Source organism: Neofelis nebulosa, chromosome 10, assembly GCF_028018385.1.
Source record: "Neofelis nebulosa isolate mNeoNeb1 chromosome 10, mNeoNeb1.pri, whole genome shotgun sequence".
Classification (NCBI taxonomy): domain Eukaryota; kingdom Metazoa; phylum Chordata; class Mammalia; order Carnivora; family Felidae; genus Neofelis; species Neofelis nebulosa.
Window position 1 is genome coordinate 38,620,585 of NC_080791.1, and position 60,948 is coordinate 38,681,532.

General features: G+C 49.4%; 1 protein-coding gene and 2 long non-coding RNA genes across 5 annotated transcripts; 2 read left to right on the plus strand and 1 right to left on the minus strand.

The window, feature by feature from the left end:
* Window positions 1–31,648: 31,648 nt before the first annotated feature.
* On the minus strand, window positions 31,649–59,327 carry ENDOD1 (endonuclease domain containing 1). 2 transcript variants are annotated; one of them, XM_058687412.1, is made up of 3 exons: window positions 58,898–59,327; window positions 35,290–36,189; window positions 31,649–33,511 (listed from the first exon to the last, which is right to left on the minus strand). In XM_058687412.1, exons 1-3 carry the CDS (start codon window positions 59,195–59,197, stop codon window positions 33,497–33,499), a joined length of 1,215 nt encoding a protein of 404 aa, XP_058543395.1. In that variant the 5' UTR covers window positions 59,198–59,327; the 3' UTR covers window positions 31,649–33,496. The 2 variants fall into 2 exon arrangements, with proteins under 2 accessions (XP_058543395.1, XP_058543394.1); XM_058687411.1 differs by lacking the exon at window positions 31,649–33,511 and having other exon boundaries at window positions 34,949–36,189.
* Window positions 33,510–34,959, plus strand: LOC131487115 (uncharacterized). Its single transcript, XR_009249618.1, has 2 exons — window positions 33,510–34,074; window positions 34,326–34,959. It is a non-coding gene; the product is annotated as an uncharacterized LOC131487115 (long non-coding RNA).
* On the plus strand, window positions 35,983–41,676 carry LOC131487114 (uncharacterized). 2 transcript variants are annotated; one of them, XR_009249616.1, is made up of 3 exons: window positions 35,983–36,072; window positions 36,706–36,856; window positions 41,359–41,676. It is a non-coding gene; the product is annotated as an uncharacterized LOC131487114 (long non-coding RNA). The 2 variants fall into 2 exon arrangements; XR_009249617.1 differs by lacking the exon at window positions 35,983–36,072 and adding an exon at window positions 36,188–36,326.
* Window positions 59,328–60,948: the final 1,621 nt, after the last annotated feature.

The following is a 60,948-nucleotide window of genomic DNA, read 5'->3' on the forward strand; positions in this document are numbered from 1 at the left end:
AATGGGGGGCCGCTGGTCCCAGGTAAATACGCCCCAGGATCCACGTTGATTTCTTTAACTCCTGGATTGAAGACACCAGTGCACAGGGAACAGGGACGTGTTTGGGGAGGAGGGGTGCTCCTGGCGCCCATTGTCTGCCTCCCCACTGGAGCCCATTCTTCCCTCCCCAGCAACTGCCAGGAGGTGCTGAGGACCCATGGGGACCCACTGACTATTTTTGACCAGTGAGTGTCTCCCAAAAGAAGGGGACAGGACTGGTGGGATTGGCCCAGGATGAATGTCTGGCCGGCCATCAATAGGTGGAGAGAAGGTACCACAGGTCCTGGTCCAGTTGGAAGATGTTTGGGCTCTTGTCCACAGCCTAGGGACATGTACAACCTGGCCTGCACTGACCCGTGAGGGAGCCAAGCCCTTGTTCAAAGTAAAGTGACAGAGAGGGTGTCAGGTACCACTCAGCCCTGCCAAGCAGTCTGCAAAGAAATGCTAACTGGGGTTGCCATGGTGATTTTTGTGGTGAGGGCACCAGGGATTCTGATGGCCTTGGAGATACAGCCCAAGACTTTTCCTGCCCAGGCTGCCTGAAATACACCCCAGACTAAAGGTGCATTTCTCCACCCAAGGTCCCTGTCGGACTGCTTTATTGGATTTCTTTAATTTAATTCTTTGCAAAGTAAACGGTGTGGTATTATTCATACACAATCCCATTTAACCAAGGCAAATGAGAAGCACCCTTGTAAGGCGGCAGCCTTAAACACTGTGAGAAAGCACCAAGTCACTGTGAAGGGAGTCCTTAGGCTCTGGCCTCAGATCCAGATTTAAATGTTTATTTCTTTTTGAGAGAGAGAGAGCGGGGGAGGGGCAGAGAGAGAAGGGACAGAGGATCGGAAGCCGCCCCGCCTGACAGCAGCAAGCCCAATGCGGGGCTTGAACTCTCCAAGTTCGACCTGAGCCCAAGTTGGATGCTGACCTGACTGAGCCACCCAGGCGCCCTCCCGGCACTCAGACCCAGATTCAAAGCCCCGCTCTGCCACCTACCGGCTCCGCCCCAACTGGTTCTGTGACCTTGGGCAGATTCCACAACTTCATCTTCCTTCTGGGTCTTCTAGAATGCGGATAATAGAACTTCCTTCCCAGGGATGTTTTGAGAATTCAGTGAGATAATGCCTGTAAAGGACTTGATGATAATAGGAGTAATTATGATGCTAATGTTGACTGCACACTTACAGTACACCTGATACGGTCAAAGCGGTTTACATGAATGAACGAGTGAAAGAATGACCTATTTCCCAGAAGTCCAGGCCTTTTTGCCTGGTCCCGCCTCTCCACATTCTTCCTTGTGCCCTTCCCCCCTCCTTAAGCCCAATACAGGGCCTTGACTGCAGCCACACTGGCCTCGCTCCTTCTTACAGCCCCCACCTTCTCTCCTGCCTCTGACCACAGGCTCCAACTGGGCTCCCTCCCACCACCTCTGTCTCCCCAACTCCTACTCGCTTTTCAGGTGCAAAGCAGACGTCCCCTTTTCTTTGAAGCCTCCGGGGGCTGCAGGCAGGCCGCAGTCAGCTGTACCTTCCTCAGCGCTCCCACACACTTCCTCCACACCTAAGACTGATAAACACAAGCGCTGAGCAATGCGCTGAAGTCCCTTAGCTTTCTAAACCCATCAAATAACCGCAGGGACCTTATAATGCAGGTTTTATAATTGACTCTGCTTTAGATACAAAACGTGAGGCACGGAGATGCTAAGTAACTTGCCCAGTGCCACACAGCCCAGAAGCAGCAGGGCCAGGGCACAAACTGCAGAGCTAGGACCGTGGTCACCACACTATGCTGCTTCTCTTGGTGCAGGGTGCCTGGGCCCTTCTCTTCCGTGTCAGGCAGGGAGAGCCGGGGGACTGTGTTCCATCATTCCTGCCCCCCCCCCACCACCCCAGGATCTCAGCACAGTACCCAGCACACAAGCTCATGCAACCTCCTTCCCCCAAGATAATAAACAGATTATTAAAGGAAAAACCACTAATCCAAGAAAACTCACCCACGTGTCCTGGTCTCCTTTTCTTTCTGTCCCTGATTTCTGATTGGGAAATTCCACTCTGATTCCTGTGCAAGGGGCCAAGTACAGTCTCTTTGAAGTTGATGTCTAATAAAGAACTTCTAGTTCATCCAATGCTTTTTAAAACAGCTTTTATTTTTCCCCATGGAAAGAAGCCTGGAGCCTAATTATAAACAGAGACATAGCATTTGTAGTGACACCTTTTCCCATTGAAAGAGAGGGATTCTGTTTTGTTTTTTTTTTTTAATTTTTTTTAACGTTTATTTATTTTTGAGACAGGGAGAGACAGAGCATGAACAGGGGAGGGTCAGAGAGCAGGAGACACAGAATATGAAGCAGGCTCCAGGCTCTGAGCTGTCAGCACAGAGCCTGACACGGGGCTAGAACTCACGGACCGCAAGATCATGACCTGAGCTGAAGTCGGCCGCCTAACCGACTGAGCCACCCAGGTGCCCCAAGGGATTCTGTTTTTAAAGAGAAGAGTAATAGCAGAATTCAAATGGCAATGGGGCTTCCAGAAAGGTCGCTCTCTGGCGGGGCAGCTCCTGGAGGCCGCTGGAGAGCCACAAGGGGAGCACTGTGAAGGCTGCACAGCCCCGTGCTCTCAGCCAGAATGTAGCACGAAGATAAGCAGTCCTGAGAGACAGAGGATTTGGGCAAAATCCTTGGAGTTAGCAAGACTGAAAGGCTGCCCGGCTGGTGATTGTCCCTTTTCTTGCCTCCCAGTTTATGGTCTAAATTGCACATCTCCAGGATTCTTTCCTTTCCCATCAGACCTGGATCAGGTCTGGGGCCAACTGGTCCTTTGCCCTGAGTGTTCCACGTTCTTGCGCCACCCCCCCCCCCGACCCCCTGCCCCCAACACACACACTTAGAAACAAAAAGTGTGGCTTTGCCAAGATTAAATGGCCTGTCTTTCAAAACTCCCCAGTCTGGCTCAGTTCAACGCGCACAAGAGGAGGCCTTTGAAGGTGCTACGGCTAATTTTTCTAATAACGCAAAACTACCCAGCGGGATCGAGGCCAGATAAAGAACAGACATCTTTCAAATTCAGGTCCTTGTCAGCTCTGTAAAAAAATGGATTTTTCAGCCAAAGCTTAAACATGTGTTGAAGCCCCAGATTTGAAAAAAATGTTTACAACCAGAACTGGGAGAGGACATGGGAGGTGGTAAGGAAATGTGGGGGCGGGGGAAACACTGGTGTAGGGTTTGGCTTCCAGTGTGCGATGACTGAGTTCATGAGCTTGCACACTCTTGGCCCCATTGGCAAGTATATACTGAGCACGTCCTGGAACTAAAACTTAGTGTGGAATCCGAAGGTGTCAGCCACAGGCGCCACCCTCTGAGTGATTCATCACCTCACCACGGAGTTCGGGGCCTGAAATAAGCGAAGATCGGTGTATAAAGGACGTGGCATGTGGCAGGGCCTCTCCAAGTCACTTCCTGTCTTCTCTTTGGGCTGTTGGAGAGAAAGCGAGGTGACCACTAGAGATGTCCTGGGGCAGAGAGGTGCACTTTGACCATGGAAAGGGAAAGACCTGGGTGGACCTGAGTGGCCAGCAGGATCGGCACGCCAGGGGTGAGGTGGGCCATGATGAGTGAGCTCTAGCTGGTGCTGGAAGGGAGATGGGAGAGGGGCACAGAATGTTCAGTCAGGGGCCCCCACCACCAGGCCAACTGGTTTGGATTATCCTGGCTTCGCGATTGGGGTGCCAGACTCTGACAGCTGTGGATGTGTGTGTGTGTGTGTGTGTGTGTGTGTGTGTGTGTGTTTGCTTTTTGCTTTACTAGGGATTTCTTACAGATTTGCAAAATCTGAATTTGAATGTCTGGGGTGGGGGAAAAGTTGCTCTCCAATTTTCAATTTCACTCCAGGCCCCATTCCTCCTGCTGACCACCGGATTCATACATTTCTGTTACCCTCCCCCAGGTCCTGTAGGAACTTGAGTTTGTGGATCCTAACCCGATGGGCAACGGGAAAAGGGGATGTTTTCAGAAGGATGGAAATTGTGTTTCAGAACTATCACTCACACGTAGGGTTGGCAGATCAAATACAGATGCCCAGTTAAATTTGAATTTCAGGGGGCGCCTGGGTGGCTCAGTCAGTTGAGCGACTGACTTTGGCTCAGGTCTGGATCTCACGGTTTGTGAGTTCGAGCCCCGCATCGGGCTCTATGCTGACAGCACAGAGCCTGGAGCCTGCTTCTGATTCTGTGTTTCTTTCTCTCTCTGTCCCTCCCCCACTCATGTTCTGTCTGTTTCTCTCTGTCTCAGAAATAAATAAACACTAAAAAAATTTAAAAAACAATTTGAATTTCAGGGAAACAACAAAAATATTTTTAATGCGAGTATGTCCCATACAATAAAAAGTTTTCACTGCTTTTCTAAAATTCAAACTTAACTGAGCATTGTGGTTTTGGTTTTGGCTGAATCTGGCAACTGTACTCATGTGGTGTATATCAGATTATTGGGAGGAAAAGAGGATGAGATCAAATGTGGAGGTTGTACAGGATCCCCCAAAAGAGATCGATAATCCCCCTTACTGGGCAGGTGGCTGGACAGGAGGGGACAGAGGTTCTGAAGAAGGAACAGGCAGAACATCCAGGGGCAGCTGGGTGGCTCAGCGGGTTCAGGGTCCGACTCTTGGTTTCGGCTCAGGTCACGATCTCAGTTTGTGGGGTCGGATGGTATAGATCCTGCTTGGGAGTCTCTCCCTCTCTCTGCCCCTCCCCCACTTGCGTGCATGTGCACACTCTCTCTCTCTTAAAATAAACTTATGAAAAAAAAAAAAAAAAAGAACCCACAGCCTGGTCAGAGATGCGGAGCAAAGACAGAGAAGTTACCTAAGAGTTAGAGAAGGACAATTCACACTGTCGCTCTGCCACTTAATTAGGCAGGATTCTCCCCGCCTCAGTTTCCCCATTAGCACCTCAAAATGTGTCACGAGGAGTAAAGAGGTGGTGGAAATGCCTTACAGGCGCTGCACAAGCATGAATTGTTATCACAAGGCCCCAGCCCTGTTCTTCTCCACATCCACGGCTGCTAAAGCCATGTGTCTTCCACGCTGTCTGTGCCCGATTATTTTTTCTTTTTAATTTTTTATTTATTTTTGACAGAGAGAGAGAGACAGAGCATGAGTGGGGGAGGGGCAGAGAGAGAGGGAGACACAGAATCCGAAGCAGGCTCCAAGCTGTCAGCACAGAGACCGACGCGGGGCTCAAACTCACAGACCGAGAGATCTTGACCTGAGCCGAAGTCAGTCGGACGCTCAACCGACTGAGCCACCCAGGCGCCCCTGTGCCTGGTTATTTTGAACGCAAGAGTGAAATGTCACCTTGTCCCATTTCCCCCTGGCCCATGCCCCTTGGACTTGTGCAATTCCCTGCTCTCCCATGTGGGCACTCGCACGTGCTCAGAGGTTCTTTCCCTTGGCAAACTTGATGAGGTTTCCTCCACTTTTTTAGTGAGCCTGGGTAAAAATGTTTCTGAGGGCAGAGTTAGGGACAGAGCCCCACAGGCTATAAATTCTGGCCCTCCGTCCATGACCAAACACCCTGCGGGGCCCATCTAATGTGCCTGTACCCACACCTGGCTTCTCTGTGCTCAGCCATCAGGCAGAAGCTTGCTCTGGAGATGACAAATGCCGGTGGGTTCGGAGTGCAACCCTCTTCTCTGCTACTTTCCACCTCTGTCACTCGGGACAGGTCATGTGGCTTTTCCATCCAGAGATAAAGTTCCATTTCGCCTTTTGATGTCCTTTTAATTGTTTTTTTTCTTCATGTCAATTTCATGAGTCTAAACAATTTCTCTCTGGGTTACAAAGGATGGGGGCATCAGATGCTCTCCCCTGCCTGGATTTCCTCAGGTCACCTCGCCCTGGGGGGCGGGAGGGGGGCTCTGCCTGCCTCACACACACACCCCTAAACAGGGGCCCCTTTCAGGACACCGCACCTTTCCTTGGCCTCTGTTGCCACCTGCAGGATCATTTGGGGGAGAGTTCAGTGACCTTGGACAGCAGTGGAAAAAGGTTAACAGCAGCGTGAAGTCTTTGGGCTTCCCTCGCTGTCGGAGACTTCGTGAGGCACAACGTAACATCATCATCCCTCTGGAGCTCACCCTCCAACATTTAATTAGCTGAGGAACTTTGGGCCGGTCACTGCTTTGGGCCTGTTTCCTTATCTCTAAAACAGTATTTAATATGCGTAAAATTGCTTTGTGATAGTGATTGTTGATGGGTCATTCATTCACTTCTGTGTTCATGAAGTAAACACCACGTCAATACAAAGACGCACAAAAAATAGGTCTTCCCTAGAGGAAATCATCATCTTACAGTGGCATCGGTCAAATCCACAGGAAACTGTGCGTTCGTTGTGACACTTGCTGCAACAGAGGTATGAACAAAGCGTCACGTGAACTAAGTCGTGACTAACTCTGTCGGCAGCAAGCAGGCAAGACCTCACAGTGGAAGAGACATATGCGTTGGGTTTGGAAAAACACATAGGGGTTCACCGGAATTTGGAGAAACACGCAGGAAATGCTCCCCATGAAGAGAGCCCGGGAAAGGACATTCCAGAGGGAGGGAGCCCTGAACCAAAATGCTTTGACCTCTCTTGCTCTAGAAAGTTCCCAAGGAGCGACTGAACGTTCAGATTCCGCAGTGGGCCTGGTAGGAGAGAAGTGTAAGGAGAGAGAATTTTGCTCACTTCAAAGCCAGGAGGTAGCCACTCACTTTGCCTGTGGTGAGGCTCAGCCCTGGCAGGAGGCCAGGATGTGGAGGAAAGGGAGCCGCAAGGTTGGGAAAAGAACATTCACTTCAGGGTCAGGAGGTGTGTGCTTCGTGACCCAGGCTCTGCCACCCACTCAGCATGTGACCTTGGCTGAGTTAACCACCCTTTCTATGCTTCAGGTTCCTCATTTGCAAACAAGGGGAATAATACCCACCTCAGAGCACCGTTGCAAGATATACGCAAAAGAGTTAAACAGTGCCCGACACATAATTAGCCACTGGTGTTACTATTATGTGTCCGCCTTCAGGAAGTTCTTTTACCTCACCAAGCCTACTTCCCTCATCTATAAAACTGAGAACAACAGGGTTTTCCCTGCACGTATTAGGAAGTGCGAAGATACCACCAAGTAACACAGACCGTGAAGTTCATAAAACCTGAGTCGTAAGTAAGAATGAGATAATCAAGCTGACATTTAAAAACTGTCTACTGGGGCGCCTGGGTGGCGCAGTCGGTTAAGCGTCCGACTTCAGCCAGGTCACGATCTCGCGGCCCGTGAGTTCGAGCCCCGCGTCAGGCTCTGGGCTGATGGCTCGGAGCCTGGAGCCTGTTTCCGATTCTGTGTCTCCCTCTCTCTCTGCCCCTCCCCCGTTCATGCTCTGTCTCTCTCTGTCCCAAAAATAAATAAAAAACGTTGAAAAAAAAAAAAATTAAAAACTGTCTACTAGGTGCCTACTATTTCGTAAGGCATTTTCACTTTCATGACCTCATCTAACTCTTCCTGACAGCAATCTTATAAAGTAGGAAGCACGTTTAGGTGGATCTTACATGTAAGAATCAGATGTTCTGTGAGCGATGGAGCCGTGAAGAAGAGAGGATCACGGGAACTACAACCGAACAAAGGGAACAGCCGCGGCATGCCTATTGGCAGCCCCGGGCGCAGTGCTTACACTCCTACATCCTACTCACTCTTTCTGGATCTTTCCAAACTCATGCCTTTCAGTGCCACCTCTATGTACCCTGACAGCCCCACACTTCTATCTCCAGCCCGGCCCTCTCCAGACAACCTCTCCAATAGTTCTAGTAGAACTCAAACTTGAAATGTCCCAAACTTAAGCTTTTCTGTGCCTTTCTCCACAGTCTTCCAGTCTCGGTCGGTGGCGGCTCTATGTCCACAATCGGACAAGAATCTTTTTTTTTTTTTTTAAGACTTAAAAAAAAAAAAAACCAAAAACTTTATTTGAGAGAGAGAGAGAAAGTGAGCGGGGGAGAGGGGCAGAAGAAGCTCAAGAGAGAATCCCAAGCAGGCTCCACACTCAGTGCGGAGCCTGTCATGGGGCTCGATCCCACGACCCTGGGATCATAAAGGGAGCTGAAATCAAGAGTTGGACGTTCAACTGGCTGAGCCCCCCAGGAGCCCCAAGAATCTTTTTTACTCTAGTTTGAAATGCACACCCACCATGTGACCACTTCTCCCCACCTCCAGCACCGCCCCCCCCTCCCCCCACTGGCCTGAGAGAACACCCTTCTCACCTGGCTCCTTACTGTGGCCTCCATTTTGCTTAATTGTCTCCCACCGTCTATTCTCAACACAGCAACCAAGGGGAACCTTGTGAAAAGCAAATGTCCACCTGCTGCTCAAAACCCCAGGAGTGGCTCCCCATTTCTTTCACGTGAAGGCCAAAGTCATAAACTGCCAAGCCCTGTATAATCGGCCCCTTCCAACAGAAACGATTTCACTATTATATGTATTGTCTGTTGTCTGACTACAAGCTCAGCAAGGAACCATTAACTGGCACAGAGTGGGCACTCTATAAATATGTGTTGAATGGTTAAAGTGACTATTCAAGCACTGAATCGTAGAGTGGTAAGTGCTAGAAAGAAAATGCACTTTGGTAAGAGGAAATTCACAGGGAGGAGGGGGAACTCCAGCTGGATGTAACAGCTCCCCAGCCAGGGCTTCTTCTGCCCAGACAGTGTGCACAGAGTAGGCGCTTTCCCATGCGACCTGACTTGGAATCTGAGGGATTCCATACACCCTGCCCTCCTTGGCCCACTTTCTTTCGTGTGGAGACTTTGTGGCTCCTTAAAATGCAAACAGTTCTCAAGAGGACGAATACAAGTACAATCAACCGGACTCGCACTGGCTCTGCCAGAGACAAGAGGCGCAGGAGACCCTCCCCGGAAGCCTTCCTGCAAGGTGACCGCGATGGCTGTGAAGGAAGTCACCTAGTCCCGCCTCACCCGTTAGGGAGGGAACTTGGGATAAGACTGCCCCCTGCTGGCAAACCTATGAAATCAGCGCACAGAGGAAGAGCGCAGGGATAATGGGAGCAAATACCTGCCGGACTCAGCTGAAACCCGATGCACTTGTTAGCACATCTCAGATGCGGCGCGTCACACACACACAAAAAAGGGCACACGGGTTAGGGAAGGGCGGGCCCTACGGGCCCCACTGAGGTGGGTTAACAGACTGTCCGAGCCTGATGCAAGTGTACCTTTGATTCACCTAACTCCCCTGCTCTGAGTTCACGGTCTTCCAGCAACTTCGCTTGTTCGGGCCTCCCTTGGAGCTCGCCTCCAGGGAGAGACACTGCATAGGCGGATTCCCAGGTGTGGACCCCCCGCAGCCCCTTCTCGGTGTAAGGTCACAAGTGACCCTCAGCCGGGTCAGCGCCTCCCGGTCCTTACCTACCAGTCGGGTCACCAGGTGAGGCCGTTGGCGGTCGGGGGCGCCCAGCTCTGCCGGAGCCGCCAACGCTGGCCGGGTAGGGTCACCCTGGGGCGGGCCGGGGCCCAGACCCCGGAGCCGAGCGCTGGCCTCCCGCGTGCTCCGCCCTTCGCGGGATGGGCTCGAGCCCCAGCGGGGCCCTCGGCGGCTACAGGGAGGCCCAGGCGACAGTGCGGAATTGGGTGGATGAGAGTGCCCTTTCCTGGGAGTCTAAGGCCTCCTTCCTTCGCAGCCGGAGGCCGGGGAAGACCCCGCGCCGGAAGGAAGGACGGAGGTCCCGCCAGCGAGCCCCCTGGCTGTCCGACTCGTCTCAGCCCTTTCCTTTGGGCCCACCTTCCCCGCGGCGGCGGCCGTCACCAGGGATGCAGGGAGCGGGTGGGTGTCGGGAGATTGGTGGGGCCGCCGCCCTCGGACACGCAGGGCCCTGCGCCGACAGGACCCCACCCCACCTTGTGCCGCCGCCGTCGGACTGGGCCGGCTGCAGTCGCAGGGCGCGCCACCTGGAGGCCGCGGGGCCCACGGCGACCCTGGTGGAGAACGGTTCTCGCCGTGGCGCCTCCGGACCCCCCCCCCCCCCCAGGCGGCCGACAGCCCCGAGCAGAGACGGGCACCCCGCCGCCCTCCTCCCCGAGAGTCCGCCCCACCGCTGCCCTCGAGGGCCCAGGGGCTGTCAGAGGCGGCGCCGGCTTTCCCTGCGTCTAAGTCAGTTGCCCAGTGACGGCTGCAGGACCGCCAGCTTTCAGAACTGAGTCTCCGCTCAGTCTCCCGGTACTGGATTGGGATAGGGAAGGGGGTTTCATCCCGGTTTGGGCCTTGTGTCCTAAGCATCGGCCTGTCCTTTTGCCCAGGAGGAAACAGGCCGAGCGGCCTCGGAAAGGCGCGCGGTCGCCCGGAGGAAGGGACAGTGCTGTCACCTGGCCGCCTCCCCGACGACTTCGGAACTTGGTGCAGCCACACGCAGCGGTGGGGGGGAGGGGGTGGACAGACTCGGTCCAGCCCAAGAGAAGGAGTGGCTTTCTCCCCCAACTACCCCAGGGGAAGATAAACAGTCGCTGGCATTTTCCTGCATTCCTGATTTTCAACCAAACTATTGTTGGAGATTGGCCACTGTGGGCCGGGGATGGAGAACTTCCCCTCGGGCGGAGCAAACCCGCCCATTCCCAGGCCAGCGGCGAAGTCGGCGCCCGCCCCGGCCTGCCCTCCCAGGAACAAAGCCCCTTTGTCGCCCGCCTTCCCGGGGCCGCGGCTGCCCCGCCACGCCCGGGGCTCCCTCCCCTTCGAGGACTCCAAAGCCGGCCAGGAGCCTCACCACCGTTCTTCCAGGTCCCCTGCCTGCGAAGAAAACAAAGCAGCCTTCCTCATCGCTCCGGGGGAGGGCAAGGGAAGAGAACATTTCCTGCCCTTTGAGTGTGGGCGCCCTTGTCTCCTCCCTGACAGCCTTGACCCCAGGAATTAGTTCTTTCGGGTCCTGCACCTTGTGCGAGGTCCCACAGTTGGTGAATGGCAGAGGGTCTCAAACCCAGCACTGTTTCAGAGAAATTACGTACACACACGCACACACACATGAATATGTACACATACGAATTTATACATGTGCATTTTTTTTCCTTTCCGCCACCCAGGGCTGAGAACGAATGCCATTTCGACGTTGTCCCCTTTCCATCTCCAGAACTGTGGCTGGTGTGTACTTGCGTCCAGGCCTTCCATGTGCCCCAGCAAATAACACCCTCACTCCCTCCTTCACCCATCTCCCTTTTACCTGCCCCGCTTCCTTGGTTGCTTAGTAGCACTTAGGGTCACAGTGTCACTGCTTTGGAGGTCCCCCCTCATAGACCACCCCCCCCCCCCCGCCTCCTCATTTAGATCTGAGAGGTGGTGCCTTCTGCTGGCTGTGCCCCCAGAATGGTCCTCTCCCTTCCGGCTCTGGCTTGTCAGCCCCCCACAAAGCTCCTGCCAGTGTCTCAGCACCCTGCCAAGACCTGGGAGGACCTGGTCTCTCCCATCCGCTCTGCAGAAGGGCAGAGCCTCAGGGGTGGTCACACCCCTGCCCCACCTTGGGGACCCGTTGGCAGCATCCACAGGCGTCCACGCAAGTTAGAGCCAGTCCCAGACCCAGGATGATTGCCAAAGGCAGAGGGCCGTAGGTGCTGGCTGTGGGGTCACTAAGGGACCACAGACCGAAAGTACAGACTGAGTGACTCCTTGGGGAGAATATTCACATGGGGGTGTTGGTTATTTTGCGGGAGGCGAAAATGAGGTGCTTGAAGTCACAACTCCATATGTGACCGAATTCTCCTCCCACCCCCACCCTTTCCCTGCCTGTGCTCCTCCTCTGTTTGCATTGGCTGTGGCTCACTTCGTCTTGCCAGATGACTCAGTACAGTTGGGAAGTTTTGCTTATTTGAGGGAGGCCTGTATACTATATGGGTACCAAGAGTCACACGCAAAAAGGTTGAATTAAATAAATAAAAATAAAATGCCCAGGACTGGGTAACTGATCCCTGGCACACTTGTGATCCTTGACCGATGCTGAATGTTTGGATCAACCAAAAGCAAGACCAGGGTCATCCATGTGGGGCTCAAGGACCCCCCAGTAACCTTGAGGCAGGAGGAACAAGTGAAAAACACACAGGCTCTAACCTGGCTTAGAATCCTGGTTCTGACACTGGCCGTTCCATCTTGGATCGGCTATTCAACCTCTCTGAGCTTCCGATTCATCTTCCACAAAAAATAGAAACCACAATCCTTTATCTTGGCAGGGTTTTTGTGAAGAGTAAATGAAATAACCTATTTGAAAGTGTCTCGTGTGCGGCAAATGCTCAGTTGAGTGTTAATTTCATTGTTGAAAATTCTATTCAAAATGAAGCCGAAGATGATTTCTGTCATCAGTCTCTGGAAAGACAGTCCTTCAGAGGTCTTTGGGCACCTCAAGCAGGAGCTGGAGATATTTAGAAAGGAGGAAAAGAAGCAGGAATGAAGACTGGAGGGTTCAGGGCCGTATTTCCTTCTTGGATTCTCAGTTTGAGTGCTAGGGGGAGGAAGCGTGGTTTTCTGGCAGCATGACGGTGTTTTGGCAACATCTTAAAAATTGTCTCCCCTTTTTGCTAAATGGGCCCAAGTCTAGTCTCCCCCCCTTCCCTCCTCCCGTCACCCCCTTTTCCTTCTCTCCCCTGTTTCTCCCGCACCGACTGGATCTCAATTAGTCCTTTTGAATCTCAATGTCCTCATCTGAAAGCTGGCAATCAGAGTAATGAATTCAGAGGGTCGCAAGAGGGGTCAAGAGAGATAACATATTCAATAAGTCAGCCCTATCTCCCTTCAGCCGCCTCATATTTTCCTCTTCCCTGTTGACTTCTAATTTTCCCTCCTTCTCCTTCTTCCCCTTCTCCGAAGAGATGGAAAGTGAGGCTGGATCAGCCGCAGAGACGAAGGGTGCATCTGGGAAATGTGTGCTTCCTTTATACCATTCCACCCTGTCTGGCCGCTACCGTTTGAAGATGACCGCCATTGTGAATGGCTCTTACTATCTTGTCACCTAACAAGCTCCCACCACCAGCAGCAGCCTCTAGGAGTAAACAGCCTCTGAATTATTTACTTTTAGGAACTTTTCACTGGGTGTGTGGTCACAACGTGGAACCCTACAATAAATAAATTCAATACTGTAAGCTGATTCCATTTGGGGCCATGCCTGAACTCAGCAACATTAAAAATGTACCAGCCTGTGCTGAGGGCTCCTTGGGCAGCTTCGTTGAAAGGACTTGCAGTGTTCATCTTAGTGCTTCGTTTGGGCTTAGCGATCTGGCTGCTCCTTTTGAGGATTATCCGGAAGTCAGGGCCTGAATGTTCTTGTGTCCAACAGGAAAGACTGTCCTGGTCCGGGGCTCAGCCCCTTACCCGTCAGCCGGTCCGCCCCTCTGTGGTGCCGCTTCCTTATACAGTTCAATCTGGATTGATCGCTTGATGCAGTTGTTTATCGGGCAACCATTTACTGTGATCCCTGCTGTGGGGGAGGGGGTGGTAATAAAGCCCCCACACCTTGCCCTCTATTCGGGACAACTCTGGAGAGCTCTTCCAGCTTCAAAGCTCTCCAAGGGCCTGCTGAGTCCTTTGGTATGACGGCCACAGCCCACCTCTTCCTCTGCTGGACACTGTGTCCTCTTTCAGGGGTGCTCCCTGAGCGCTCATCAGTTACCTTCCATCATGCTGGTGTCATCTCAGGAATCAGAATTCCTGGGGGCCCGACCTGCAACATGGAGCTGCATGGAAAGTGGCCTGAGACACACCTGTGTTTCCATCCTGCCTCTATCACTCAGTGGCTATGTGACTTTGGGCAAGCTCTTTAACCTCTGGAAACTTCTTTTTCCATCTGGGGGAAACAGATGATGGGAAAGATTAAATGAGTTTATATGCAGTGTGTAAGTACCTGTGTCACTGAAGCAACTTAACAAACGTGACTTCTGTCTACGGCCATACCACCCCGAATGTGCCTGATCTCGGAAGCTAAGCAGGGCCGGGCCTGGTTAGTATTTGGATGGGAAACAAATGGGACTTCTTTCTTTAGTAATACTTGTCAAACATGACATCCCCGATCCTACTGGAACTTGCCTTTCAAGTTTATACATTTTGCTAGAATTTACGTTTTTATATTCTTGAAAATAATACTGCATCCTTGAAAGGGATAAGTCTTTAAAAAATTTTTTTAAATGTTTTTATTTATTTTTGAGAGAGACAGAGTATGAGCTGGGGAGGGGCGTAGAGAGAGGGAGACACAGAATCTGAAGCAGGGTCCAGGCTCTAAGCTGTCATCACAGAGCCCGATGCTGGGCTCGAACCCATGAACCTTGAGATCATGACCTGAGCCGAAGTCGGATGCTTAACTCACTGAGCCACCCAAGCACCCCAAAAGGGATAAGTCTTTCATTATTAAAGTTTTAGAACTCTGTCTTAAATGAAGCAATAGTGGTTAAGAAATCAGAGGGAGTGCAGATTTGGTTGCCCTTAAATGAGCAAGCTAACCTTATGACCTAGCGAATCATGGCAAAATGTCCTCATCTGTAGAATGGGACATTAATAGCACATACTTATGACAGATGGTATTTTCCTTGAATGCCTCTGGTAGTATTTCTCATCCCAGCTGCTCTTCTAAAATGACCTTGACATTCCTCCATCAACAGATGGAGCCTAATTCCCATCCCCTTGCATCCAGGCTGACCTCAGTGACTTACTTGACCATAGAATGTTGCGGAAACAAGATTCTGGGAACTCTGAGGCTAGATTACAGGAGACCAAGTCACTTCATCTGGGTTTCTTGTAGCATCCCTGTTGGAGCCCAGCCGGCATGCGGTCAGAAGCCCAAACACTTGGAGAGGTTATGGCAAAGGTATCTCCTTAACAGCCCCAGCTGACAGCCAGCATCACCTGCCAGCCGACGGAGTGAGCCACCTTGGATGTCAGGCCCCATTGGGCCTTCAGATGCCTGCGCCCCAGCCAACATATAACTGCAACCCCGAGAGGCCACCCAAAGAACGGCCCCACTGAGCCCAGTCAAACCGCGGACTATGGCAGGTAATAATAAACTGTTGTTTTAAGCCATGAAGTGATGGGCTGCTTTGTTCTGCAGCAACAGAAACCCAAACACTACCTCCTAGGCCTGTTGCGAAATGCGATGAGATAATGCGTACAAATTGATTGGTAACTGATTACTACACTTGGAAAAAACGGGTAAGCTGATTTATATGGGGAGATAGAACATGGGGACAAGTGAACCCAGCCCCAAGCAGGCATGGTCTGATCCACTCATCTGTCACAATTCAGGCTCTCTATAGAATTATAAAATTGCGGAGTAGAAAGGCATCTTGGAATTCTTCTAGTTCAACTTCCCACCCAGCGAGGATATTCCTTCGTGAATGCTTGTTTAATCCAACTGTTACTTATTAACCCCTGCTCTGTGGTCTCTGGTGAGGATGGGAAGTGGGATAATGAAGGTGACTGAGACCAAGGCCAGCACCAGGGGCAAGCCCACGGACTGGTCCGTGGTGGCCCCGTGCGGTATCTGCATTTCCCCAGCACCGAGTGGCCATTTCATTGCTGGCCAGCTCTGGTTATACACCTTCCCTTCCCTGTGCTCGGGCTCCTGCTGATGTATTTTTTGTGTACCAACTTGTATTTTGAGTGGCAGTTCTCAGGCTTTTCGCTGTCTTGCTCCGTATCCTGAAGTCGCCTACTGACACGTCCACTTACCCACCTGGGCCCATGCTCACCCTTATCAAGGAAGGCGGGCTCTGCCTGGCCCTGGAACACCAGCCCGTGGGCTCTTCGAGGACAGTCCCTGGATCTGTTGTCACTGGGGCCTCAGCTCCTAGAACAACCAAAACCAAACAAACGGTAAACAAGAAAAACGAAAAGAAGAAAAGAAACAAGAACGACTGAACAACACAGCCAGTTATGTGTGGGTCTGGAAACATACGAGAGATTCCCTTCCTTCACGTCTGTTTCAGTATATGTGCTACCAAAGCTAGTTCACAGTTCATGTTCATTTCAAAGAAGGACAGCATAGGCTGCTTTCTCAAGCTTCACAAATGACACTAAGTTTTTAATAGGCTGGAGTTTTAATAGACAGGGGAAACCAGTTAAAAAAAAAACAAAAACAAAAAAACCCAGAAGAGTTCATTACAGCCGAGTAGTTAGAACGTGCTACGGTGTATGAGCCGTCACTGTAACCCACACACAGCCATGTTTTATGGCTTCCTAAAATTACCTATAAAAACGTTTCACGCCCCACGAGCTTCCCACAAATATAGGGCTAGAATTTTTATTTTAAACAATAAATGTGAGTTCTGTGCCACAGCTGAGAAAGCCTTTGTCTTCTCTTGAGACACAGAGAACGTAACCCACCAGAGCCCTCCGAAGCCAGAGAGAGCACAGAGCCCTCCGAAGCCAGCCTTCCTCCTCCCCTGCCTCACCTGCTGAGAGCTTCGTCCCAGCTCCCGGGTGTTGGGAACGGAGCAGTTTCACTGTCCCTTACTCTTCAGTCAGATCCCTCTCCTCAATCTCTTCCTCTTCATTTGAAAATGTCATTCCTTGCTTGTACTACTGTTTCTCTGCAGAGCCGTAATGGTAGTTTATGTACAACAGAACACAGGGCTCTTTTATTTGGCAATTTATCCTAGTTTTTGCTGCTATGATGTATTCATACCATGGGGTGGGGGCAGAATCTGTTTCATTATCTCTGGAGAGAGCGCAGTCCCCTTCACAAAATCACCAGAACTTTCCTATGGAGGAAAATGGAGGAAATCCGAAGAAAAAAGGAAACCCAGTGGGAAAGGGGGCCAGCTTTTCCTGCGGAAGAGGGCTTTGGTGACCCGTGGGGCCTTCCTCATCAGGAAGCTGGGAATCACCGTGTGCTCCTGGGGCAGGGGGATGCATTCTGAGGGCCCCGGAAGCTGCAGGATAAAGCCCAGAAGCAGGTAGACCTAGGGACCTGGGAGTGAATTGCAGTGCTTGGTGGATGGACTTCTGGGCTGGGTGTGAACACCAGCAGATGAAGGGTGAGCTCCAGGAGCTGGGAAAAGCCCCAGAAGGTGGTGTTGAATCTCTGGTGGTAGGATTGGACCCGGAGAGCTGCAGAGGTAACTGAGCGGTCCAGGGGGCTCAGAGGGTGGGGGCAAAAATCCAGGGCGGCGATGGACAGGAGGAAAATTGTTTCTCAGTAGGAGTGGGGCCCTCACTCCAGGAGGCCCAGTGGTGTCTTCTCCCTCTCAGAGTGCCAGTGGGGTGGCACTGGTTCCAATCTGTCCGCTACTTGCCTGGTGAGCCTCTCTGTTTGATAACCAATGGTCTCGTGGGGACTCGGTGGCCATCAGAAGGTACTTCCAGCGCCTCCCTGGGAGTTCAGTCCTCTGTTCCCGAGCAGAAATGAGTCAGTGGCAGAGGGCATGGTGCCCTTGGCAATCTCTGGGTAATCAGTCTAGAAGAGAAGGCAGCCCCAGCCCACCGCTTAATTTCTCTGCTTGATATTTTATAGCCCAGAGCACCGATTTTCATCAACTTCTTCATCTCCACTTTGACCCCGTTCAGCCCTGGCTGGGCTACAGAGCCGGGAAGGTCTTTTGAAGTCATGCTGCTTCTTATTTCCAGAATAGGATTTTCGCTTGCTTTCCCCACCTCCCCCCACGTAATTACATTTGCTGTTCTTTGGGAGTAACTAATGCGAGGTCCTCGGCCCTTCCCACGTGGAAAAGACTAGCTGGAGGCCCTTTCTGATATCTCATTGCTTTGGGTTCTGGGCAGGAAGTGATGGACCTTTCAGAGCCAAAACTAGGGAATCATGATAGCCCCTCCTGGATTGAGATGTGTCCAGGGAGTCATGACGGACCGTCCTCTGGGGAGGCGAGTCTGAGATGTTCTGCTGAGCCTTCCTAGGATAAGAAGGACATGGGAATTCATGACACCTCTCCTGACGACAGAGGGATCTGTGGAGTCACAACGGCAATGCCTGTGGCAAGACAGACCTTCATTCTTCCATTCGGCATTGGTCCCGCAGGCCTCCAACTGGGCCACACCCCACAAGCAAATCTCCATCACCTTCCTCTTTCTCCTTTCCTGCTGGGGGGGGGGGGGGGGGCGGGGGGGGGGGTGAAGAGAGCGCACGTCCTGGTCCACAGCCTCCATCCTCCTCCCGCAACTGACGCTGGCAAGCTGCAGGTGCTTTCTGTAGCACCTGCAACTGAATCGAACGTTCACGGCGGCCCCAGTGGCAAGTGACGCTTCAAATGCATGACCGCCAAGAGAGGTGGAGCCATTACCAGGGCCGCAGCACGTCGTGGGGCTTCTGTGCTTTAAAGGGCAGGGAGAAGAAACCACAGCAGAGGGTGCATCCAGTTTCTCAGGTGCCGGGGCCAGATGGTGCCATTAGAGAGTCTGAGAGAAATGCAGCCCCCTTAACACCCCCCCCACACACACACACACACCGGGGTTGGGGGGCTTCGTGGCTTCCGGAGACTCCTTATTCAGTTCCTAAGAGGGGCACCTCCAACTTTTCAAGCAAAGCAGTGAGTGGGATTAAGATCTGCCACCAGCACACTGTTTACCTGCAGCCAGCGAAGCCTGCCTGGATACTCGGGCCTCGTCCAAGTGGTGGATCAGGTACTCATTCAGGGAAAGAGTATTTGTGTGAAGGTTAGAAACAAAAATAGCTTTCAGTGATGCGCTCCGGCTACATTTTTCAGTAATTAAAAAAAAAAAAAAAAGGACACGAAATCGATCCTGAGTCTCTTTCCTGATCAATTGCATTTTCGTTATGGTCACAGCTCTCTCTCCCTCAGGGGGAAGGGACCTCATTTCTCATTCTTGAGCAGTTCATTTCTTCTTTGATCTTTTCACTGATTCGGTCTAAGCCAACCCCCTAAAATTGCTTTTACTCTGTCTCACGAAGAAAGAAAGGTCATGTCCTTATACAACGCTAGCATTTGGAGAAATGCCTATATAATATCTAATTGCTTGAAATGAGCAATTCTGAGACTCGGTCCCTATTGTAAGTGCACTGAGGAGAGAGATGTGTGTTAATAACGATCAGATCCCCTTCCTTATCTTCTTTGGCCAACTCAGCGGCTTGGAGATGCAGGCCTGTGTAGAGCAGCGTGAAATGCTTCCCCAGGGAAGAGCGTGGCTCAGGGGGGCTGTTGCCTGGGAGCACTTGTGGTAGTATCAGAAATCTGCCCCTGAACTTGACACCCTGCCTCAACTGCCTGACAGTGGAATTTGGAAAGGAGGGTGCATCGCTCACAGCAGGGCTGGCATGACAGAGGTTAGGAAGTACTTTCTTTGTGCCCCGCAATGGGCTAAGCATACCTCATCCATATTCTTGCTCTCCCACCACAATACCAGCTTACCAGCCGGTGACGAATACATAATTCTCCAGGTTATGTTGTTCCGGGACCATGTCAGTAACCAAGCTAGGAGCCCTTGGAGAACCGATCAATCAGAGGGTCGACTTGACCATGAGTTCCTTGAGATGGGTTCCTCAACTGCATCTCAATTTTATCTCTGCGGACCGAGGCGCTGGACCCCTCACTTACGGTTCTGGGCCGTGGTTAAACAGACTTCAAGGCTGAAGGGAGCAAGAGGCAGTTCGGGCTGCTATTGGAGCCAAAGTCCTTGGTCCTCTTCAAATAAAAATTGGATTTGCTGAGAGATGAGTCTGAACAAGGGACTGTTTCCCTCTGGACTATTTTGCCGTCAAACAGGCAGGGCTGTGAGACTGTGCAAGGCTGCCTGGGCAGACTCCTTCTTCGAAGGAACCCAGCTCTAACATTTGCAGGGTCCCCACGATGTTTATGATCAGTGCTGCTCAATCTTTATTTTTCTGGAGATAACTCTTCCCAGTCCTTTGAAATCAAGTGACCCAAAGCAGCCTGGAATTACTCAGGGAAGCCAGGAGTCTTTAAGCACCTGTCCGCAATGATGGAGGTTTCTCATAAGGGGACACAATAGATAGACCCCTGTTTTACAACCTCACCTCTAATCCGAGTGGTTGAATGTATTTGTAAACCTGAGTCCCTTCTTAAAGTTGTTTTTTTTTTTCTGTAATGAGTTTGCATTTTCCCTTCTCAAGATGGAAACTTATTTTGAAATCCTGTGCCCATTTAAAACCATTTTTGACAGTTAAAATACATAGAAACAGGTTCAGCTTAGGTCATGATCTCACGGTTCATGAGATCCAGCCCCAAGTGGGCTCTGGGCTGACAGTCCGGAGCCTGCTTGGGATTCTTTCTCTCCCTCTCTCTCTGCCCCTCCCCTGCTTGTACGCACACATGCCTGGGGACACAGGTGCACTCTCTCTCAAAATAAATAAACATTAAAAAAATACATATAAATAGAATATATCACGTGGGAAAGATTGCGTTCCTGATATGCCCTTCTATAAACTCAATTTATTCCCTTCAAAAAGGTAAACGCTGACTTAATAGACCAACTACAAAATCGGTGAGAATATTCTTCTTAGGCACTTCTGTGAGATCCGTACATATTAAGGATGTTTGCTGTCTGTCTGGGTGTTTTATTTATCAGTCTTCTCCCCTTCTCGCCAACCTTAGTCTGTAAGTTGTACGGTACAAGTTTGCAACCGTATTTCTGGTCAACCCTTGTGCCTAATAAACAGCGGGGTAGACATGAAGTGTCCAACAAATGAACAGTAACTAGAAACTCAAAAGGCGGGGCGCCTGGGTGGCGCAGTCGGTTAAGCGTCCGACTTCAGCCAGGTCACGATCTCGCGGTCCGTGAGTTCGAGCCCCGCGTCAGGCTCTGGGCTGATGGCTCGGAGCCTGGAGCCTGTTTCCGATTCTGTGTCTCCCTCTCTCTCTGCCCCTCCCCCGTTCATGCTCTGTCTTTCTCTGTCCCAAAAATAAATACAAAATGTTGAAAAAAAAAAAAAAAAAAAAAAAAAGAAACTCAAAAGGCCTATCATGTCACGTGTTGCAGCCTATCTGACAACCTAATCTTACCTCAGTGGGTTTATTTTCAGAAGCTAAGGAAAAGTATGGAAAGCCCAATCACAAACTCCCACGCTCATCTCCAGATAGCACAGAAAATTCTAGCACAAAGATTCCTATTTCCTGATTCTTCACAGAGCCCTGCCTGCCTGCTTTGGGATTGAGAGAGAAGGTCTACAGAGAGCACCTATGTCATTCATTGAAATTTTGAGTTGAGACATCCCTTTGCACGAGAAAGTTTTGCTGCTTATCATGATGTGCTTTGGAGCTGGAATGTTGCATATCAAGACCCAAGTCTACTTGCTGGCCGTGTGATCTTGGACAACTTGTTAACCTCCCTACTGGCCCTTCTGCCTTCTTTTGTAAAAATCCTTTGTGAAATATAGATGCCCTTTAGTGGAGTGTTGAGAACATAAGTGCTCAACAAAATCCAGCTGTTACTGTTGTTATGGTTATGGTGCCACCCAAGTCATGGAAACAGCAAGTCAAGTTTCAGGGGCCGTGTAGTGATGTTATTCCTCAGGCTCATCCAATATTTCTACCAACTGAGTCTACACTTTTGCTTCTCCCTTCTATAAAACACTGGGATGATCTTGGTAAATAATAATGCCTTTATGTTTACGAGGCCTGCTCACACTCAGTTTCTCATTTGATCTCCGCAATAACCCTGTCAAAGCGAATGAGAAAGATCTTGTTATCTCTATTTTATAGGCAAGGAACTGAAGGCAAAAGACAGGTTAGGTGCCCTGCCCAAACTAATAAAAAGTAGAATGGGACTTGAAGCAATTTGTATCGAAAGCCCAATATACTCACTTTGTCTTTCTCCCTGCGTCTCAGGGAGGAGTAGAAAGGGCCTTGGTAAAAAGGGTCATTCCCCTAATTCCAGCTCCCGATTGCCATGTTCCCTGGTCTAGGCCAGTGGTCAAGTTTTGCTGCCCTCGCGGGGAGCATCAGGATAGGGAGCACTTCTCCTCCCCTTCTCGGCATTCTGGACCCCCAGTCCAGCTGCCTTAGCTCTCACTCGTAAGTAAGCATCTGGTACCAGCTTCTTATGCCCCAGGTTGTACCGGCAGGTGTTACTAGGAGGTACCTGGCTGGGGCGAGTCACATTGTTTCTACACATACAAACCTTTCTAACATCTACCCTAAGTATCAACAGGCTCACCAAGAGCAGATTTGAAAAAAAAAAAAAAAATGTCACAGGAAGACATCAGGCTGGAACAAATGGATAGATATTGGAGGTGGAAGGGTGTTTCTGTTCTGTCAAAGGCCAGAGTAGCTCCAGCTTCCAAGCAGCCAGGCTGGACCCCGGGCACTGAGGCAATAGATTTGAGCACTTCGCGTTCTCTTTTGCATGAACAACAGCTTTCGGGGGACCATCCCTTCTGCTCTAGTGCACAAAGTGGGGAAGGGCTCTCCCAAAATACCCAGGGCCCAGGGCAGCTGAAGTGATCTAAAATTGTAGAATCAACCCTGGCTGTACAACAGAATCATAGATGAAATTAAAAAAAAATTTTAATGTTATCTATTTTTTATATATAGAGAGAGACAGTGTAAGCAGAGGAAGGGGCAGAGAGAGAGGGAGACACAGAATCCGAAGCAGGCTCCAGGTTCTGAGCTGTCGGCACAGAGCCCAACATGGGGCTCTAACCCACAAACTGCGAGATCATGACCTGAGCCAAAGTCTGACACTTAACCACTGAGCCACCCAGGTACCCCTAGATGAAACTTTACACAAATACTGATGCCCAGGCCAATTCAATCAGAATCTTTGAGCCTGAGATCCAGGCACCAGATTTTTTTAATAGCTGTACTGAAATATGTTGTATTATATAAACTGTGTAATTGGAATACAATAAACTGCACATATTTAAACAATTTGATGAGTTTTGACTTAAGTATATATCCTGATCCATCACTAGAATCAAGATGATGAACATGAACATCACCTCCTAAAGTTTCTTCACACCCTTTGTAATTCTTCCCTACCTCCCCCATCCCCACAAGGCAGAAGTCGATCTGCTTTCTGTTGCTATAGATTTATATTTATACTTATGTTTTCTAGAATTTTATATAAATGGAATCATATAGTGCATTCCTTTTCTTTTATCTGGCTTCATTAGCTCAAAGTTATTTTGAGATTTACCACGTGGTTATGTGTCAATTCCTTTTTATCGCTGAGTAGTATTCCATTGTGGGATATACCACCACCTGTTGATCAATTTACCTGTCACCAGACATTTGAGTTCTTCCCAGTTTGGGACTATTGCAACTAAAGCTACTCCAGACACACATGAGCAGGTCTTTGTCTGGATGTATGCTTTCTTTTTTCCTAGATAAACAGCACGGAGTGGAATGACTGAATCACGTGGCAGGTATATGTCTAGCACTTGAAGAAGCGTCCAGACGCCTTTCCAAGGTGGTTGTTCCCTTTTACATTTCCACCAGCAGCACATGAGAGTTCCTCTGGCTCCACGCCCTCTCCATTCTATGGGTGTAGGTGTGCAGTACATTTAATTTGCATTTCCCTAATGACTGATGATGTTGAGCATCTTTTCATGTGCTTTATCTCCCCCACCCCCCGCCTTCTTTGACATTATGTGTATGTCTTTTGGCGACATTTTAGTTCAGATCTTTAGGGATGGGACCTAAGAATCAATTAAGTAAATAAGTAAATAAAATCTCCCTGGTGATTCTAAATATTTACCTAGGATTAAGGACTACCGTCTCACTGAAAACTTGAGTGCAAACCTTCCATTTAGTCATGTGGAAACCAAAATCTAGAAAGGTACTGGGTTACGTATAGAGCAAGGAAAATTTCAAGACAACAAAATCACCCTTAAAATGATTGTGGCCATTTGGGGCACCTGGGTGGCTCAGTTGGTTAAGAGTCCGACTCTTGGTTTCGGTTCAGGTCATGAACTCAGGGTCATGGGATTGAGCCCCACATCGGGCTCTCGCTGAGCATGGAGCCTGCTTAAGATTCTCTCTTTCTCGAGGATCTCTTTTGCACTGCTGGTGGGAATGGGAATGCAAAGTGGTACAGCCACCCTGGAAAACAGTATGGAGGTGCCTCAAAAAGTTAAAAATAGAACTACTCTATGACCCAGCAATTGTACTACTAGGTATTTATCCAAGGGATACAGGTGTGCTGTTTCAAAGGGGCACAAGCACCCCCATGTTTATAGCAGTACTATCAACAATAGCCAAAGTATGGAAGGAGCCCAAATGTCCACTGATGGATGAATGAATAAAGAAGATGTGGTGTGTATATATATATATACACACACACACATACACACACACACACACACAATAGAGTATTACTGGGCAATCAAAAAGAATAGAATCTTGCCATTTGCAACTATGTGGATGGAACTTGAGGGTATTATGCTAAGCAAAATTAGTCAGAGAAAGACAAATATCATACGACTTCACTCATATGAGGACTTTAAGATACAAAGCTGATGAACATAAGGGAAGAGAAGCAAAAATAATATAAAAACAAAGAGGGGGACAAAAACATAAGAGACTCTTAAATATGGAGAACAAACAGAGGGTTACTGGAGGGGTTGTAGGAGAGGGGACGGGCCTAATGGGTAAGGGGCTTTAAGGAATCTACTCCTGCAATCATTGTTGTACTATATGCTAACTAACTTGGATGTAAATTTAAAAAATAAATTAAATAAAAATTTAAAAAAATATATTCTGTCTGTCTCTCTCTCTCCCCTTCTGTCCCTCCCCTGCTCACTCTCCCTGTCTCAAAAAATAAAATAAAATAAAATAAAATAAAAGTAAATTAAAGTAAAATAAAATGATTGTGGCCATTATAGAGCAATTCTTCATTGCAGACCTACCTTGTTTCTGTAAGTTGGACAATATCTATCTGTGTAAGACTTATTGTGTTCAGACTTACTGGTGCCTGTTTCAACCTGATCATTCTCTGTTTCACTTCCTCATCTGAGTAATTGTTCTATAATAAAAATTTGAAGGAAATGACTAAGTGTGTGACCGTATTAGAACTATGGTGAAATGGAAGGGAAAATGGTCTCATGGCTTCTACATATAGTGTGGACTCTGTAACTCTAGAGGGCTCCATTCACACAGACTATGGTGTGAAAGGCATTCCTGGAGTTGTGCAGTGCACAATCTGTACAACCTTATATAGTGACCCTGAACAGCCTTGAACTCTAAGTTCTGGGTCTCACCTAATTGTGCAATGATAGGAAAGTCAGTTGAATCTCTGAATCTTAGCTTAAAAATCTATACAATTGGGGTAATCAGTGCTCACAGGATGGATATGACTGAAATGAGGTCCTGTTAGGGACTGGCAAACCCAAGTGGCTATGGGAGCTAAGCAAGTAACTTAACTGAGCAAAGTGGGTCGGGTCAGAGAGGTGACAAGGAAATGATGGGGCTCACGACAAACTGTCTATTCAGCTCTAGCTGATGATGGCCTCGTAAAAATGCTGGCACACTTACCAGAGCTTCTGTTTGTTAAAAGAAGTCAAAACCCAAAATATCTGTGGTCAAACGTAGTCTGCTGGTGACTGTGAAAGGGCTTTATAAATTCTAAGTCACCTAATGTATGAGGCTTAACTTGAGCTGTGGGTCTGTCCGTGAGTATCTTAGATGTTTATCTTGCGTCCCTCCTCTCGTCACAGAGGCAAGTCAACCTGGGAAGCCGGGTCATGACCAGAAGGTTGTATGGTTGCAATGGGATTGAAAAGAGGCGTTAGGTAAGTTGAGGTTTAATGGCATTGAGCTAAAACAACCTGATGCATTCATTTTATGGGGCAGGTGATGGATCTGGGTTTGGAAATACTCAAAATTCAAGTTGCCAAGCCTTCGTCCCTTGTCGTCAGTGTCTGTCACAGTGACCTTTCTTTCTCTGCCATACAATGGCTGATCAACTCCCTCTCTGCTGGGAACACCTTTTCTCTATCTGTTCTAGTGCACTCGACTGGATTAGAAAGTTGTGGTGTGGTAGAGTGGCCCCGGTGACTTGAACCAGGAGCCCTGATTAGACGCATCTCTTCTCCATTCTGCTTTCAGTGACGTCACACCGGCAGCTTGAAATTAGCCACGGTGCGAGGATTTATACCAGAGAAACGGGCCAACGTTACAAATCAGGTTTGTCCCCGCCACCCCAGAGAGCCGGTTGTTCAGCGTCAGCCAGCGCACCACCGGTTATGAGCGCCATGGGCCCTGCAGCCTGGTTACCTCTTCCACGTGTATATTTCTACTTTGATCTATGAGGGGCTGATCTTCTATTTGACACCTAGAGAGCAATTTGCTGGCATTATTTCCAAGATCTTAGAGGGCGCCTCGCTTTGTCCCCAGCCCTCACAGGAAAGGGCTCACCGGGGCAAGGCGCTGGCCCCATGAGAGGCTGCTCCAAGGCGGGACCTCCTGGCCCTCGGCACAGTGCCTTCCATCACGCCCCTCGCCTACCTAAACAATTCCCGTGTGTGGCCGTTTCTCCAGCTGGGGGGAAGGATGGCAGGAGGTCATTTATTCTAACTCGCAAGCAGGGACGCAGCGTGCTAGCTGTTCTCAGACTCTTTGTATTTTCACAGGCGACAGAGACAGCCCAAGGGAAAAGAGCCAAGGGGTAAGTTTGCAGGCCGCTGGGGAGTTCGTTGCCATCCCGGAGCTTCGTGACGTTTCTGAAACGCTCTCAGGTTGGCTACCACCTAAGAGTAACCCCGCTAATTAATTTCGCGAGTCTGGGAAGAAGAAATGCGGACAACGATAATGAGACGACAACGATAATGAGACAGTTTCACCATCCCTCCCGGTAATATCTCAGAGAATTTCCCTGACTTTTGGTGACCCTCAAATAGAAGAGAGAAGTTCATAAAACTTGATCAGAAACATCTGTGATTCGGTGATAGAAAATTACCTGTTGCAAAGCAGAGATGTATTGCATGCAATTTGGCAAGGCCCTAAGGAGGGTCCTTCCCATCCAGCCCTTCTCGTTTTGCAAATGCACCCACGAGGACATCCAGAAAAAGAACAGTAACTCAAAGGAAGTAAGTTCAGGTCTCCTGTGTCCCAACGAGCACCCTCCCCTTTGGCCAGCCTGCTCATTCCTCACTTCTGGAACTTCCATTTCCCTGAGCGTTTACTTCCAGACACAGTGAACAGGATACACCTGGATGGGCCCAGTCAACAAGCATCTTAGGGAAATACACACTTAAGAGATCCTCGAGACACATAGTCCTGGAAGTTGGCTGTCTGGTGTTCTTTGAAACAGAGGACTCCGCAGCAGGCCAGGGCTGGCCTTCAGTTTGCAGGCTTGTCTGGGCGGCTACCGTCAGTTCTCAGAGGATCCCCCATGGCTTTTCATTCTGATGTGTTTCTTGCTCAGCTCTATTGTTATATGACTCATACGGTGTCTTCTTTTCGACACCTAATATCCCAGGGACTCGGCCGACTTGTACATGAGGGATGTGCCTGAGGAGTGTGCAGACCAGTCTATTGAAGACGGGATTTATCGAGTTTTGAGAAAATAGACTTAAGGGTAGATGAGAGGCAGAATTCTGAGGACCTTAAATCCAGAGCCAAACCCAGTCTTTGGCTAAACCATTTATACTTTCTGGAGAACTGCTTTAATTTTCATTTGTATCTACTCACATTAAAAAAAAAAAAACAAAAACAAAAACGAACAAACAAAAAAAAACATGAACCAGGGTTACCTGGGTGGCTCAGCTGGTTAGGTACCCGGCTTTGGCTCAGGCCATGACCTCATGGTTCCTGAGTTCAAGGCCCACATTGGGTGAGCTCGATCCCTGACCGTGTGCAGCCTGCATGGGATTCTCTCTCCCTCTCTCTCTGCCCCTTGCTCACTCACGTGCCCTCTCACTAAATACATACATAACATACGTGCACAAATTTGAAAAATCTTAAAAAAACAAATAAATAAAAAATGAACCATGCACCAATTTTTGACGAAATAGGACCAACTTTGGAGCCTCCTATAAATCTTCATATTTATACGATACCTTATAGTTTACAAAGCTTATTATCTCATTTGATCTTTACAGAAACCCTATGAGGTTGATACTTTTATTTGGGGACTTTGCCAAAAATGTCATAGGAGAACAAAGACTTGAACCCAGGCCTGTGGAATCCAGGGCGCAGGCTAACAAACAAACAAACAAAACAAAACACCACCAAAGGACCAACGCCATAGCTCTTTAGAGAAGCGTGTTAGCGCACAACTCATGGCAGACTTGAGCTCAGCTCCTTTCTGCCTTCTAAAGAAGCTAGAGATCCTGAGAGCTCCTGTTAGGACGTGGCCTTTCCTATAACACTGAGTCTGTGGGATGGTTCTAGATAGTGCTGTTCCAGATAAAAGCAGCATTGTTCAACACAGTACTGCATGGGACTTCTCTGTACAGCCATAAAGTAAAATAAATAAATAAATCGGTTTTTTTATGGTGTGTTGGTCCATCTTAGCGAGTGTGCCCTTTCCCTATCCGAAGAAGAATCAAATACTCCCTCAAAGGACAGCAGCCCTAGACTCCTACCATCAAAGTCTAGATAACCGTGGGTGTACCTGCCAATACATGATGTTGGGGAAGATCGGATGAATTCCTGTAGGTGAAAGTACTTCTGTACACTCTAGGGTTCTAATAGGTGTATCTACCATTCTCAGGTGAAAACGAAGCCCGCAGACTTTTCCAGATGGGCAAACAATATACAAAATTATGCATGTAGGTAGGAAGGGCTTATAGACATGTATGAGAGTCCTTTTGAGTGCTGTTTCAAGGCATCACCTTGTCCCACCACCAAGTTACTGTATTTATTCTCAAAGCTCTTTTCATTAAGCATGAATTCCACTTTCTCTGTACTTTTAAAGTCACGTGAGTTTAACTCTGGATGGGTGCGTGAGCCAAAGTCCCCTTCGTACTCTTGTAAACTTATCCCCCCGCCCCCCCCCCCCCCCCCCCACGACCCAGGAGCCTTCTGGTGTTTTTAACGTGGTCACAAAACAGGACTCGTCCTGGCTGGGGCTGTCTGAGCAGGTCTCCATAGGGAAGGGGCTCTGGGTTGGAAAAGTCATCTTTCAGGAGGTATAACTATATCAAGATAAAAAGAAGCGAGAGTGATCCTGAAGAGTCAAAGCTCAGAAACCTAGAAAGCACTTAATACATGCATCATTTGGAGCAGGAGGCAGGGAGGGATGGAAAGATGTCCAGTTAGGTGGTCAAGAGGAGGGATGGGAATCACCAATGAAAAGGGTAGTTCAGGAGTCAAGTCCACAAGCTCGGAACATCTGACAACATGACTCTTTTTTTTTTTTTTTTTTTTTAATGTTTTATTTATTTTTGAGAGAGAGAGAGCACGAGGTGGGGGGTGGGGGAGGGCAGAGAGAGAGGGAGACACAGAATCCAAAGCAGGCTCCAGGCTCTGAGCTGTCAGCACAGAACCCGATGTGGGGCTCGAACTCACAAACTGTGAGATCGTGACCTGAGCAGAAGTCAGATGCTTAACCAACTGAGCCACCCAGGTGCCCCCAACGTGACACTTTTTTAACATTTGAACCAAGAGTGACCCATTAAGTGGGCCAACTCAGAACACACAGAATAAGTAGACCTCTTATAATTTCCCAATTAATCATCAAAATTATCTTTCAGTTCATCTACATAGTATGGATTCTTCTTTATAAAAATAATCTCTTATTTTGAAAGTTAGCATGCAATCTTCAGAGAGAGCATGCAGTTTTCCATCAGACTCAAGCCTCCCAAGTCCAAACACATTGTCGGCATCTTCTTTGGATATAGGTATTAAAGATCAATTAGTGGGGCCTCCGGGTGGCTCAGTCAGTTGAGCATCTGGTCAGGTCATGATCTCAGGGTTTGTGAGTTTGAGCCCAGCATTGAGCTCTGAGCCCACTTGAGATCCTCTGTCCCCCCCCTCTCTTCCCCTCCCCCGCTTGCGTGTGTGTGCGCACTCACTCTCCCTCTCTCTCGAAAATAAACAAACATAAAAAAAAAAAAAGATTAGCCTCTGGGCACTAATTCATGACGTCTTTTTAACTCACAAGAGGCTGAGGAATAAAGCAGAATGACTATTTATAGTAAGAGCCATCATTCCTCCCGGTCGCTAAAATATACACACTCTGTCTGGTTACTGCTCTTCCAATTTCAGGGTTCCTGGGGAGCTGAATCTGTTATCAGCCTGCGGACTCAGCAAGGAAGGGGCCTGGAGGGAAAACTCTATTCCAGAGATCAGAAACGCTCCATACCTCCCTTCCTGAATAGTGCTGGAAATATGCCAGTTCCACGCCTCAGAGCCTCCTTCGTCTAAACTTTAGGTCCAACCCTCACCTATTTCCTCAGACACGTTGACACCACTGGTGAGGCTTTGGATTCCTTCACCTTTGTTCGTGGCCTCAACTCCCAGACTGCCCTTTAACCCCAGCCTTTCCAGCTCTGATCTAGAACTATCCTGGGCTCTAAGGCAGCTTCCAGGCAATTTCATCCAAGATGCAAGGATATTATCAGCAGTAGCTGTATCAACAAGAATTAACATTTCCTGAGCACTTACCACACGGCAGCCATGTAATGAAGGCTGTATCTTCATTAACTCAATGAGTTCTCCTAACAACCCTCTGAGTTTAGAACTACTAATTAGCCCCATCTCACAGATGAGGAAGCCGTGGATTTAGGCGGTAACTTGTCCAATATCACATAGTTGTTAAATGTTGAAGCCAGGACTCGAGCTGAAGTCATTTTGACTCCAGAGCCTGGGCGCCACCGTTAGGCCATGCTGTCCCTAGGAGTGACCTTGACCCACTACCTCCCAAGAGTGTCTCACAGTAGACTCCTGTACACTGAACACAGCCAACAAAGACAAGTGGTCATGAGGGCTTTCTTTGTTGAAATTCAAGCTTAACAAAAAAAAAAAAAAAAAAAAAAAGAAATTCAAGCTTAACAACAATTGGCTTGGAGCATAATTATTAGAAATCAAGCCACGATCTGGGGGAAATACTTACAGAAAGAGATGAGGAGAAATTCTGAGAACCCATGCAAGTCAAGCAGTCCACACTGTTTTGTTCCTGGTGTAACATTTTGAAAACACATGTATTATGTGGTGAGCTCGGGTGAAATGCTGAATGAGACACAGACTCACATATCAGATCCTGCCCAAATGGGAAGACAGCCAATAATCACCTCCATCCCAGATGGGGTGCCCCACCTAAGGCCACAGAGAATACTGGTTCTGCTCAGAGACTGCTTGTTATTTTTCATGCTGTGAGGATTCCTAATGAACAAACAAGTGTTTTTGTAATTTTCTATGTGATCCAGAATCAGTGAAGGCGTAAGCCCTTGGTGCTTATTTCTGAAGGACAGATCGCAAATACCTGGTATCCCAGACAGCTTTTCGGAGAAAAGAACACTGAACAGTAGTTGTAAGCCCTCTTTCACTGATCTAATCCTCTTGTAGAACTGAAGAAAAAAATTTCAATAAATCTAGATGAGAGCAGAAACTGCTTGGGTTGATGTGGATAACGAAGAAAACAGGAAAAAATAAAAATCACAGATAATCCCCAAAGCTCATCTCAACCATTACAATTCTCCTCCTTTAGTTATTTTATGGTTAATAAGATAGATAGAATGACACAGATCGGCAGAACAGCTAATGAGTTGTCAGTAATTACTTTATTGAGCATCGCAAGGTGCACAGCATTGTACATAGCTTGAAAATGTCCAATTGGCTTTTGTCACACCCTCCAGAAAGGCTTCCCTAATTTCCATGGTTTTGTGGGCTTTCTTCCTGTGCTCCCGGGGGCACGTTCCCTGCAGCACCAGCCATGATATGTTACAGGTTATCCATTGTACCGTGTATTCTCCTCCACTAGATTCCTGAACTCCTCCAAGATGGGATCCGTGTATCGCTGATCTCTGCAACTCTGCAACCTCGATGTTCAAAAATGCATGTTTGACAGATGAACGGCTGACTGAATGGCGAGTGCTTCATTCTAGTTCCTTCTCCCAACTCGCTAGTCTGCATTGAGGTGGAAGTGCTGATGGTGAGTGAGAAGCCAACACTCAAAAGGCACAATGGAAAACAGGAGTGTCCAAAGGCGTGGCTGATCCACAGACTAGAAAATTAGCTCCATAATGAGGAAGAGTTGGCTGACCTCTCGTGGGCCTGAGAACATAACAGAGCCACAGAAAAGTCTTCAAGCCAGAGACAGGGTTCATCGATCCGGATTCACACCTCAAATTCTCATCTCAAAGCCCAAAGTAGCTTGGTTGGCAAGGTCAGCAGTCCAACCGCCTGCTAGAGCCAGCTCCGGTAAACGAGAGGCACAGCCAACCCTCGCGGTCCAGAGTGGAGGGTCTCGGCCACCTAACCTTAAGGATATATTTTGCTTTATTATTCATTCCCAGATTTCACAAAAGGCCACACAAGAATAAATAAATAAGACACTAAACAACTACAGATGAGAAAGAAGCCATTTCCAAATGGCTCTTAAGAAGCAGTTTGGATGCCCTGTTTCTTGCATGGTGCCAAGAGGCTCAAGCTGCCACAGATGCCCCCTTTGGGCCTTGTCGGTATGCAAATATATACTGTGAGGGAATACAGATTCTGCGGGAGGCAGTAAGCATGAGGCTGTGCATGGACGGCTAATCATTTCATCACCTAGGCTGAATCCCGTTGATGAGCCAGGGCCTAGGCTCTGTTTGATGGATGACGGAGAAAGCCCTGCCAATGGTCCAAGGAGGCAGCTGAGTAGTAACACACACGCACACGTTATCTGACATCCCAGGTGTGGCAGGACAGGTACAAAAGACCTTGGCTCCTGGTCTCTCATCAGCTAGCAAAGAAACTAAGGCAAACCTGGCCCCTCCCTGTGCCTGGGTTTCTTCATCAGTTCGGGGTTTGGCCAGACCATCTCTCTCGTTACTTCGTAGATTCCCTTCCCTTCTGCCAGCAGGATTCTTGACCCCTTAGTACCAAGGCAAACCCTCACCCCTTACTACCAAGGCGTGCACCTCCACGCCGCTGAAATGAAGGGAAGCCCAACTACAGATGTTCACATTCACGAACAGAAGTGTTGGTAAACTACTGCTCAAGATTCTTGGATAAATCTAGCGCATATCCCCCTATCATGGACTAGTCCGGTGTTTGTAATCCCCAACATTGTACCGCCAACTGGTCAGGAGAGCTACGCTTCTACTGGGTGCAATTCAATTATTTTTCAGCAAAATGTAAGTCACTGCACTCACATTTCTTGTCTACTGACCAGCTGCAGATAGCTAGCCCATTATTCTCTCCTTGTTGCCTTTCTGGATCCCAGGTGTTTGCAACTAACTTTCAGATGAATGGTACCCTGCACTCCCAAGATCAGCATTTTACACTTGGCCCCTTTCTACCTCACGGCAACTCTTTAGAACGTTCAGAAAAATCCAGATGATTCCAGCTCAGCTGTGGAAGGCAGAGCAAAGTTTGGAAGATACTGCTTTCTCTTTCAGGGCATGATTTAAAATGACAAGTGCTTGATAAAAAAAAAAAAAAAAATAGGGATTAGCTCTCAAACCAAACTTGCATTAATGGGAGACTTTTCTAGCCTCAAACACACTAAAAAATTATTTCCTAAGACATAGTGATTCTTATTCAAGTTTATATGTATATAAACTTAGATATATACGGATATGGAATTATAGCTAGAATAGTTTTTCTTTTGTGGCTCTTTTATATACACTTAAACCAAAACAATCATGTAAGGACAGAGGTCTGAGCGCTTTATGGTAATGGGGTACTTGCCTGATATATAACAAAGCCTGATCTAGAATATTAAGGAATGCAGATTTTCATATTAGCTTAACATGTCAGTCTTTGGGCCCATTCTTGTCAGCCAGAAATTTAATCTACCCCAAGTTAATCCAAGCTTGGCTAAGGATGTTCTCAGACCTGCGGCACCTAACTCAGAGCAGGGCTCCGACCTCTGCATTCTCTTCTTTACACCTGAGAGGACTGTACTACACTGTTCAAAGGGCGAAAACATTTTGCCCTTACATTCAAACTCTGTTATGCCACATTTAACATAACACGCTTATCGTTACCTAAAAGAAAAATGCAGGGGCGCCTGGGTGGCGCAGTCGGTTAAGCGTCCGACTTCAGCCAGGTCACGATCTCGCGGTCCGTGAGTTCGAGCCCCGCGTCAGGCTCTGGGCTGATGGCTCGGAGCCTGGAGCCTGTTTCCGATTCTGTGTCTCCCTCTCTCTCTGCCCCTCCCCCGTTCATGCTCTGTCTCTCTCTGTCCCAAAAATAAATTAAAAACGTTGAAAAAAAAAATTTAAAAAAAAAAGAAAAAAAAAAAGAAAAATGCAGCAAAATTCATCTTTGGAAGAAAAAAAAAAACACCACAACTTTACGGGTCCTTGGAAGCCATGGAAAGCTAAGGGATAGAGCAAATTCTTTTTATCCCTAAAAAAGTGATTTCAGCAGGGGACCATGTCTGCACATTCCCGAGGTCAGCCGAGTTGGAGAGAAAGAGAAGCAAATGAAAACGAAATCACTCCACATCATCTCTAGCGGTTTGCCCTCAAGTCTCAAAGAACAGAAACAAGATTCCTTTCTCCTTTGCTTCAAAACTCTTTGGATTCAAGTTGCCTTCTAATTCTTCCCTCCTCTGTAATTCTTAGTTATCACAAATGAACACCAGAGAATCTCAGGTGGTCCACCCATAGCAGAGTGAATAAAGATTCTAATGCTTTGGAAGTCTGCCCACACCACACAGATGTCCTACACATAATCCCAGCCTCAACCTTTCCCTTAGGTCAAGTCTAAATTATACCATCTTCCTTTGCAAAAACATGCAAATACCCCTACCAACGCTCAAAATAGAGTGGTAATTGACAGTGAACAGAAACCCATTGCAAAGACAAAATATTCCAGCTTTCTCTACTTTCAAAAAAAAAAAAAAATCAAATTCACCGTAACTGGACATGACTGGTTTTTTTTTGAGTTCTAGAACTCCCCAGAATTGTCAAAAGTAACCTTATAGCCAATCCTCTTGCAGATACTAAAAAAAACCTGAAACAGGCCACCCATAGTACCAAAAGCGGCGTCAAAGAGCAAAGAGATAGTGCCACCGAGGCCCACTGCAATGTCCCTGCACACAATCGGAACCGCGCCTATGGTGTGCACAGGGAAAGTGGCCACATCCACAAGGACTCGGACGGGAATGCCCAGAACGCGGCAAACGGCCTTGAGCAGGCAACAAAGGATCCGCAGAACGGCCCTGATGATTTTGACCATGACTTTGAGTACCTTCCAGGGAATGCTGGCCAGCTCTTCCCCAATGGCCAAGAAGTAGGAGATGGTGGCCGAACCCAGGCGGTAAAGGCAACTTTCTATGCCATTAATCACTTGCTTGGTAACAAACCACAGGATGTACATAATGTTCTTCAGGATCCCCACTGCAAGATAATAAAGTAACTGGAAAAGCTTGATGACGGGGGTCACGAGCAGGCACATCAACTTGCCCCAAAAGCTACTCCTCTCCTCAGAGGCCTCTGGGGGCAGCAGAGCAGATCTCTCGCTCTTTGCGCTAGAGCAGGCACTAGCACCCTCTTCCGATCGCACCGCTCGCTCTTCGTCCTGGACCTGGTTAACCACTTCCAGGATTTTTTTCATTCTCTCCGTGTCTTGCTCGGTTTCGCCGCAGTTGTCCCGGAACAGCTGAGGGTTAAACGGAAGCAGTTTCTCCAATTCTTTCACCATCACGTCCTCTATGACGTCACCGTCCCGGGTGTGCTTGACAAAGCCCATGGCCCAGCCGCTGCCAGGGACGGCACAACAGGCTGCCAGCCAAACAAACGCAGGGACGGTCACTTTGCCATGAACTCTGCGGTCTGAGGGCACAGCGCCCGTGAGGATATACAGGTCTTCCCCACCGCCACACTGAGGGCCCAGGGCGCGGTCCATTAGGCTGTTGAGATTCATGTACCACCGCTCCCGGAAGGACGGGGTCATCGGAGCTGCATTTGTGAGAGCGAACGTGGCCACGTGGAAATCACTGCCAAGGGAGAACGGGAACAGCTGTCCTCTTTGGTACTCAGAATCCACGTAATCTGCACTCAGGGCCTGCTTGCTCCCCAGGTTGTTCACGGAGGCGATGGCATCAGTCTCATCAGTCCCCTCCTCCAGGTTGCTGGCGGGATCGTCAATCTGAAAGAAGAGAGCAAGGACTGAGATGCATGCTGTTCACAGCGGCGACGGTGCGCTCGAACCCTTCCTCCAAGGCTCTGGAGTCCCTACGGCACGAACCCTCCTCGCGCTGGGGTTCGGGAGCGCTTGGTCCTCTGGTGCGCACACACTTCATCCTAATATCCCATGACACTGGTGTTTGAAAGTGGCTTCTAACTAGACTGTTTCCTGTTTTCTGTCCTGCGTACACTCCACCTGGGTAGAACTGCTCTGTGATAACACCTTCTCACACGCACACTTGCGCACGCGCCCCCCCCACCACCACACACACACATTGGGTATTACATTATGAAGTCACTTTACCACACCGTTTATAAAACATTAAATCCCAGGGTCTTATGATAGTCTGCTAGCTGACCTCCACTGACAGAAATCCCCATTATGATTCCTATGTCTTGTCTTAAAACCATTGTTTTAACCTATGACAAAACTCTTCTGATCCCAAGGTGACGAGTGTTTTAATGTCATCTGTTACAGCATCATCTGAAACTCTATCGAGTAAAGGCAGCAAAACAGCTTCCCAGCATCTCCATGCTTGCTTAACTCTGCAGAACAATCAAGTATGTCTTGGGAGGCTCCACTTTCTGAAGGAATGTCAGTGTGTATGGAATTAAAATACCTAACTCAGGTATGGAAAACCGTACTAGAAATAGTAAGAGTATTTGATTGAGAAAGTCTAATATATTCTTTGACGCGCTGTCATGCAAAGGGCAGATGTATTTTTCCACACTCTCTGCAGACATAGTTTAATGATCTGGTTATTGCCATGATTGTAAATTTCTGACAACACTGCTCGCTGAAGACAAAAATACGCCTATGATGTAAGAGGTGATTTCAGATTACATTTCTGGGTGACACTTGTCCTTTTGCACGCACCACTTCATCTTACTCTTTGGTTTCCCAGTGGAACCTGTGGATGGAGGAGCAGGTACAAAGCTCTCTCTGTAATCCACCTCCCAGCTGACCTGGTCCCCCTGGGCCACCCACGTCATTTGATATAGTTCCTGTGTTTAGTGGAAAATTTTTTTCCTGATCACATGTTAAGAGGTTTTAGAAAAATGAACTCTCCCCCTCCACCAGCATCCTGCCCCATAAATAATCTTAGAATAAATTCCTTTTTCAAATTTAGTGCAAGGAAAAAAACAATTGTTTCTCTCAATGAGTTGGCCTTTATGCCAGACAGTAAAAGCTCTTAAAACCCATGGGATTTGTGTGTGTGCGTGTGTTGGAATTAAATGACAGGAGAGTTTCAATTTTCTTGCCAACATGCATGTAAGAAAAATAGACTGATAGAAAATTGCAGAGGAGCACCGGAGGGGAAATATTCATCTATTCAGTAATATTTATTAAGCGTATATTATGTGGGACCAGTACTATAGAAGGAAGCGTTAGGACTGGTAACAAAAACCACCACCATGGCCATCAACACTTAATGAGCCCTACATGGCACAATTCAAAGAACTTTACATGTATTACATCAGTGAGTGGCTATGCTAAGTATTCACTCATTTAAACTTACAAAAAAACTAGGTACCATGATCACCTTTTGACAGATGAAGAAACTGAGGCACATCAAGATTAAGAAGCTTACTCAAGGCCACACCGTGAGTGGTGGCATTACCATGTGAATGCAGAAAGTCCAGCCTCATGGCTGGTGTCCTTGATCACTGCCTTATTTGCCTCGAAACAGGCCTTCACATTAAGAAATTCACCATCTACTTAGGAAAACAAGACATAGGTGCAAAGTGAAATAGGAAACCAAGAGAAAAACAACAGTGCGGTGCGGTTTATGTTAAATGCCGAATACATGCTATGAAGAAAAAGAGCAGACCAATTTGAAAGGAAGGAAGGGCACAATGAATGCAGTCAACGATGACTTCTTCCTGAAGAAGGCAGAAGCTGAGGTGGTATTAGGAGGATGTGCAAGACTTGGATAAATTCAGAGAAACAGAAAGGTCAGCAAGGCTTAACAAGACTTCTACACCAAGGCGTCGGGGCAGAGACCAGCAGCCGGCGAAAATCGGATTCTGACTAAGGAAAAATGAAAGGATGATTGGAAACGGTGGCAGGAAGCAGATTATAAATGGTCTGATATACAGATAACTCATCACAGGATAATTATCACTACCACCTAGTGAATGCTCACTGCATACCAGGCACCATGGAAAGCTCCATACAAAGCATCTTTTAAATTTTTTTTTAAATCCTTATTTATTTTTGAGAGAGAGACAGTGTGTGAGCAGGGAAAGAACAGAGAGAGAGAGAGAGAGAGAGAGAATGCAAAGCAGGCTCCAGGCTCCGAGCTGTCAGCACAGAGCCTGACGTGGGACTCGAACTCACGAACTGTGAGATCATGACCTGAGCCGAAGTGGGACGCTCAACCCACTGAGCCACCCAGGGGCCCAGTACGAAGCATCTTTTTTAATCCCGATAGGATCCCCATTACCTCGGATGTGGCCAAAATTGTAAAGCGGGTTTGCCAATGACTACACTTTGGAAAGCACTGAGCTGCTGCGTTGACTCCTCACATAACCCTCCCAGCTAGGTGTTATCATCATCTTCGTTTTACTCGCAGGAACACGAAAAGTTAAGCAGCAGGTACAAGGTCATCCAATATGTAAATGGCAGGGCCAAGGCTTACACCCAGCTTCTCAGACTCCAAAACCCCAGCTCCGCGCCAGCAGCAGTCCATGCCTCTGGGTAAGGAAGGGAACAGGAGAGCCACAGGGTGGCCATGCTGGAGGACAGGCAGAGGACAAGAGACAACTGGGAAACACAGATGGAGCCGCAGGAGAATCAGTCATCTAGTGTCACATCAGGAGTCAAGGAAGTTTCGAGAAAGCTTTGGCTACAGAAGATCAACACTGTGGCACCTGCCAGAGGGGAAATGGAAGGATGGGGACGAAAATCAAGGCCTTCGATGATTCCAGAATCCTTAGTGAGACTTCAAAGGGCGATGTCCACAGAGGACTGGGAAAGGAAGACAGGTGGGGAAGGTGACTGGACAGAGCAAGAGCAGACTGCAGACCACTTGTTTGAGAAGCTTCAGGTAAAGGCAGGGGACGAGCAGGCCCTTTGCTGAGGAGCAGGTCACAGAGATGAGCAAAGATGGTCTTCCGGCCCCCACACACCACCGAGGGAAAGGGGCATTGGGAGGGTGGGGCTGCTCAGGTCTCTGTGCAAGGGAGCACTTGGGGGCTCAAAGGCATCTATCTCAGGGGCACAGTGTCACTGAGCAGAGCCCGGTCCCTGAGGGTTTCTGGGCTGCGAGGTCCATGCAAACATCAGGGACATGAGTCACCTGGTACAGATTTGCCACAGGGGAGTCTGTCACTGAGTGCGGAAGAAGAGCTATTTGTCGACAGTGACAACGGTCCGCAGGAGGAGAACACAAACATGGAGGCTCGGCAGCCATACTCTGCCCCCATCCTTCCCCCTTCCTCTTGCTCTCTCTTCTCAACTCCTCTAAGGTTGCAATCATACCAAGTTCACAAGCACCTTCTCTTGCAACAGTTCAGAGGCCTGGCAGGTACAGGGGAGTTCCCTTAATCCCCTTCCCAGCAGCAAGCCTGCACAAGGGTTTTGACGAGACACAGGGTCCCACAGGGCCAGAAGACAGGAGGTCAGTGAGGGTCCCGGTCAGGACCTCCAAGACCAGTCAGGGGGCTGTGCCATGGGGCAAGAGAGTGGCTGCAGCCCTGAGAGTGTGCACAGGGTCCCAGAATGTCCCAGAAGCACAGCGGCACAGAGGCTTTGCAAGAGGGCTGGAATGCCCAGGTGGGGAGGATGGGAATGTGGGAGAAGCTCATCACTAGTCACCAAGATTAGTTTTAAAGAGCACACACAATGGATCCAACAGAAGAAGACACTGGGATTGGGGAGGGGGCGGTGTCTGCATATGCAGGAGAGCAGGCTCTTGGGCATTTGTTTCATATATTCTTACAGACTGTAAGGAGCACGAACACTGCCATCATCTCTCTTCAAGTTTATTTATTTTGAGAGAGAGGGAGAGAGAAACTAGGGGAGGGACCGAGGGAGAGGGAGAGAGAGAATCTCAAGCAGACTCCACGCCATCAGCACAGAGCCTGATGCGGGGCTCCATCCCATGAACCATTATATCATGACCTGAGTCGGATGCTCAATCAACTGAGTAGCCCAGGTGCCCCCAGGACCATCTCTTGTACTTCATCTGCATAAAGCATAATGGAGACTCTGCGTATTTTAGGTTCTTGGTGGGTGTTGCTTATTAGTATTCTGGTGGTGAGGACACCAATGCCACAGGGGGATGGGACAGCAAAGGGAATGATACTGGGAGCACATGGAGAAGAGTCAGCCGGGGGTGAAGGGACCTCTCCTGAGAACATGGCGGGAAGGGGAGGGGACATGGGGAATTGGTATGGGTCAGTTCTCTGCCGTAAGTGGGGACATGGAGGCAGAGCGTCAGGAGGGCAGGGAAGGTCTGCCGGCCTCTGGTGGTCACCGTGCCAGGGAATTCATGAGAGAGGGCAGGAAAGACGCTGGAAAGAAGGGAAGGCTCCATGGAAGCCAACCAGGATGGGGACAGACCAGCTGTGCTTAGGCCAGAGTTACAGTTTTTGCACTGCTTTTGTGCACAGCCGTGACCCACAGGTCAGGGACAGGTGCAGAGAAAGAACTGGTGGGACTGAAGTGGGGCGGCCTTGGCACTCACTGCAAACAGAATTGAAGCACCTCAGAGTCCAGGTGGGCAGGGACGGAGGGCGGCAGTTGGCAGCCACTGGCACTGCTGATGGAGAGACTTGAGTGGGTGCGAGCGCAGGTGACGAGCAAGACGGGCTCAGGGGACGTGGACCGGGGAGGCTGGGGAGTGGCAGCCAGGTGTGGCTGAGGGGGACAGGACACAAGTGGATGGTCGATTTAGGCAAGCAGAGACAAAGTGGGGGGACAGCTGGCAGGCACTGAAACTATGTTTCTCCATCTGTCCATCCCACTATACTGAAGGGTCCGAGACAGTGCCCGATCACCTCTGTGCTCCTGCAGCCAGCACAGCGGCCCTTTGTCACCGGGGAGTGACTGACAGTTGTTGCAAGAGTGACCTCATTTGACCTCTGCAACAATCTTCTGATGCACATCATCTCTTGCAATTTGCAGATGAGAAAGAGAGGCTCCAGAGAGGTCAGCTCGTCCTCTGGTTCTGCTCCACGATCCGCCGCAAGGAAAAGGTGGTCATCTAGAAGGATCATCAAAACGGTTCTGGAACTTTGTGATGATTCAGAAAGGGGTGGTGTTTCCTCCCCCTGGAAAATCTTAGCCTGAGGCTAGATAAGCTCTCTGCTGGGCTGATTCAGATAAGATCCTGTGATCAGGAGAGACCCCCCGTGAGTGCCTACCTACTCTGTGGGGACAAACAGGCTGTTCTTTTGGGAGCTGTTTTATTTTCAACAAGACTAAGTGACTGAATGAGCAGAACAGCTGGTATTCCGATTTTGCTTCTGCGCTGAACTATGATACACACACACATACACACACACACACAGGGACATTAAAAAGATGCTATCATCCCGCTGCCCACCACGAAGTGGGTAAGAGGGCCCCCTCCTTACAAGGAACATGAGTGCAGCTGACAGCGGTGACATCGGATGATCTTATCAGACCTGGAGCTGGATGCGCAAACAGGGCCTCTGCACAGTCACGCACATCAGAATGAACTAGATCTGAGGCCTTGGGTGAAGTCTGAGACAATGTACTTGCCATGGAAAATATGCAGCTCGAGGAAAGAGCTGCCTTTCAGAAAAGTAGCAGGAGGCTGGTGAAGCCTCCATAGCAAATGAGGGGCGTTTGAGGAAGGACAAACCGTAAGACCTTTCAGCTCTCAGGAAGGGAATAAACAGTTCCGGCCCACCCATTTAAGAAGAAAAAAAAAAAAAATCCTCCCTATTTGGCATCCAAAATATTCTCTATACCCTTGGGAACAGAAACAGCTTTAGAAGACCTACCAGGATTTTTTTCTTTTTTCTTTTTTTTTTTTCTTTTGAAAGAGAAACACAGGGCTTTTCATTTCCTGACCAGCCCTTTTGCACTCAGGCAGGCCTTGGGGTGCCCTCCGCCTTCCTCCCTGTGAATCACCCTTCCTCTGGGCCCCCAGGGCCGCTCACACACCTTCCTGCCTGGGGAGGAGCAGGCCTTCCGGCTCTCCTGGTGCTGTGCACACAGTAGGTGTTCAGCCCGTGTCCAGGGTGTGGAGGTACAAAGATAAGCTGCGTGAAGGGTTCTCTCCCCCCGAGTCAGAAGATGATGGAAAAGAAAGAATCAAAGGATGTTCCACTTCCATTTCAACCTTTTCTTGAAAATTTAAAAAAATGGAAAGAAACGGGGGGATTAAAAAATGCACCAACCCTAAACTGGCAATACACGGCTGGGCCAGCAAAGGATGCCTGAGGGGAGGCCCATGGGTGGCCTCAGGGACAGACAAGCTCCCGTGGGACTCCTCTGGCTGCTCCTTCTCATGCCCAACTCCAACTTTCAAACTCCTGCTGGGAGTCTACAGAAGTGCCCGAGTCCTTTAAGACCTTTCCAGAACTGCAGTACCTTCTCAGGTTACATCATCCCTGGTCTTCTTTGGTTTCCTTCCTCATTACTCACTGCAGCCTGTTTTCCACTCTGTTCTCTGCTTTCTTTTCCAGAGCAATTATTCTTAGCACTTGACCGTGGGGTACGGAATTCCAAAAAGTCTGTTAAGTTGAGACATTTCTTCCATTTCTAACTTTTTCCACCTTCCGAGTTCAAACAAGATTAGAGGTTCTTGGGTCTGGCTGCCTGTCAGAATCACCTGGAAGTTTTACATAAAATATGTCCAGGCCTCGCCCCAGACCAATTAAATGAGAATTCTGGAGTAGCAAGAGGGCTGGGCATCTAGGATGTTTTTAAAGTTCTCCAGATGATTCTAAATTGAGAACCCGCTGGGCTAGATCTTTATCAGATTCTCATTCATCATATGGGTCCCTGGTGGCATTCACTCCTGCCCAGATAGCCACTACAGAAATGAGTGCTGTCTCCTTAAATCAGTAGTTTTCAGAATTTAGTTTGTGTTAGAAACACCTTGGTCCCTGTTAAAAATGCAGATTCTTGTGTTTCACACCAGAGGTATATTCAGCAGGGCTGGAGTGGGGTTCAGAAGTGCATTTTTAACCACCACCCCAGGTGATGCTGATGCAGGGGGTCCATGAACCCCACACCAAAAAACAAATGTTTAAGTCACCCTTGGGTAGTGCCTAGCTGGGCTTAAAGATTCACATAAGGGGCGCCTGGGTGGCTCAGTCGGTTAAGCGGCCCACTTCCGCTCAGGTCATGATCTCGCAGTCTGTGAGTTCGAGCCCCATGTCAGGCTCTGTGCTGACAGCTCAGAGTCTGGAGCCTGCTTGGGTTTCTGTGTCTCCCTCTCTCTCTGCCCCTCCCCCCGCTCGTGCTCTGTCTCTCTTGTTCTCAAAAATAAGTAAAACATTAAAAAAAATTAAAATAAAAAAGATCCACATGATCCTTGCGATTTGTGAGAGTATTATTCACAAATTGCAAGAGCTGTGATGACAATACCAAGGGAGAGAATAAAGTATTATAGGGCCATTTAAATCCTCCACCTGTTGGAGCAGTGAATATTCTGATCATCAAACTGTGTAAACATGGATTTCCTACCTTATCCATCCACAGAATAAGAAGTCCTTTTTTGCTACTTAGACTCTTTTGAGCAGATCTCACTATTCTAACATCTTCAATAGTATCCTATGTTGCCTGGTTAAATGGCAAACAGGTATATTCAGAAGGCCTCCCCAACCCCTCCAATCTCTTCTCTCAAATCTTCCCTTTCATTCAGCCAAAACAGGCCAATCCGTTCCCAACAACATCAGTTATATGGATGTAACGTGAGTGTTTCCCTGCTTCCCCCTGTATGGGCACCCATGACTTCAGTGGTGGGGGTGCCTCACCACTCCTCTCTGCTGCTTGAACTCCTCCTGGGCGCTCAGGCCCAGCCCCAGCCCCACAGCCCCCATGCCGGGGGTGTCTTTTGGCCTCCCAGATCCTTTCTCCACTCCTCTCTGCCCTGCTCTGTGCCCCAGGAGGCTGGCTCACATCATCTGAGCTCTCATGCCCTCTGGCTTCTGCCTGGAGCAGCCAACGGAAGGGTGGGAAGAGAGAGACCAGAGTATTTATTCCTTGGCTCCTCCTGCACCTGGCTGCTGCAGCTGTGGCTCTGGCTGAGTTTCTGGGCAGTCATGGCTCTCACCAGGCTCCCACCTGACCCCACGGGCTTGGGATGGTAACAGGTCCCTGCAATGGCTAGGCCCCAGGTGCTTTACCCTGTCTTGCTGACTCCCTTAGTTCTCTGTAAATCGTTTCTTCATTCAATTCTGTCGGTTAAACTACTTTGAGAGTTCCATCTGTTTCCTGCCAGGACCCTGGGTTGAGACAGCCTCTGTGAGTGCTTTCCCAAGATCACAGCTCACCCAGTCCTGGGAGGATCAATTCCACCTCAGGGCCTCTGTGGCATGAATTACACATACAGTTGGTACACAGAACCAGTTCTGTTGAGTAGTGAAGGTCCCTCGAGTAATCTAATATGGCCGCCCAACCAGGCTCCCGCAACCACCAGGTATATATACAGCCCTCGTCAACATGCCACAGTCAACTTCTGTTTCTAAATTAACTGAGTATTTCAGATACTATCTCTAAAAACAGCATTTCTGACCACGTGACCTCCCCCTCCCCACCCCCTTGCCAGTCACAACCAAGGGATGGCCAATCTGGCCAGCAACCAATCAGATGGCTCTCTTAGGTTTTTAATCCAACATAATCCAAGAAACTCAGAGACAGACAACAATTAGAGTATGGAGGCTGCTACATGCAGTTTAGAGGTGGTAGTCAGGCTGACCCATGGGAAAGCAGGAAAACTAGTTAAAAGAGGAGAGTAGGATAAAGACCCTAAAGTCTGTGGGACCATTTGGTTTCTGGAAGTTTCTGAGCTCTGGTTCCTTTGAGGCCTGTGTGTACCTCCGTTGCTATGTCTGTGAATCTACCAGTCATCTGTTACAACAGCCCTACCCTTCACCTGAACAAGCTTGGGTAAGTTTATGATTCATGTACCAACTAGCCCGAAGCATCAGGAGAACCCAGCAAGCCCCCTGTGGGAATTGGAGCAGGAACCTTACAGACATGGAACTTCCCAGACACCTGGATTAAATCTCAGGAACAAAGGAAAGAGACAAGGCTGTCCTGGTTCCAGAAGTCTCGGGACAGACCAGAGGGGGCACCCCACAGCCCAGAGAGAAGGAACTTCTCCTAAGTTCTTCAAGAAAGAATGCGTCAATGGGCTAAGTAACATGGAGGACAGCATAGGAGCCACAGAAAAGGCTGAGACCAGTCATAAGAAAGGTAGCATTGGAGCAGGAGTATGGATTTTTGGTTTTTGGTTTTGGCCAGCTCATATTTTATTAGAGAAATCCAGGATTACAAAGGACTTTAGAGTTGACCTTTGGACCCTTCTTTTTACCGAAGGTGGGTACAACACTGACAAAGCCCCAGTTTTGTTGGTTTTATTGCATTTGCTGCTTGGCCCGACCTATCTTCCTCTCCCATTTGGCCACCTTAGGAGTCTGACCTCTCACTTTCCCATCACAGGCCAGGAAGCCATTTCAGAAATAATACTGGGTCAAACCTAGGAGTATGGTCAGCCTCATCCCGGTTGTCTCCAAGGCAGGCACGGTCTGGGAAGCAAAGGTGACTTGTTCGTTCAACATGCTTAACGTATATGTAGTGAGGGCTTGGACACGATGCAGAGTGGCCTTTGTACACACTGTCACACCGAATCTTCGTCACTCCCCCATGGAATTGGGACAATTAGCCCTGTGCCACAGACAGGGACTGAACTTGAACTCCCTGAGATTCGGTAACATTTCCAAGGTCACACAGCTGATAAATGACAGAGCTGGGACACGGCCCAATTTTGTCTCCCACTAAGACCCATTTTCTGAACCACTCTGTATGCTCGCTCAGTCTTTGCCCTTTCAGGGCTAACAGTCTACTAGGAGAGAATTAAGCTGGGGTCACGATCTGCCTTCCTACCTTAAGTAACAAGTTATCTGCGGAAAGGGGCTGGGGCTTGTTCCATGACCACATCTTAGATTCCTAGATCGTGGCTTAGTACTGGTAATTGAATAAATGGTTTTGGCGTGGAAGAGAATGACAACACTAATCAAAGAGTCAATCAGGAGCTGGGTACCTGACTACTCATACTCTGCAGTGCTAAAATTCTAGACCCGCTGATCAGGAATGAGTAAGTGAATGAGCAGATAAGAAACGGCGCGGGCTTGTTTCAATCACCGAAAACCCCTGTAATTCCATGCCTACCTCTTAAACCCCAACTCGCTGCCAGAGAACAAATGTGTGATAAACCCTTGTCTCTGTCTGACTGGCTGTGACCACATTTATTACGTACAAGAAGAGAGGAAAAACTCAAGCACTGGCCTGTGGCAAGAACAGGGGAGCAGAATGGTACCTAATACTGAGAGCAGCAAAAGCAACAGTAATGGGCCTGGTCAGTGAGCCACTCAGGCATGGAACTGAGGCTGAGATATCACCACTGTCAACCAATTTCAGAGTCACCCTCCTCAGAAAACCGGGAAAGGCTCAAAGCCTATCTCCACGCAAGATTACGGTGGGGCTCAGTTGGGCGTCCATCTTCAGCCCAGGTCATGGGCTTGAGGTTCATGAGGTCGAGCCCCACATTGAACTCTCTGCTGTCAGCACAGAACCTGCTTCAGATCCTCTGTCTCCCTCTCTCTCTGCCCTTCACCTCTGCCCCCCAAAAAACAAATTTTAGAAAAAAAGAAAAGAGATTACAGCTATAAAAAATAGCCTTTCTTCAAAGCCAACTGGCAAAATCCACCCTTCATTTTAAAGATCGCTAGGGACTTCACAGCCCTCGGACCCTTCCCCACGGTGTCATAACTCTCGCTGTCAGGAAATGGCTTATTTGCATCCAACCTAAACCCTCCTCAAACTATTAAATCTTATCCTTGTGTTTAAAGCACAAAAGAGACAGCATGTGCTTCTCAACGCTGTGTAATAAATATGATTTAAGGCTAGTAAATCTGCTCTCGGGCAAGATCATTTCCATGTGTTGGACCTTTCCTCCTGGGTTTTATGAACATCGCTCTTCTTCGAGTTCCTCTCGATGTGAGACTACACGGCAGCACGGCTGAGTGACAGAACACCAGGTTAGACATGAGGAGAGCTGTCAGCTCTGTCACCTCCTTGCCTTGTGACTTTGGGCAGGCCAGCAAGTCTCCTCTAAGAGGAGAAGGATCACCGCTGCTCAGGAGCACAGGAAGGGAGAAGAAGGTAAGATTATTTCAGGCTGTCTGTGAGTTACCTGGATACCGACTTGAAAGAAATAGACTTTGCATGTGGAGGCCCCAGGCCTTCTATTTCTAAATACAATAAATTATTTTTGTGTATGTGCAAATTCACTCATCCAGAGCCCCTCCACTCTCCCACTCCATGGGTATGATGGTTGTTTGAGGGGCGTGCTAGAGTCCAAAAGGGCCCTGAACCTTGTTGACTAGAATAAAGAGTAGGAGTGCCTCCATGCGTCTCTATGTGTAACAGAAATCTCTGGAATGTTAGCACACACACACGCAAATTGTAAAGATTAGTTCGTTATCTGCGTGAAATGAGACCCTTTTCCTTATATACTTCTAGAATGTTCGAAAAATACTTTTACCATAAGCATATGTTATGTTTATAATCCTAAAAACCCTTAACATGACAAACAGGGGCCATCACCACACACAGCTGAGATGTATCTCGGGCTGCCGGGCTATAATAGGAATAGGACGACCCGCCCAGCGTTCGAATTTCACTGTTGCTGTTCAATCCATATTCGTGAAGCGCTCAGCATTCAGCGACACTCCTTAATTACCGCCCAAGTGCTGGCATTGGGCTAGACCATGGGGCTGGCAAACTACAGCCTGTGAGCCAAATCCAGCCCACCACCAGTTTTCGTAAATAAAGTTCCCTTGGAAGACAGCCATGCTCGTTCATGTATGTATTGTCTGTGCCTGTCTCTGTGCTCTAACAGCCCAGCTGAATCGGTGCATCAGAGACTACACGGCGAACAAAGCCTGAAGTATTTACTATTTGGCCATTTATAGCAACGGTTTGCCGGTCCCTGCGTTAGAGGGCGAGGATTTGACAGCAACAACAGCCCTGTACCCTGCCCTCACAGACCTTAGAGTCTAGCTGGGTGGTGCTCAGTTAGTTCCACAAATAACTGTGCAACTGTAACACGCTAGCAAAGAAAGGTATGTTTGGTACTGCTAGAGAGTATTCTGGGCAGCTGACCTGTTTGGGAATATCCCGGAAGACGAAAAACAAAACCAAAACAGCGGGTACGGAGGCCCTATGATGGGCGTGAAAAAACAGCAGCACCACACCCCACAGAAGCCAAAGTGGCTAGAAGCAAAGGCCTGGCAATGTGTGTGACACCAGATAAGGCCAGGCGGGGAACGGGAGCCACGCGTGCAGGACTCCGGAGACCACGATAAGGCCTTATCTTTATCTGAGGAGAAATGGGGAGCCTTGGAGAGTTTCCGCTGAGGCTGTTGGAGGCACGATGGGATTAATGATCTGAGAGTATTTCTCTGGCTTCTGAGTGCAGTAAATTCAGAGATGTGGGTAGAAAGGGTTAACCAATGGGGAAGCTGCTTTGCAGAGCCCTAGAGGAAGGTGAGCAGACTTGGGCCTCCAAAGTGCAGAAGGCAGGGGTCACAGGAGCGAGGTCTGTCCGGCTGAGGTGCAAGAGCAAGGTCACCAACCACACCAAACGGTGCGCTTGGCCATGAAGGAGGCCTCTGTCGTCATGGGTGCCATGGCTCCAGATACAGTGGAGATGCTCCAGAACAAGTAAAGGCGTACTATGGTTCACAAACCCGGCTTTCCCTTCCCCGGCTTCCGTGCATCTGGAGACTACAGTGGATGCCCAGTCTTTCAGAAACATCAACAGTGGCCATTTCCTTACATGGCCCAGTTCTATCGTGCATCCTGGCCAATCCACTCAAAAAGCCGATGTGATATGGGTTGGCTTCTTCCCTCAGTTACGAATGTTATGACAAGGGGACTTCCGGAAACCAATGCTGCCATTGCCCAGACACAGCGGGAAGGCTCGTTGGCCAAGCTGCGTTAAAACCAGGTTACCTAGGACGTAAGGGCAAAGGTGAGAACTTGCACAGGGGAAGGACTCCAGTTTACCAACAGTCCTGAAGGCAAAAAAGGAATTTCTGTACTTTTAAAGAGGTGGGGTGTGCTGAGTTGGAGCAAAGTCCCTCTCCTGGTCCCAAAGCAGGGTGTAATACATTACTGGGCTATGCAGTTTCAGAATGTGCTGGGCTCAGCCTGGCTTTCCTTCTCTGGGGAGCCAGGTTGGGTGCACCGGAGGGATTCTCGCACTCACTAGGACCGACGGATGGATGAGTGGGTTCTCTCTCTCTGTTCCAGAGGTGGGGTTCTGGAGGGTGTAGTTTGCTTGCACCTTTTCCCTCAGGCAACTGGCACCTGGTCAGGAGCCGGGCTGTCAGGCTCATGCGTGGCACCCAGCCCACCTCCAGCAGCCAACAGCTCCACGCCCCGACAAGACCCAAGACCCCGCCCTTATCCTGGCCACGCTCACCCAGACTCGGGACGATCCTTGTGGCTTGAAGGAGTTTTTAGGTGATCCACTGAGGAATCACCTTATAGAGAATGTCTGCTTGCATAACGGCCATAGGAATGCCCAGGACGGATTAGAACGGAGCAAGACTGCAAAAGGAGGCAACAGCGCCCTCAGCCCAATGAGGCACTTACAGATCCTGGGACCTGCCGTGGCTGCAGGCACAAGGGTGCTCCTGGAGGCTGCGGGCACTGATGTTCATTGGCACGTGGCAGTGGGGCTGGGAACATCCTCTGTTGTGTAAAATCATCCTGATGGGGGCGGCGGGTGGGGGGGGGGGGCGCCTGGGTGGCTCAGTCAGTTAAGCATTAAGCTCAGTTAAGCTCAGGTCGTGAGCTCGCGGTTCGTGAGTTTGAGCCCCGCATCGGGCTCTGTGCTGTTAGCGCAGCACCTGCTTTGGATCCTCAGATTAAGTGAGATTACATGTGAAAACACACCTAGAAAAGTGCCCTGTGTGAGAAAGTACTCAGAGTTCTAGGCCCCCACCTGAAGCTCTGCTCAACACCCAAAGGCATCTCACCCTTAGGACATCTAACACACCAGCTCCTCCCTTAGTATCCTCACCTTATTCACAGGCACCTCCATTCTTCCAGTTGTTCTGGCCAAAGTCCTGGGGGTTATCTGTGACTCCTCCCTTTCTCTTGCTCTCGGCTCTTCCTTTAAAATATACTCTGAGCTAGAAAGAATGCCAGCCCTGGTGGTCCAAGCCACCATCATCTCTTGCCAGATTATTGAAACCACCTAGCTAGTCTCTCTGCTCTGCCTTTGAACCCTTACGGTCTGTTGTCAATGCAGCAGCCAAAATGACCCTATGCAAATGTAAGTCAGAGCACGTCCAAAATCCACCGCTCAAAGTGGGCACCATGGTATCCCATCTCATCCCATCTCACTAAGAAACCAAAGGCAGGTTTCGTACAAATAGCCCAGAAGGCCCGAAGTGATCTGCCATCCCCCACACCACCTCTCTGACCTCAGCTCCTGCTACTCTCCTCATTTCTCCTTCTCTCGACACATTGGCCTCTTTCTCAAACGTGAGGAACACTCTTGCCTCAGGGCCTTTGTACTTACTGTTCTCTGCCTGGAACATCCTTTCCCCAGATACCCGCATGACTGGCTTTGTCACTTCCTTCAGGTGTGTATACAAAGTCACCTCCACAGCGATGTCTCCCCTGAAAGCCCTTTAAAAACTTCACCTTTTCCCGGATAGGTCAAATCCTCCCGCCTTGCTTTATTTTTCTTCGCCCTTTCACTATTTAACATGCCCTGTCTTTTATTTATTTATTTTATAATCACCTGTGCTCTCCAGTAGATATTAAGCTCCATGAGAGAAGGTATTTTTGTCTGTTTGATTCACTGCTCTATTCCCAGGGCCTAGAACAGTGCCTCACACATAGCAGATGCTCGAATAAATATTTGTCGATTTAGTGAATTAAGTGACAAAGGGCCCAGGGCCTTGTTAAAGCATTAGGTGTTCCTGCCAGCTGAAAATCAATCAAAACTCAAGACCAATCATCCCTAAAATTAAGGTACAAGTCAACTGGAACATGTAATTTAACTTATATTTTCAACTACTATGTCCGCCATCTGTTTACGCTCCAAAATGAAATGTACCATATTTTTCCTTTTGACTGAAAGTATAGAATGTCCTCAGCCTGACCTCTTTTGATTGAGCCACACTTCTGTCCGGCACTGGGTCAATAGAAGCATGGCTGGAATACTAATGGCGCTTCTATTTTTGGTTCGCCCCATGAGTCGTTTCTTTTTTACTTTTCCTTCCTTTCAGTGGCCAGATATATCAGCAGGCAGCAGATCATTGCTGCCATCAGATGTCATGTTCTACAGAATCAAAAGGGTACGTGGCCACCCAGGAGACACGATCTACACCTTGAAGGGGAAAACGTTCTTGAACTAACAGTGATTCCAAGAGCACGGCCAGATCACCGGAAGCAAAACCACTGGCAAATGGGAGGATTTCTTTTCTCATATTCTCACTTGTACTTTAAAAGTTTCACTGACAGTTAAAAGGAAGAGATATTTGAAACCCAAGGACTACAATCCTTAGTCAAGGAACGATCCACTGAATCACCAGGAGCTAATAATTGAGCTACTGACAGGCTGACACAGGGATTTTCAGAATGGTCCATTAGGAGCAAAGCCACAAAGCATCCGGAGACCTAGATGAATTCAGTAAAGGAACAGCCCCAGTCAGTCCATTTGGAATCTGGAGAGAAAATACAAACACTGGATTTGGGAGACGGTACAATAGAGTGGAAAGGGTAGTAAGAGCTTGGGAATCCGACAGCCATAAACTCTAATCCAGGCTCTGCATCTAGCGGCTTGTACACGGTAAGGGATCAATAAATGATAGCTCCTTTCTGACCTATCCAGATTTAAGTGTGAACACTTGACGAACGGTGTCCACTGGGCGGTTTGAGGACAGAATATCCCCGAAATGTTCCGCCAATGTAGGGCAAGTACCTTAACTTGCCCCTGAGGATGACCACAAATCAGACGGGAACACTGAATTCAAAGATGAAGAAAAACCCAGAAAAGGAAAAAAAAATGCAAGGCAAGGTAGCCTGTGTGACTCTGGCTTTTGCTCTCTGCGCCCCGGTAAGGAAGACATCGCGAGTGACTGACTTGGGAAGCATCCCTCTGAGTAGGCGCTTCCCAGACTTCTCACCTGGGCTCAGCACAATAGATTGCAATGCGATTGCTCACTGTTTGTTTTGTGACAACACACCTCTTGGTTACTCAGGACAGGGAGGATCTCAGAGGCGTGGGTTCAAGCCCCACACTGGGTGTAGAGCTTACTTAAGAAAACAATCTTAAAAACGTAATAGGGGCACCTGGGTGGCTGTCAGTAAAGCATCTGACACTTAATTTCAGCTCAGGTCATGATCTCACAGTCGTGAGATTGAGCCCCACGACGGGCTCCGCACTGGGCACGGAGCCTGCTTGGGACAGCCATCCTTCCACCCTTCCTTCCTCTCTCTTTCTCTCTCTCTCTCTCTCTCTCTCTCTCTCTCTCTCTCTCTCTCCCCCCCCCCTCCTTTTGCCCCTCCCCTGCTTGCACTCTCCCTCTCTCAAAAACAGTAATAAAAAAAGGGGGCGGGCTCAATTGGCAGAGCATGTGATTCGATCACAGGGTTGTGAGTTCAAGCCTCAGGTTGGGCACAGGGCTTACACAAATGAAGTTTTTCAATTAATAACACCCATTAGAGTAAGAACTTAATAAAGTATACACACTAATATTTACTAAGACCTTACCGTACTCTGGGTACCGTGCTACATGTCTGTGTGTGTTACCTTGTGCATTTGTCACAACCACTCTATGAAAAACACTATCATTGCCTTTAACGTACAGATCAGAAAAACAGGACTGGAAGAATTTAAGGTCCCATCGCTTATAAGTGGCAGAGCAGGGGTCTGAATTCAAGTCTCTTAACTAGAAAGTAGGTATCAGAATTGTCCTGTTTGCTGTTAGAAATGAAAGATCCAGAACTGAATCAAGATTCTAAGTTGTGATGACTGTTCACATTTACTAAGATTTGAAATATGACCTTATCGGACCCTTTAGGAAAACGCTTGTGTAGTTCACCAGAACATACCCTTCACTCCAGAGCCACCGACATCTAAGCAACATTTATGTGGCCAAATATGTGCTCCCACTGGTCCTACGACCATTGGGAAAGAGAAATAGAGTAGAAATGAAGATCCCCATATAAAAGAGGAGGAGGAAAGCCCCATGACCATTAACGCAGTGGATTCACTGTGAGGTCAAAGAATCTCCACGACGTACCGAAAGAGCATTGAACTAAGAGCAAAGGGTCATGAGTTCAAATCCAAACTGTGTGACATTGGGCACATCAATTAACCTCCCTTCGTCTCTCCAACGAAGACAATGACATCAGAGTATTTTTGTACGATTAAAAAAGTGTAAGCTGGGGGCGCCTGGGTGGCGCCGTCGGTTAAGCGTCCGACTTCAGCCAGGTCACGATCTCGCGGTCCGTGAGTTCGAGCCCCGCGTCGGGCTCTGGGCTGATGGCTCGGAGCCTGGAGCCTGCTTCCGATTCTGTGTCTCCCGCTCTCTCTGCCCCTCCCCCGTTCATGCTCTGTCTCTCTCTGTCCCAAAAATAAATTAAAAACGTTGAAAAAAAAAATTTTTTAAAAAAAAAAGTGTAAGCTGAATATAAAGCCAGATCCATTCAGTATTCATGTTTAAAAACTGGTAGGATCTTAAATGTCGGTCTCCAGCATGAATTGACAATGTGCTTGAAAGGCATCACCGATACCTTATCCAAAATTTCTTCCATTAAATGGCAAGGAATCGAGGGACTAAAAGGTGTGATGCTCCTGGTACCATACCAGAAACCACTTCTCAAGTCTCTGGGGTCTTGACTGGAAGCCTTCCAAACCATCCTCATCAGGCTAATGGGATTTTCTCATCTCTTTTTTGCCTTTTCCCCCATTCTCAATTTAAACCACATTCCACATAAAACCTACAACAACTCTCTGTTTTCTCGGCTTCCTCTGAAAGTTCTCCTTCTGTGCCTCAGAAGATCCCATTTAAATTCTTCCAGTGTGGGCGGATATGGGGATCCTATATCCGACACCAAGGAGCTGTTGTCTAGACAAGAGATCCAAATCATTTGCGTTCCAAAGGCCAGAGCAAGAACTAATGGGGTGGACTTAGAAGAGGGTTCCGGCTGTCCTTATGGACATGTTTGTATTAGCGGCTGCTGGCCAGCTACGGGGCAAGCCTCTGAAGCCGTACATGTCCCCCCAAGAAGGCTCAAGCAGAGCGTCTCCCTGACTGCTGCCTGATTGAGCCTAACAGTGAATTATTTTATTCAACACTTATTAAGACTGTCCGTGTCCCAGGCACTTAGGAACATAAGCAAGATGAATAAGGGTGCCGCATTCACTTCTCAAGGGCCACTGAGACAGACACATAAGTAGGCAATTCTAAAACAAAGTGGGAAGTACAAAAAAGACAGAAATTATCGGAGCACCGAGCAATGGACCACAATCAGGTGGACAATTCTTTCTGGAAGAGATGACACCGAGAAGTCTTTTTTTTTTTTTTCAACGTTTTTTTGTTTTTGTTTTTTTTTTATTTTTGGGACAGAGAGAGACAGAGCATGAACGGGGGAGGGGCAGAGAGAGAGGGAGACACAGAATCGGAAACAGGCTCCAGGCTCCGAGCCATCAGCCCAGAGCCTGACGCGGGGCTCGAACTCACGGACCGCGAGATCGTGACCTGGCCGAAGTCGGACGCTTAACCGACTGCGCCACCCAGGCGCCCCGTCACCGAGAAGTCTTAAAGGACGGAGGAGAGGAGGAAGTGAGGGGCAAGATGGGGGTAGTACAGAAAGGATTCTGGGCACAGGAAAGGAGCATGGGGTCCCTGGGTGCCTCAGTCATTTAAGCGTCTCTCTCTTTTTTTTTTTTTTTTTTTTTAATGTTTATTTATTTTTGAGAGAGAGACAGAGTGTGAGTGGGGTCGGGGCAGAGACGGAGGGAGACACAGAATCCGAAGCAGGCTCCAGGCTCTGAACTGTCAGCACAGAGCCCATCGCGGGGCTCGAGCGCACAAACTGTGAGCTGTGAACGCACAAACTGAGCTGTAGTCGGCGCTTAACCAACTGAACCACCCAGGCTCCCCTTAAGCGTCTGACTCTCGATTTCAGCTCAGGTCATGATCTCATGGTTCATGAGTTGGAGCCTCATGTCAGGCTCAGGGCAGAGCCTGCTTGGGATTCTCTCTCTCTCTCTCTCTCTCTCTCTCTCTCTCTGCCCCTCCCCTGCTCATGCTCACGTACGCTCTCTCTCTCAAAAATGAATAAATTTAAAAATTAAAAAAAAAGGAATGAGCAGAAGTGACAAACAGTACAGAAGCAGAAGTACAGACAGTACAGTTTTATGAGAGGCAGACCAGGCGGCCGGATAATACTAGAACATAGAATGTGAGGGTGGGGAGGAGTGAGAACAAGGCTGGAGCCGGAGACAGGAGCCAGGGCACGGACGGCCTTGTAAAACTGCATCCTGCAGAATGAACTTTGTCCTGTAGGTATAGGGCAGCCAACACCTTGAAGGTTTTAAGCACAAGAGTGCCCAAGTTTCTATGATCTTCAAGTTAGGAGCTTGTTTTTCCCAAGGGAAACTGCAGGACAGCTATGAAAGGTGCTGAATTGGGCTTTGGGAGCCGCGGGGCCAGGGCCGCCCTGACTGACTCATTACCCAAGGCAAGCACCGCGCTCCTTTGGCCTCCTGCCTCTCCCTCGCCAGTCTGCTCTTGGTAAAGCTGACCTCATAAAAAGGTGATGTGGGCACAGGGCAACTCAGCATTACCAAGTGCTCTGAAGCAGCCAGAGGCCCACAGCGAGCCCTGAGCACGGTTCTGCAGCCGGGACCCGGGCGGGGAGGCAGGCCTCCGGGAGCAGGCAGCAGTCAGGTCTGCCGCAGTGTGCCCCAAGTCCGCCTGCAGCTCCTCCTCCCTCCCTCCCTCCCTCCTTCCTTCCCTGCTTCCTCATACCCTCTGGCTCCTGGCCCACTTCACCGAGGCCGGGTGGGAAGGGGACCCAAGCCCATCTTGCAGAGGAAAACATCAGCCACTGCCACCGTTCTGAGCTCCCGGCTGGGACCTCCGGCCTCCTGTACTGTTTCCAAACCACTGTTCATCTCAACGCTTCGAGATGCCATTTGGAACAATTTCCCCCCTCCTCTCCCATCCCCTTCCTCATTTCCTGCCCCAGGGGCTCCACCGCCTGGATGACTCAGTTCTGCCCATGAAACCTGCTCCTTTGTGACTCCTTCTGTAACTGCATAAATGGCTCTGCCTCACTACACCTTCCTTAATCACTCCTTCACACCCGACCTCTCCCTTCCATTATTCCCCTTTATTCTGAACACTTGAGCAGACTGGCACCTGCGTACTTCTACTAGTTTAGTAATCCCAACCCCTCCCCACGCACTAACCCCTGAAGCCACCACTCTCACTCTTGATGTTCCTCCTCCTGTCTCTCTTCTGAACTCTGCCTCATCCTTCCAGGCACAGCACCAATGTCACGCTGACCCTAAGGCTTTCTTTCCCCTATCACCCTGGAGACAGGTGAAATCTAGTAGGATTTTGTTTACCTTATGGGTTTCGCTTATGTCCTAAAAACAGCTGGTACTTATATGCCAGGCATCTCTTAGGGAACTTTATATAGTAACTCATTTAATCCTCAACACCACCCCGTCATTAGCTCTAAAATAACCTGGCCAAGTTTACAGCTAGCTGAGAGGAGCTGATTCTCGAACCCACGCAGCCCAGCTCTCATCAGCTGATTCTTCACCTGCACACTAGGAAACCTTAGAGCTCAAGGGGCATCCTCTGTTCTCCTGGTGCCCTAAGAGCCTGGCACCCAGCAGGTGACTGATGACTAAATGTGCTCTGAATTGAACTGAAATTTGTTTAGCGTGCCTCCCTGTGTCCTCCTCGCCACGTGTATGGTCTCCTTAAGCTGTTCACGAGACCCTCAAGGAGAAAGGACTAGATCATCTGTTTCTTGACAGGGGCACAATCGTGACGCATAATGATCTGGGGGATATGCAGAGAGATCGAGGGGGTGCAGCTGAGGGCAAACTAAGTTTAGATCAATATGTATTTTAGGTGTGTACAACTTAGAAAGGTTTTTTCCAATGCCTGATCTCATAGGTCCTGACATCATAGGCTACGGAATGGACACGGAGAGGAACGTAAGAAGACTGAGGTGCAAGAGTGCGTGAGACCCGGCCAAGCTCTCAGAGCTAGAAATACCTGAATGACATTGCAGGGATTACAACCCAGGGCTCTGAATGAAGCACCTCAAAGCCAATCTGTTCGCCCATGTGGTTTTGGCCAGCTGTGACTATCAGGAATGAGTGGGTTGAGTGGGTAGCTCTGCTCCCAGCTGGGGGTGGGGGGGGGTGGTCTTGGTAGCTGGGGCAGGTGCAGGAGACAAGGTGGGAGGACGGTGAGAACTGACCAAAGGGGAGCCTGGCTGCGTGTGCAGAGAGGGGGATGGCTAGGCAGACGTGGGGCAGAATGTATTAAGGCAGTTCAGCAGGGCCTCTGGGAACCTTGTTTACAGTGTTCGGTCACCCTCACCCGACAGTACAGAACACTCATGACATGATTTCCACGTGGTCTGATAACGTAGCTAGGAAGAGTCAGGTAAAACTTGTCTGCCCTTCCCAATAGTTGGACAGTTTCCCTACGATTTGTAACTCTCCCATTGCATTTCTACAAATATGTGCCTTTATGGTCCTAACTCAACGCAACTTCAGACCGAATGTACTCGATGTCGTGTGCACAAGGGATTTTTAGGCCCAGGTGGCCTCTGCAAAAGAGAAGCTTTTCCATAGTAGAAAGGGCAGTGAACACCTGCCCCATCTTCCCGGCTGGGCAGACTTCCACAAGTCTCTTCACTCCCTGGGCCTTGATCTCCTCTTCTGCAAAATGGGCATGAAAATGCCCACCCACCTACCCAGGCCCAAAGAACTGTGGCAACGACCTGCGCCAAGGCCTGGGAGCTCCCAGCCGAGGCTTTCGGCTGATCCGAAATGGTCAGTCTCACGCTCCTCACTGGTCAGGAAATGAATGAGACACTGCAGATGTCTACCCCGAACTGTAGGGGAGAACCACTTCCCACTGGGGGCCTCGGGGTGGACGAGGGCGGCGGCGCGGCTTCTCCGGAGGCTCGCGGATCGCCAGGCTCTTGCTGTGGCTTAGGGGTGGGGGTGGGGTGCGGCGAGGAGGCTCGGAAACCCGGGGTTCCTGACCTAGCCGCGAAGACGCGGGGCCGCCCATCCCCGCCCGCGCCCCCGCCCGCGCGCTCGCCCTCGCCGCGGCTGCAAAGCGCCCTCGGGGGCCAGCCCCGCGCCCGGGCTCGGGCACAGCTCGCTCACCTGCGGCTCCACCAGCCAGCGGGGCTCCGCGCCACCAGCCGCGGGGCGCGCCGCGCGGAACGCCGAGTACACGGGGATGCGGTCCCGGCTGCTGTACAGGGTGGCGAAGCGCTCCGCGCCCGCGGAGCGCTGACAGATCTTCACGTGGGCCTCGGCCGCCAGCCCCGCTGGCGGGGTCCCGGCGTAGAAGAAGCGGTCACATTCGCCGAAGCCGGCTTCCTCCTCGCCCACCAGCCGGCCTTCCAGCAGCGCGGCCAGGGCGAGGAGGCTGCCCAGCGCGAGCCAGCGCGCGGGCCGCATGGCGGCCTCTGCGAGCGCGGCGGGGCCGAGCGGCGGCCGGCCGGGGGGCGCGCGGGCTCTGCGGGCTGGGCCGGAGGGGAAGTCGGGACCCGGGCGCGGCGGGGCGAGCGCTCGGCGGGGCCGGGCTGGGCGGCGGGGCGGCGGGGGCGGGCCCGAGTCCCGAGGCCGCGCCTCCCTCCCTCCCACGCGCCCGCCCGCCCGCCCGCGCCGAAGATGGCCGCGGAGGCCCGGGGGCCGGGGCTCCGGGGGTGCGGCGGCGTCCCCGGCTCGCCCCCCGGCCTGCCGCCGCACCGCCTCGCCTCGCCTCGCCTCGCCTCGCCTCTGCGGGCCGCGGGGACGCGCCCCACGGGTGGGAGAGCAGCGTCGGGTCGGCCCGATCCGAGGGGGCTGGGTAGGGAAGGTCCCCTGGGCGGGGCGCCGAGAAGCCTCCGGAGCCGGCGCGCTCCGGGAGCCTCCAGCGATGCAGAGACGCGGCGTGGGATGCGCGCGGAACTGTGGCTCCTTGGGGGCGAACGGGCAGACTCCCCTCTGAAATCCAAGGCAAAGCGGAAGGCCCAACCGCGCGCGCACCTGTAAAACTTTGATGTCATTTTAGCGGATCAGAAGCCCCGAGACTCAAACTGAGAAATCCTGTTATAGCAAGTTCCTAACCTAGGCAGACAGTGCAGCCCTGCTGTGGTTTACTTGATGCAAGGCTTAGAAACAAAACCAAAGCCTAGAAAGGACACCAACCGACATGGTTGGTTGATGGGTTTCTTTGATTCATTGCTTCTTTCGTCGCACTGAGTGCGTACACGCCAACCTAGGTTGGGCCCAAGGGTAAGCAAGAACGGGGTCCCTGCGGCAGGGAGCCTGCTCATTAATCAAAGAAGCGTGTTAGTAAAGGAATAATTAAAAACGGAATATGGAACTTTGAGAAACTGGCTGCTCCCAATTTGCTTGCTTGCCCTCCAAAGATAAAATTATAATATTGTGCTTACTTTTGTAAATGACACATATCCTGACCCCAAGATTCTGGAACATACTACAGGGTGGAAGTGGCTTGATCTAACTGAGGTTTTTGCTGACTGCTCATTCCAGGGCATGGCCATTGTCAGGGGCAGCTCTACGTGTGACGCACGGTGCATCCGCTGGCCACTGCTGTCTCCCCGTTTGGATCGCCTCTGGTCCTTCTTTCCACTGACTCTCTTCTCCCAGGGTAGGAGACTTCACATCAGATCCTCTTAGACTTCTGCACCCATCCCCGCATCAGTGGGGCTTCAGTTGATAGCCTTCAGCAAAAACTTGAAGAGGAAAATTGATGGCTGATGTGGAATAAAATGGCATGCTACTTACACTTCTGCCATCTGGTTGTTTTTTTCCCAATTTGAAAATAGGAACCAGACTAGGCACTTCTCCACACCCCTGCCCCCATCTCCATGCTCTGATGACAATTCACCCCCACATCACCACCTTAGACCAAGTTAGCCTAGTTGCACACCCAACTTTGATCCCTTCATCCCCTCTGATCCATTCTCCATCTGGAGTGACTTCCTAAAATAAATCTGATGATGTCACTCAACTCAGACAGCTCTTTAGTTGCTCTCCACTTGCCTGAGGATGCAGCCTGACTCCTTTCCCTGCTGGACCCGATGACCACTGAGATCTGGCCCCTGTGCTCCCTCAGCTCTAGTCTCGCAGTGACCCCTAAGCGCTATGCGGTGTTCTTGGCAGTTCCTCGAATGACAGTGAGGAGCCTTTTGTCCCTGAGC

What these genes read in the sequence shown, in the direction of transcription:
- ENDOD1 (XM_058687411.1), bottom strand. Translation starts at nt 59,197, where the DNA reads ATGCGGCCCGCGCGCTGGCTCGCGCTGGGCAGCCTCCTCGCCCTGGCC. An exon ending in GCTGGCTGGTGGAGCCGCAG is followed by an intron (nt 36,190 to 58,897) that starts GTGAGCGAGCTG and finishes CTCTTCTTTCAG; the next exon opens with ATTGACGATCCCGCCAGCAA.